Source organism: Taudactylus pleione, unplaced genomic scaffold, assembly GCF_031769625.1.
Source record: "Taudactylus pleione unplaced genomic scaffold, aTauple2 ptg000089l, whole genome shotgun sequence".
Taxonomy (NCBI): Eukaryota; Metazoa; Chordata; class Amphibia; order Anura; family Myobatrachidae; genus Taudactylus; species Taudactylus pleione.
The window spans coordinates 5,820,016-5,892,104 of record NW_028284491.1 but is presented as its reverse complement, the minus strand read 5'-3'; positions in this window follow the sequence as shown (position 1 = coordinate 5,892,104).

The following is a 72,089-nucleotide window of genomic DNA, read 5'->3' as shown; positions in this document are numbered from 1 at the left end:
TGGGAGGGGTGCGCCTGTTCAACCGCACTGGTCGAACAAGCCTCGAGCCGGCCCTGAGTAGGTAATCTAGAATTCAGTACACATAAGACTCTGTATTGGAAGTGAGATTTGATCAGCACTCTGTCAGTCAGCAGGTAAATACTGGAGATGGAATGAGTGAGGTGAAAATATGTATTATGCAGGGGAAATTTGAAAGCTACAGCTAAGTGGCAATCTCTGCTAATAGCCCCTTTACATTATCAACATGCCATTCTCCAATATTCATACCTCCCAACAGGGGCGTAGCCACTGGAATACAAGCTTCAGGTGCCAACAGTGATGTGGTGGACCTCCCGGGTCCTTGGGACCAACATCAGTACTTGGGGCCAACATGAGCAGTGCTGCTTAGGACTATGGGCCTGATTCAGCTTGGATCGCTATTGCGATTGCAGCTGCGATTAAGCACGCAGTTCAACTGCGATAGGTTGCTAAGTTATTGCGACCGCTATGCCACCGCAGCAATACATAATGACGCCTACTTTACCTTACACACATCAGTAATGTTTAGCAAGACTGCGTAAACATCGGTACAATAGAGTACCATCGCAGCCTCACGCACACTTGCACAAGCTCTGACCTTACTCAGAATTGCTCATTTCATTGCACGCTATCAGGCCTCAGGCTGTGTATGGCATCGCAGTGGATAATTTTGAACACCCATGCAACAGCGTTCAAAAGCCCTGGCACTCCTACGTTTCGCCGACCACCACCCCATTACCACCCACAAACAGCACTTTTTGTCAATCGCTCTGCGATGGGTCTGCATAGTCACTGCGATCGCAGTCCCGATCACAGTGGCTGGTTCACACCATGCGCACTGCGATGCAAATGCATGTGCAGTACCTGACAATCGGCTGATTGTGTGCGTGTTAGCAACTGCGATCCAAGCTGAATCAGGCCCTATACACAAAGTCAGCATGGGAGCAGGGGCATAAGTATTGTGGGTGCAGGGGGTGCAGTTGCAGAGGGACCCATACTGCCAGCATTCAGCTCTTTAGCCTCTCAGGCCCCCTTCATTTTTTTTATGTGGCAAAGGCCATCTGGGCACCATGGCTCACTGAGTCCTATTAAAAGCTGGTCCCCAACAGTGATGGCTTATTGACCAGTCTCCTGCTAACATCAGCTACAGATACATCCATCTCCTTCCTGTTACTACACGTGTTTATCCACTCCTCTCCAACCTCAGTTCCCCTTTCCTGATCTCTCTCCCCCACAGCTCCAACCTCCGCCCCATCGGCAGCACCCCCAGCCAGAGCCGTAACTAGACATTTTGGTGCCCTGTGCCTGAAAGTGCATTGGCACACTCCCCACATTTTATATAGGGACAGCACACCCAGAAAAGGGCATGTTCTCGCAGGGAAGGGGTATGGCCACACAATAGTACCCCAAATTCATATTCTGCCACACAGAAGTGCCCCTAACATATTATGCCACACAGTAGTGTCCCTTACAAATTATGCCACACAGTAGTGCCCATTACACATTATGACACACACTAAAGCTTCTTGGTAATGCCTTAGAGCAGGGGTGGTGAACCTTTTTTCTGCCGAGGGCCATTTTGATATATATACATATAACATAATTCGCGGGCCTGGTGCAGGCCACACCCCTTCCATGTGACATCACATGCGGTTGGGGCCACAATCGCCGGTGATTTCAGCAATGCCCAGAGCATCTTGAGGATGCTCCAGGGAGCTGTAAGGGCAGCACCCCAAGGACGCTCCAGGTGACACTGCTGCATAAATTCTGGCTGCAGGGTGCCATTCTAGGCACCCTGCTAGCCAGATGAGACTAGCAAAAAAAACTCAGAAGGCCAGACCAAATGATATTGAGGGCCTTAAACGGCTCCCAGGCCTGAGGGCCCCCATCCCTGCCTTAGAGACTCTAGGTACCATTGACAATTATCATGATTCCCGTATTAGGAAAAAATATGAATTTTACTATAAAATACTAGTCCTGCTGTTAGATCAACCTTAGGCAATCTGTTGCTGCCGAGCGCCTAAGCCTGATCTAGCAGCAGGACTAGTGCTTATTATTGTTCTTTAATTTGATAATTGATTTCTAATGTCACCCTCTCCCCTCTCCTCCCCTCTCCCCTCCGTGGCAAGTTCTGCATGCTCTATACTTGTCTGCCTTTAACGTTCATAAGGTGAGTCATCACAGTGACAGCACTCGCCACCCAGCAGCCAATCTGTGAGCTCAGCCTCCCTGTCTCCTTCACTCACTGAAAAAGTGACAGAGCGCCCTGCTGCTCCCACCGTCTAAAGGGCCATGGCTCCTCGTTTAGCTATTCAGCAGTGCACTGAGGGAGAGACGTCAGAGAGTGTGTGCATCGGGATGAGGAGCTCCGGAGCTAAGATTTCAAAGATGCTGGGCGCACTGCTGGTAAGGACATAGCAGCAGACGCCTGGCAGATGGAGATTCGTGTGGCGTCCGGTTCTGCCCCAGAGCATCCTGCGCTCTGTGCGGCAGCATCGGCCACACCGCCCTAGTTACGGCCCTGCCCCCACCCATCCCCTCTCCTCTCTCACACCGGTTTAACTTCAGCAGAAAATGAATACATGATGGAAGTAATGCAACCAAGAGGCGTGATGCCCCTGCTACATTACCATAATTGCAAGGACGGAATTGCAAAGCTGCTTGCGTTGCATTCTGGAGATCGGCTCCCGCAGCAAACACCATCTCAAGATGGCATTAGCCGCTGTAGCCTATGTGCTACACATCGCATAATTACACAGGAACCCTCCCCGGCAATGGTGGCCGCGCATGTGCAGTCAGCAGTACTGCACATGCACAGTAGCCCCGGCAGCACTCTGGGCATATCGCAGGGATGGAGCCCCTGTCCCTGTGTGTGCCGGTTGATACATTCTACCGGTATGATTGCATCTTGCAGTGCGCTCATGAGTGGTAATGTCATGCCCAGATCGCATTGCAAATGATCTAGTATACTGCCAGGAGCAAATGCAGAATTTTGTGTGGGGGGTGAGAGAGAGAGAAGAGACGAGGAGGGAGGGGGATAGAAAGGGAGAGAGCGAGAGAGGAGGGAACGAGAGAGGGAGGGACATGGAAGGGAGAGGGAGAGAGGGGGAGGGAGAAAGTGAGAGAGTGACAGACAGGGAGAGGACAAGGAAGGGAGAGAGAGAGAGAAGAAGAGGGAGCGAGAAAGAGAGAGGAAGTGAGAATGGGAGGGAGGGGGAGAGAAAGAGAAAGGCCATGGCTAATTGAATACCCCCCAGAGACAGAGAAGTCATGAGTGTCAGAGAGAGGGAGAGATGAGAGAAAGGGAGATAGAGAGACACAGAGGGAGGGAGAGAGAGTGAGGAAAGGACAGTGGGGTAGATTCAGACCCGGACGCTAAGCCGCAATCGCTCGCATCCAAAAGGGGCCGGATATGCAAATTCCACGATCGCACTGTCTGGTGTAAGGACGCCCTCTATGTTTTAGAGAGCGATGGCAGAGTGAACGCACGCTGGTATAAAGACGCCCACATTTCTTTCTTAGCACACGTCATCTCCAGGAAGTGTATGATTGATCAGAACCATCGAGAGCCATCGGAGCTGCACACAGCTCCAATGGTAGACTCTACCCCACCGCAAGCACTGCGATCACTGCAGGCTGAAATACAACCAAGTGACATGTACAGTGATACTTCCATGCTAATTATGCTCACCCATAAAACTCAGTTTTGACCCCCAGACATGCCTGCGTTCGCAGCACCACTCCCCCATTCACAAGCACCTTCCTCTGTTACCACCCACAAACGGCACTATCTGTCACTCAAAGTAGCGCTCAGTCTTTGTGCTAAGAGTGCACAATTCCCGATTGCAGTGACTGGTTCGTGCACGCGCACTGCGATGCATGCACAGAAGGGTGACTATCGGCCATAGTGTGCGTCCGCGGCTTAGCGTCTGGGTCTGAATCGGGCCCAGAGAGCACACACACATGGTACCTGCTTCATGATCAGACAGGCAGGCAGCACTTCTGAATTATGTGGGTTGCTCGTTATGGCTCAGCCCCCTACCCATTCACCCGCGAATCGCGGCAACAAGGGGGTGGGGCTTCCAACATCAGCCACAGTCCAACAGTGACAGAGTCAGTGTGCTCAGCTGTCTGCTGCCGGGTGGAGCTGGCCAGAGAGTGTCCAGACTTCAGAGTGGCCCAGAATGCTTGTGGTAGTGTGGGGGCCCCTGGACGACCGCGCAGTCCGCCCACCTATAATCCGGCCCTGTGCCCTTCCACTTACTGGTGAGAGTAACCGTCATCATTATCATCAGCACGCCTTTGCTCCAGCCCTATCCTTGTTGCAAAAGATCCATCTATAGGCAGAGGAACCTCTGCATATGCTCACCTCTGAATTATCCATAATCCATCAACACCTGCGGAAAACTTATCCTACGTGTGAATGTGAACGCCCAGTTGCACCCTCTCAGCTGCAAGTGGAGATACAGCTGAGATCTGTACCATTCAGAAATGCCCATAAGGCTCTATGTTGCACACGCAGGTCAGATGCATGCACAGTAGGCTAATAATCGTGAGATCCATCCACAGATGCGCCAATGAAGTGCCAGCTTTACCTAACAGAAAACAACCAAATATCTGACTATGGCACATGTTTAAATCCCCTATAGGATGAGCTTAATACAGATAATTATGTACACTTGTATGTTGTTCTAATATTAATTATATTTGTAAGAGCCTAGACAAAGAAGTAAGAGGAGTCAGGAACAGTAAAGGGTGGAGTCTATGCCAGGAACCAGATGCTGATGTGAAGTGGGTCTGTGCATTCTTTAAATGCCAGGGCCTATTTTTAGTCCCATTCCGGCCGTGGCTAGAATGGAGGACATAATGTATTGGGCAACTAAACCGATGCTTTGCCATTTTAGTGCTCTGTGCACTAACAGGAGTAGGTGGTCTGGATACTACTTATCTCATTGCATGTGGCTCACATTGGCCAGAGGCACAGATGCATGGAAGATAGCACTTTCTCTTTCTGTGCAGGATGCACTATCCTCAGTTATTCAGTCAAACCCGCAAAAATGCAATTTTTTGGGGGTTTGACCGCATTTCTCATATGCACCAAGCTTCAGAAAGCAAAACTTCCTGCAGCTTGGACCTGGTGGGCAAAGCCACCTATAGATGGTGCTGCCCAATAGAAGCCTATGGGTTTCTTTTCACATAGTGATGTGAGAGGGAACCAATCGGATCCCTCTCAGCAGTCCCTCTATCTCAAAGGAAAGCTCTTATTGGGAGAGCTGACCTTTGTGATACTTGCAAATCTTCATGCATACCAGCGTTATTAAGTGTGGCGAGATGGATCGCTTGCATGCGATGCTTGATGTATCCCATCCTCTGATGAAGGACGATGTAAATGTGTTTTTGTTTATAAGATGGAAAAATAATTCCAGTAATTTATTGCACCTTGTATGGGAGGTAACTCTGCCGTGGAAGAAAGTCCATTCATTGATTTATTTCTTCCAAAAATAAAATTAAAATGAAGAAAGAAAAAGCAAAGTAAAATAAAAAAAAGAGGATTCCTGATTACAAGGTTCCCAGGAAATCCTTCTGAGATCGGTTTCAGCATCCAGGTGTCACTGTTGTTTTTGATGTCTATAAAAATTGTTTACATGTAATTACCATGAGGCAGTAGCTGACTGCAGATATATTTAAATTGTCTCCATCCAACATTATGTCCAGTTACTCCAGGCAGCTACTGTATGTCGGCAAAAAACTATATGTGAGGCAAATGCTACTAGCGCTCAGATGGATACACAGGAGAAAAGTATTTATAAAATTAAAACATTTATTCTTCATATACAAGATAACATAAATTTTTTTTTTACATATATCCAAACTAAGCTTCTTTTGTACTTAGCGTGATAGTTAAAACTTAAATGTAATAGTATTATCAATCAAGATCTATGTCAGAACGGTAAAATCACAATCACCCTTATATAAGGGGAAGGAACATAAATAAATATGAACATACCCAGGTGGTGTGCAATGGGCCCCCTAGGTCAACGGTTCCCATAAAATTCTGGATATTTCTAGAGGGCTGCACACAGAGGGTTCCAAAGCATACAAAGGTCCAGGGGTGTTCATTAGTGGTTCACACACCTGCCGCCAACATGTTTCGACCAACCGTTCTTTGTCAAGGCATGGCTGGTGTGTGGGATGCGTGGTCTTAAATAGGGGAAGTGGTAAGTACTTCCTGTGTGGACCCGGAAGTGGGGAATCACCCAAACTAAAGTGTAAATGATTCATGATAGTCTCCGGAGATTAGTTCTATAAATTAGAACTCTGGCATGGATGTCAGAATGGTAAGCCGGGCTATCCCTCGATGTAATAATCCTACTGCTATCTCCTAGTAAAATAACGATAATGTAAAATTTCACCGTGACTGGAAGTCGTCACAGACTTCATTTCCGGTTTGCCGTGAATGTTACATCTCAATAGTTTCCCCGGCTGTCCTGTGGGTTGTAATTCCCGGAAGTGGTATTGCGGCCATTTTAAGTACTGGCAATGGTTTTCCAGTACATCCAGATGGTGGATAGTAATATGTCAGGAGTGGTGTCATCCTTAGGGGAGATTTGATAAGAAGTGAGGATTCTCCAATGCGTGATATGGGGAGAAGGAGAGAAGGTGCATTAATGCTCGTAATATATATAAAAGAATTTTGAAGGGTAATATTAAAATATACATATTTATAAAGGGACACTTCATACTTAAAAGCAAAGCTTTAAATCATGGAAATTAAGACAAATGAGAAGAACATTCCATAAAGATAAAAATATAAAAGAATAAAAATTAAATGGGTTAAAGGAACCATTTAAATTTGAAGTCACTGTTCAATCCTAAAGGAGAGAGAGTTTGTAATCTATCTCATGTCCGTCTTTGCAAGTTGCATTTCCATTTTTTCATCTCCAGTTGCTTTTCACGCTCTCTATTCCGATAAATTGTTTTATTGCACCGGTGGAACATTGGTGTTTAGACTTAAAGTGCCCTGGGATAGAGTGAGATATCGTACCTTACCTGATATTGCGGATATGTTCACTCATTCTCACTTTAAGTACCCTTGAGGTCTTTCCAATGTATTTAAAACCGCAAGCACATTCAATCAAATAAATTACATTCATTGTATGACAAGTAATAAAATGGTTGATACAATATTTTTCCCTTTATCTTCAAATTCTGTTATTTTACTGGATGTGCTCTTTATAGTTTGCAAGCTATACATAGACCACACCTGTGGAATCCTTTGCTTCTAATATTTTGTCTCTCTTTACCTTCAAGTGCACTTCTAACTAGATGGTTTTTGAGGCTTGGTGCCTTCCTGTAAATAAAAGGTAGGTGTATTGGGCACAATATTATTCAAAATGGGGTCACCTTTCAGAATGCCTCAATGTCTTTTGAAAAATTTTTCTACTTCTTTATGTTGGTGACTGTACTGGGATATAAAAGCCCATTCCATGTTCCTTGATTGACGATCCTGTTTGGAATTTGGGATTAGTAAAGTGTCTCGTGCTGTATCTGTAGCTTTCTTTTCTGCCTCATCTACTAATTCCGGTTTGTATCGACTTTGGAGGAATCTGTATTTCATTTCTTTTGACTGCTTTTTGAATACTGAGTCTTCTGTGCAGTTCCTGCAGAGCCTAAGAAATTGGCTACGTGGAATCCCATTCAACCAGTTCTTATGATGTTCACTTTTTGTGTTGAGGTAGGTTATGGAATCCGTAGGTTTACTAAAACCTTTTGTTTTAAGGCTCCCTTTTTTGTTGTAAATTTCCAAATCCAAAAATTGGACACTTTTTTGGCTCTGTTGAAAGGTAAGATGGATTTTCTTATTGTTTTTATTCAAATGTTCACAGAAGATGGTTAAAACTTCTGCTGTTCCTCTCCACAAAAACAGAATGTCATCTATATAGCGGTACCATGATACCAAGTTTGTCCCCATGGAAAGTTCTTGATGAATGGTTTCTTCTTCCCAATGGGCAATAAATAAGTTTGCATAACTGGGGTACCAAGTTGCTGATTTCATGCTGAGTGCTGGGGGATTACTATAGAATAACCCCTCCCTTACATGCACCTGAGCGATATTACTGAAGTGATTGAGCAGCTACCAACATGAGAGGCATAGATGGGACCAGCATTTGGAGGTCATACTGGTTCTTGTAGTGCCATTAGGAGGACTTAGGGGTGACTCCAAGGTAAGCTGGCTCTCAATTCAGGTATATTTGTATGTGCCATTATCATGTGGCCTTATCTTGGGCAATTATATGACACATATTGGATATAGTTATCAGTTTTGGGGATGGGTTTGGGGTGCGGTGCCCCCTGGGGTTGGTGTGGCTGGGCTGCTCTGGGGTGACACACTTTAACACTTTATTTAGCACTTTAACACCTTCAAATTATATTTTTTCTTTTAGTATATATATATATATATATATATATATATGTATATATTTATATTTATTTATATATATGTATATATTTTTATCTTTATTATTCTTTTCTTAGCATTTTAATTACACCTTTCACCTATCTATCACTTATTAACATATAGTTTTTGCTTTATTCTTATTAACACATATTAACACTTTAGTCTTTCACTGGTGTGCTTCCCTAGGGTGGCTGGCCTTCACCGGCTTTTTGGGGGTTCTGCACCCCAGACCCAGTGATAGGAACCTCCAGTATCAGAGATGCTGTGATGCGGCCTGGAGGCTTAGCCATATTTTTGCAAATATATGCAACTGAGATCTCTGAATTACCTACCACCGTGTAGTTTTTCAAATCTTATTGCTGATTTCATTCTGAGTTCTGGGGGATTACGTTTTGTTGTTTCTAGTATAGAATAACCCCTCCCTTACATGCACCTGAGTGATATTACTGAAGTGATTGAGCAGCTACCAACATGTATTGCTGTACTGAGAGGCATAGATGGGACCAGCGTTTGGAGGGCATGCTGGTTCTTGTAGTGCCATTAGGAGGACTTAGAGGTGACCCCAAGGTAAGCTGGCTCTCAATTCAGGTATATTTGTATGTGCCATTATCTTGTGGGCTTATATTGGGCAATTATATGACCCAAATTGGATATGGTTATCAGTTTTGGGGATGGGATCGGGGTGCGGTGCCCCCTGGGGTTGGTATGGCTGGGCTGCTCTGGGGTGGCACGCTTTAACACTTTATTTAGCACTTTAACACCTTCAAATTATATTTTGTTCTCTTAGTATATATATATATATATATACATATTTATATTTGTTTCTATATATATATATATATATATATATATATATTTTTTTTTTCCCCTTTATTATTCTTTTCTTAGCATTTTAATTACACCTTTCACCTATGTATCACTTATTAACACATAGTTTTTCTTTATTCTTATTAACACTTTAGTCTTTCACTGGTGTGCTTCCCTGGGGTGGCTGGCTTTCGCCTTTTTTTGGGGGTTCTGCACCCCAGACCCGGACCAAGTGATAGGACCTCCAGTATCAGAGACGCCATGACGTGGCTTGGAGGCTTAGCCATATTTTTGCAAATATATGCAACTGAGATCTCTGAATTATCTACCACCATGTAGTTTTTCAAATCTTATTGCTGATTTCATTGTGAGTTCTGGGAGATTACGTTTTGTTATTTCTAGTATAGAATAACCCCTCCCTTACATGCACCTGAGTGATATTACTGTAGTGATTGAGCAGCTACCAACATGTATTGCTCTGTTTAACATTTATCTAGCACCTTCTAGAAGATAATAGCTAGGGGTAAATTTACTAAGATTCGAGTCTGATTGCGTTTTTTTATTTTCAACTCGATTTGCATCGACGAAACTCGGGTGATTTGATGCTTTTGAAACTCACAAATTTACAAAGAAGTGAGTTTAGCTGAGAGTGAGTTTGCCGATGGTGAAGCAGATTGAGATTTCTCCCCCGAGTTGCAAGTTTTGAAGGAGATTTCTCACCCGAGTTTGCAGTGTCTTCTCTCTGCCTAACTCTCCCAAACAAGCAGCCTGCACATATCAGTGAGATGTGTGAAGGCTGTTTGTGTGTTATACCTGTAAAAATATAGTTATTATTTTTTTTTAAATGACGTAGGGTTTCCCCCCAAAAGCATAACAAGCCCCAGTCTGCTCAGCCAGTACTGGTTCCTAAAAATACGGGGCAAAAAATGAATAGGGTCCCCTCGTATTTAAGGAACCAGCACATGGCTGCTGAACCAGTCCTAGTTTAAAACATAGGGGGAAAAAAATTGTGTAGGGATCCCCCTATATTTAAAACCAGCACCAGACTCAATCTTTCCTGGGTGTAATGCCACAGCCAGGGGACCCTATCACTGGGTCACCCCAGCCAAAGCATTCACAGGCCAAGCCGATCAGCCCAAGCCGGGGATCTCAGGAAAGGTGGGGACCCTCCCAATAAAGAAGTACACCCTCTCCTGAGCACTGCAGGCTTAGGGCCTGATTCAGACCCACTCGCAAGCGGCTGTCCGCTCGCAAGTGGGTCGATGGTGTGCACTGAGCATGCGCACGACGGCGGGAGCTCCGTTGTGCGCATGCGCCAGACGCGACGAGCGAAGGACTTTCCTTCGCTCGTTGTGTCTGATCAAAGGGGGCGTGCTGTCGATGTTGATTGACAGCACGCCCCCTTTGGTGGGCGTGCCGGGGGCGTGCCTCCCTGATGGGGGCGTTCCCAAGGGAACGCCTACCGTCAGAAGCCGGCCCACTGACATCACTAGTGATGTCAGTGGGAGTGATTTTGGCTCTGATAGAGCCAAAATCATTCCGGGCCTTGCGGTTGAGAAACTCAACTGCAGGCTCCGGCTCGCAGTGGCGATGGTCTTGACCATCGCGGCCATCAACCTGCACGCTCGTATAGGCTGTGGGTGGTGACCCACAGCTATACGAGCGTCCAGGAGGACGCTCCATAATTATGAAGGACGGCCCTCATTCAGAGCGTGCGCTCTGCTCAGAGCATACGGCTCTGAATGAGGGCCTTAGTCTGAAGCCTGGGGCTCTTCCCTGCACCCCTGGGCTTTGGCTACGGGGGTAATAGTAGTGTAAAAAAAATAGAAACTATTGTTTTTTACTGTGGAACTACAGGTGCCAGCAGGCCTGCCCTTTGGCACTTGTGGAACTTAACCTATACTCCCACTGTAAAAAAAAATAGTTAAAAAAACACAGTATACTCAACCTTAAAAATGTACGTTATTATATACACCTACCTCTCTCACACATACTGTACCTACCTTATGCCAGCTGTTCTGTCCCCTTCTCCAAGTAGAATCCAATGGGGGTACCTGAAAAAAAGATGCTATACTCACCTCTGTCCTTGCTCTGATCTCTGTAGAATCCCCAAACTTGGCAAAAAAAAACCCAATCCATGCAGGACAAGTATTAGTATATGTGTTGTCACATATACCAATTCTTCATGAATGACAGGAGATGGGCCTTTTCAGGAAATCCCATGGCCTCGCAGCCATTCAGAGGCTGCTTTACATATAGCGACCGCTCATTGGCTTGTTACACGTGGGTCACAGCCAATTGATTTCATGAATCTGGACAGGAGTTTTGCCCGTTCTCATGAGAGTTTTGAAACGTTCATCTTGGTAAATTCCTGAATCCTCTCTTTAGTAGTGAAAAGTTACTCGAGTCTGGCCATGGTGAATTGAAGAGTTTGTTAACTCTCCAGACTTTTCCTGTGGCAAAAGAGATTAATCTCCCGAGTTTGACATTAGTAAATTTGTGAGTGGAAAAAAATGCCTAAACTCTCCAGAGAATGCTAACTCGACCAAACTCGAATCTTAGTAAATTTAACCCTTAGCAGTAAATTTACTAAGATTCGAGTCTGGGCAAGTTTTTTTTTTTTTCAAACTCGATTAGCAACGCCGAAGCTCAGGTGATTTAAGGGTCCTGGATCTCATAAATTTACTAAGAAGTGAGTTTAGCTGAGAGTCAATTGGCCGATGGTGAAGCAGATCGAGATTTCTCCCCTGAGTAGCAAGTTTTGAAGGAGAATATTCACCCGTGATTGCAGTGTCTTCTCTCTGCCTAACTCTCCCGAACAAGCAGCCTGCACATATTAGTGAGATATGTACAGGCTGCTTGTGTTATACCTGTAAACAAAAGGTCTTAATATTTAAAAAAATGATGTAGGGTTTTCCCCCCCCCCACCCCCCCCAAAAGCATAATCAGTCCCGGACTGCACAGCCAGTCCTGGTTTCTAAAATTTCTGGGAACAAACCATGTAGGGTTTCCCCGTAATTTAGGAACAAGCACCTAGCTGCAGGGCCTGCCCTGGTTTTAAATATAGGGGAGAAAAATACATAGGGGTCCCCCTATTTTTAAAACCAGCACTGGACCCAAACCGAGCGGAGTGTAATGCCACAGCCAGGAGACCCCAAGCCAGGGATCTCGGGAGGTGCGGACCCCCCAAAAAAGGGGTCCCCCCTCTCCCAAAACCCGAGGCTTAGTCTGAAGCATGGGGCTCTTCCCCGCACACATGGGCTGTGGGTATGGTGGTAATAATGTAGAAAATAGTACAAAACTATTGTATTATACAGTGGAACTACAAGTGCCAGCAGGCAGCCGGCACCCGTACCCCCACTGTAAAATAAATAGTTAAATTAACACAGTACACACACACCGTATACAGTAGAACTTTAATACATACACCTATCCCACTCACACATACTTACCTGCTGCCAGATGTTCACGTCCGCTTCTCCCATAGATTACAATGGGAGTATCTGGAATAAAGATCCCATACTCACATATATCCTGGCGCCGCTCTCCGTAGCATCTCCGTACTTGGCAAAAAGAAAAAACGAAACCTGAACCAGATACTTACTTTAACTGTGTATGTGTGTGACTGGGGGGGAAGAACCCGGTGCTTCAGCCTAAGCCTGGGGTGCTCGGCAGAGGGAGGACCGCTTCTTGGGAGGGTCCTCACCTCCCCTTAGATCCACGGCTTGGGGTGTTAATGCTTTGGCCCTGGAGAACCGTGAGGACCCAGTTGGTTTAAGTCCGGTTCTGGTTTTAAATATAGTAGGACCCCTACGCATTTTCCCCCCTATATTTAAAACCAGGATGGCCCGCCAGGTGCTGGTTCTTAAATTATGGGGGAACCCTTCTCGTTTTGTTCCCTGTAATTTTAGGAACCAGGACTGGCTGAGCAGTCCGGAGCTGGTTATGTTTTTATTTTGAAGGGGTGCCCTACATCATTGTTTTTTTAAGATTTAACCCTTGTTTAACAGGTAGACCACACAAGCAGCCTTCACATATCTCAAAGATATGTGCAGGCTGCTTGCTTGGGAGAGTTTTGCAGAGAGAAAACACTGCAATCTCGGGAGAGTAATCTCATCTAAACTTGTACTCGGGGGAGTAATCTCAATCTGCTTCACCATCAGCCAACTCAGTTTTAGCTAAATTCACTTCTTAGTAAATTTGCGAGTTTAAAAACGGGAAAATCACCAGCGATGCTAATCAAGTTTAAAAAGCAACAAATTCGATCAGACTCGATTCTTAGTAAATTTACCCCTTAGAATCTGATTGGTTGCTAAGGGCAACATCTCCACTTCTAAAAACCAGCACTTTAGTAAATTTACCACTGAGTGTGCCACCTCATTTTGTGGTGAATAGAGAGGGCACAAAACTCTAGGAAGGCACCTGCTGCAAGATAAGAGCTTTTGTATTCTGAGTAGGGATGAGCGGGTTCGGATTTCTGAAATCCGAACCCCCCCGATCCAAGCTGGGAACCGTCAGGCTCGGATTTTCCCGCCAGGCTCGGAACTGAAATCGAGGCAAAATGTCATCATCCCGCTGTTGGATTGTCACAGGTTTTGGATTCTATAAAAGGTCCTGCGATCGCCGCCATTTTTCATTCCGGCTGTGGAGTGTGTCGTGCAGAGGGAGGGAGCTGTTGGCTAGTGCTGTGTGATACATTACATACTGGGCTGGCTGGCTACTGTGAAGAGGCTGGCTGGCTACTGTTGTCCATACATAGGGGCTGGCTGGCTACTGTTGTCCATATAGGGGCTGGCTGTTGTCCTGTCCATAGGGGCAGGCAGAGGGAGGGAGCTGGGAGCTGTTCACTATTGTATTGTTGTGATAATAAATAAATATAATAAACTTAGTAGTACACTACTACTTAATTTATATAGTTATATACATTACAATACTGGGCTGGTTGGCTACTGTGAAGAGGGAGGGAGCTGGGAGCTGTTGCTGACGCTGGCTACTGTTGTCCATATACATACTGCTGATGCTGACCATAGGGGCTGGCTGGCTACTGTTGTCCAGTGCTGTGCTGCTGTCGGTCAAGGGCTGCTGCCCCGAAAAAAAAACAAAAAACCACACCTGTCACTGTCATCGGTGCAGCTACGCAGGGGTCCTGTGCTGCTGTCTGTCAAGGAGTCAAATATATATAAAGAACACCTGTCACTGTCATCGGCGTAGCTGTCACTGTCATCGGCGTAGCTGCGAAGAAAAAGAAAAAACACCTGTCACTGTCATCGGCGTAGCTGCAAAGGGGTGCTGTGCTGCTGTCTGTCAAGGGGCTGCAGCCTCTTTCAGGGGTTCACCCCCAGTGTGAATAAAACAAACAATTTTTTTCTGTGTGCGTGTTAGCCACACCATCAGTGAAAAAATAAAAACACATTTTTTGTATTATTTTTTTTCATTTTGATAAATATTTTTATTGCATTTTGCAAACAAAACCAGTAATAAAAAAAATCTTTTTTTAAAAAAAAACAAACATGAATATTGCAATGAAAACTTTTTTTTTTATTTATTGAGTTACAAAAGTTTTTTTTTTTTTAACCTTGAACATAGCAGAAATGTTATCCTAACAGCTTATAAAGTTATATGCTCTAAAAAACTAAAGCCTATATTTTTTATATAGAGTGGACATCCTAAATTCTAAAACTGTTCTATTCAAAAACGTAAACAAATGCAAAGATTATAACTCTAGTGTGTTATAGTGTGTTATTATAATGTTAGAATGTAGAATGCCAAAAATTTGGTGGACCACACATGGTTGATTGATCAACCATGGCGACTGGATTAGTGTCATAAGGAAGAGGAGGCTGCAAACTGCATGTCATGTTATGAGTTGGCCATATGGGGTATATTGCTGTTAAGGGATCAGGCTGGTTATCAGTGGACACATATAGTTGTTGTTATTTTGGGTTGCCATCTCCTGAAGAGTGTTTACCAACAGACAGAGACTACCTATCAGCTCAGGCATAAACACTTCCTGAGGAACAGAGCTCTGCTCTCTGGAGGGAAGCCAAATAGGTGGGATCCCCTGTTCCAACATCTGAAGCTCTACTCTCCACATAATCTATTATAAAAAAATGTCATCGGGGACATCTAGCTCCTCTTTCTGTAGCCTGCTCACCCTTTTTGGACAGGAAGTCCAGGATGGATGGTTTGGAAGAAGAAGGCCTAGCAACAGATGGGGATGGTCATTATCAAGACCTGGCCCCCCCAGTGGGTGTAGTCTGGGAGGTATTGGTTGGCATGATGGCAGCAGAATAACAAAGGCCTCCATGTTGTCTGTGCTCACTATTCCATATTTCAGTTTGCGATTCAGGTAGTAATAAAGTTGGCTACAGAACACAGAATCACTGGATGTCTTAGTGCATTCAGGCCAAATATGATCCATGAATTCCCAGACAGATTCTGGACAGATGAATCATTTGCTTGTGATAAACTTTGGTAATTCCTGGCTAAGGTGTTATAGCCAGACACTTTGAAGGCTGTAACTTTGAACTGCTTTATAGAAAACATGTGAATGAAACCTTTCCACACTGCAGAACATGATGGAGAAATCCCTTGAAGTTCAACACTGTAGTCTTCCATTGTGACTTTTAATGGTGATTTCAATGTTGTCCACTGGCTGAGATCCATCTCATCTGAGGGTTGGGTTTTCCTCATGCAAATGAGACAATTCACATCCAGAAGGTGACTCTTATGTTTAGCCGTGGTGTCAGTCTCTCTTTTGGCAGAATTTGCACAATCTTGGGGGCACCATGATGAATCAGACAGATCCTTCAGGGTAAACATCTGATCTGGTGTCGTATCTATCTCTATTAAACTTTTGTGTGTGAGTTTAGTCATCTGCCGCTTGTGGTGGAGCTCTTTCTCTGCTTTCACAATGATCTCCAGACACAACATAAAACTTAAACCTTAAACTGAAAAGTTGCATTTAATACTCTGTTCCCCTTGTTCACATATCTAAGTAATATGGTTAAGTGGACAGTGGGAACGGCAATTTGAAGGTCACTAACTCTGTTTTTTTTAATGTCCCTGTACAGGTTGGGAAATTCCTTTACAGAACAGAAGGTTTGCAAAGGATTATTTAAGGCAATTGTTTATTTATTTTTGGAAAGCACGCTTCCTGTTCCTGGTCCCCTTCTGGGATGAAAAAAATCCACTCCCAGCAAGCAGGCATGGTGCTCGAGAAAGAATTCCCAAGAAAGACACAATGTAAGACTTAAACCTTAAATCTGAAATGTTGCATTTAATGCTCTGTTCCGCTTGTTCACATATCTGATATGGTTAAGTGTACAGTGGGAACAACAGCAGTTTGAAGGCCACCAACTTACTCTATTTTTTTTAATGTCCCTGTACAGGTTGGGAAATGCCTTTACAGAAGGCTTGCAAAGGTTTATTTAAGTCAATTGTTACTGGAAGCACTCTTCCTGGTCTCCTTCTGGGATGAAAATCCACTCCTAGCCGCCAAAGCAGGCACAGGATTTCAAGAAAGACACAAAGTAAGGTCTTAAATCAGGTGTAGCCAGCCTCAGTCCTCGAGAGCATACGTTTTCCAGACAACCTAGCTGGTGCACAGGTGTATTCCTTACTGAGCACCACAGGTGGAGTTAATTATTTATTACAGTTGTGATTCTGTGAGGAAACCTGGAAAACATGCACTGTTGGTCGCTCTTGAGGACCAGGGTTGGCTACCCCTGCCTTAAATCATAGATCTTACGCTTGTCCACATATCTGTGCTGGTTAAGTGGCACTTTGAGGCCACTAACTAACTATGGGTTTGTTTATGTCCCTGTACAGGTTGGGAAATGCCTTTAGAAGGTTTGCAAAAGATTATTTAAGTCAATTGTTTATTTGTAAGGAAAGCACTATGGGATGAGAAAATCAACTCTCAGCAGCAGCAGCATTGCTCAAGGATTCTTCTGTGGCAAGGCTGCTGCCCAAAAGATAAGTTTGTGCAGGGACAGATTAATTGCCAGCTTGTTTTGTGTGGTCCCAAATGAACAAATAATTTCAGCCAGTCGTGTGGCAGACGCTGTCGCTGAAATGATTGGTTTTTAAAGTATGCATGTCCTGTTTATACAACATAAGGGTGGGTGACCAAGGACAATTCCATCTTGCACCTCTTTTTGTTCTTTGCAGTATGTACTCTTTGGGGCCTAGTTTTACAAACTGCCATCCTGTCTGGAACTGCAGTGCCATTCCTAGATGGGCCACATGTTTGTGCCGCCCACTTGTGTCGCTTAGCATAGTCATCCAGCTACCTCGATGCAACCTTTTCCCCTAAAAACACTATTGTGAGGCGTGAGGTGTTCAGAATAGACTGGAAATGAGTGGAAATTAATGTTATTGAGGTTAATAATAGCACAGGAACAAAAATAAAACAAATTCTGTGATTTTAGCTGTTTTTGTGCTTTTTTCCAAAAAAATACAGATCCAAAACACAAAACTCAAAACACGGAAGGGTGGTTTTGGCAAAACCAATCCATATCCAAAACACGAAGAAAGATCCAGATCCAAAACACAAAACAAAACATGAAAAGTGACCGGTGCACACACCTAATTCTGAGTAACTGATTTTTTGCATTTTAACACACACACACCCATATACTGTGCACACACCTCCACATACACACACCCACTCATATATACACACCCATATATACACACACATATATATTAGAGATGAGCGGTTCGGATTCTGTGGAATCCGAACCGCTCCGAACATTGGGGATCCGAGTCCATCCGAACCCTGTTCGGGTGTGTTCACCGCCTGACTCGGATCCCCGTTCAGGGCCGAACGGCGGCCGCCTGATGTCGGATTCTCACTAGAGAATCCAACATCTGGGCTTCTATTGTGTAGGGCAGAGCGCTGTGATAGTCACACAGACTCTCATTGGCTGCTGCATGGAGGGAGCCAGCTGGAGCTCACACATGAGCTCCGTCTTCCGGCTCCCTCCTCAGGGTGTGACAGCAGAGCGGACGGCGCGGGAGCGGGGATTCAGGTAAGTTTTTTATTTTTTACTTGTGCAAGGGCCGGGGGTGCTACTGGGGGGGGCCTGCTACTGGGGGGGTCTGCTACTGGGGGTGCGGGGGGGGCCATACTACTGGGTGGGCCTGCTACTAGGGGGGGACTATACTACTGGGGGGGTCTGCTACTGGGGGGCTATACTACTTGGGGGGTCTGCTACTGGGGGGGCCATACTACTGAGAGGCCTGCTACTGGGGGGGGCTATACTACTGGGGGGTCTGCTACTGGGGGGTCTGCTACTGGGGGGCCATACTACTGAGGAGCATGCTACTGGGGGGCCATACTACTGGGTGGGCATACTACTGGGGGGGCTTACTACTACTGGGGGGGCCTGCTACTGGGGCAGCCTACTACTGGGGGGGCCATACTACAGGGGGGCCATACTACATGGGGGGCTACTACTGGGGCAGCCTACTACTGGGGGGGGCCTGCTACTGGGGCAGCCTACTACTGGGGGGGCATACTACTGGGGGGGCCATACTACTGGGGGGCCATACTACTGGGGGGGCTGCTAATGGGGGGCATACTACTGGGGGGGCCTGCTAATGGGGGTATACTACTGGGTGGCATGCTAATGGGGGGCATACTACTGGGGGGGCCTGCTAATGGGGGCATACTACTGGGGGGCATTCTACTGGGGGCACTGCATAGGGGACCCTACTACTAAGGGGACTGCATAGGGGGCACCACTGCTGGGGGCATTGTGTAAGGGACACCGCTACTGTGGGCATTGTGTAAAAGGGGCACTACTGTGGGCATTGTGTAAAAGGGTCACTACTGTGGGCATTGTGTAAAAGGGGCACTACTGTGTGTCGTAACATAAATAAGAGACACTACTTTGTGGTGTAATGTGAATCAGGCCCTATGTGCGGTGTAATGTGAATAAGATTGTGCACTGTGACTCCTTGGGCCGTAGCCCACTATGTAAACAAGTACTGTGATTCTGCTGGCCGTACCCCACTGGGTGGGTGCACTACTTTTCATTTCTTCCACTGCTGTGTGGCAATGTGTCATAGATGTGCTTTATACTGTGGTGTCTGTGTCGTTGTGCCGCTGCTTTGTCGCTTAGTAACCAGTCAGCTCACTGCAACCTTTGGCCAATAATGTTGAAAAGAATATTATAAGCTGTAATATGGTCTAAAAAAAAAGACCAATTTATGTAATTTTAGATTTTTTTTGTCAATTTTTGTAAAAAAATCCAAATCCAAATCCAAAGCCAGTCACCGCAGTTTGGCAAACCCAAATCGAAATCCATTCGGACGACGAATTAGAACCAAATCCAAATCCGGCAAAAATGGTCCGGCGCACATTCCTAATATATATACACACACACACATTTAGTTTGGCAGTGGCATTTACTGAGATATTGGGAAAAAAATAATAAAGAAATGTAAACTTCTGTCAGTGCAGTTATTCTTTAGTGTTGTAGTCTTATCCTTAGAGAGCTATTGTTCTAGCTTTCATTTTAACATAATTGCCTTCTGACTTACTGTCGGGTTAAACCTGTAGCACTACGCTTAAGGCACAGTGTATATTCTGCACATACCTATAGCACTATAGCAACATAAATGATATTTTTTCCTTTGCACTCCACCTGCCTGACGATTTGTTATCTCCTGTGAAATACCCTAACGGATTGCATTTCTGACATTAAATTAAATAACTTTTATGAGTAGATAACAGATAATGTTCTGCTTTAATATAAAGAACAACAGCACAATGGTCCTTTGAGAGGAGAGTGTTCATATACTATTATGGTATAAAAGAAAACTGGTGTCTATAAAATAAAACAGCAGCCTGCATTAGAGTTCTTGTGCGTTTAATAAATACAAACCAAAAAATGTGTAGAAGGAGGATTCTCAGCCACAAATTTGTTGCAGTGTAAAGCATACTTACCTACTTTTCAAATGTCCCCTCCGAGAGATCTGGGTGGAGCATCCAGGTTGGTGGTTGGTGAGGCGTGGCGTTGTGAATTGTGTTTCTATAAAATACCACAGTTCACGGCATTGTGCAGCAGGGCAGGGTGACCTGATTAAATTCCAAACATGTCATGAAGCCCCCGGGTCGCCCTCTTCACTGCGGAAGTCAGGGAGAGCTCCATGAAATTAGCGAGTCTCCTAAGTTGCCATGTATGATTTAGAGGGAATGTAAACAGTGGCCTAAATGAAATACTTACTGAAACTGAATGGGAGAATCAGCAGTAAATGGGCACACGTTCCAACCACGTGACCACTTAAATATACTTTTTTTTAAAATATAAATTAACATATAAAGTTATTTGCAAATGTGGGGGGGAATTGCCATTTTGATACCTATGCAGAGTTGGGCGCACATATGAGATGTGACCAATCTGCACAGGTAGCTAATGTGTCTCCCATCGACTACATTCAACAGGAGCATATGCTCCAGGACTACAACAGGAGGTCTGGCTTCTCTGTGGGCACGTAAGACGGTCAAATAAAAAATTCATAGTTCACAGTTCTTGGCCAAAAAGTGTAGCTAAGAAGTTCCCAAATGTATGAAGCCTGTAAAATGCAAATCAAACAAAACGCAAATGTTAACTAATTTTATGTCCCTTCAAACAGTCCCATTTGTACCTTTTAGCCTAGGTGGCCATCTTGGATGCATTTTGTGTTGCTACAAACCTACTGTGATTTGACTACATTTACATGTCACTTTCAACCCACATCCCAGCCCATGTGGTGCAGTAATTACAAAATATGGCCGAGTCACCAGGGCAAAAGACGCACATAACAAAAAGACATGCATACGTAATTAGTAAAAAAGCAAAGTTACTGGGGAAAAAAGCTGCAACTTATATTTATGTTCAACTCTGAATAATGTCCACACAATAGCTTACTATAAAGAACTTCAAGCATGCATCACACAAAGGGGTCAATTCAATTACTGTAGGTGCGAGTTGAGTCCTGCAATTCAATTCCAAACTCGCATTGATTTCTCAGAGGAAGTTTGCATTATAAGGTAAAAATGTTGGAATACAGTGCAAAACCTATAGTACACCCCTCCCAATGAATAATCACACACTTGGAGGGGTTAAACTCTATTGTCAGATAATGGATGTAACCATAAATTCTTTAAACCATATTTGCTCTTGAATAAAGACACAGACCAAGTTAATGCCGTTCAAAATAATAGGTCAGCTTTATTTATTTACAATCATGAGTATGGTGGCAGAGGAAAGAGCGGCAAACCACCGGCGCCCACTTGACTTAGGCAAAAGATGTCCTAAAACTTACCAGGGCCGACTATCCCAATTAATGGTAAGTGACATATAAAACACTTGTAAAGTCCAACTCTCCCTTTCTAAGCAAGTGAGGCGGTATTAAATACCCAATACCAATATCAAAGACTTGCAAAGGCCAATTCTCAACCTTTCTAGCAAGTAAGGCGGTATCCAACACCCATGCCAATATCAAAGACTTGCAAGGGCAAACTCTCAAACTTTCTAAGCAAGTGATGCGGTATCCAACACCCATGCCAATGCACTATTTTGGCCCTCCCGGATGAGAGGCGCTGCTGACCCCAGTAGGGTGAAATCAGCCTAACCCGTGCATTGAACGGGTTTGCACCGCCCTTACTGCAGCAATATGGACGCTTTTCAGATTGCCGGTCTTCCCCGCCACACATGGTTCCCATTAAAGAACCAGGCACGCCACCATACTACTTAGCTAACTAAACCGCTAACACTGAAAAATGCCCCTCATGTTAATCGCACCTGCACGGAACCTGCAGCTCAAGAAAGCCTGGCACTTATCACTAACACCCAATTGCACCCAAAGGAATCTGCTGCCATCTGTAGACCAGGCAGCAACACACCCCACAATATACCCCTACCATGAGAAATAGAGGAATCGGAGGAAAAACGGGATTGTGCAGCCCATTATAAAAGTGACCAACCAGTTAGATTGGCCTAGACCCAGGAAATCACCTGCAGTACATACAAACGAATATATATGAGGGACATGTAACTATAGAAGACATCGCCAATAGAGGAGGGGGGGAGGGAAAAAGGGGGGAGGAGGACTTGACCCGAGGTAAAAACCTACAAAAAACGACTGGATCTTTTATTTTGTTTGTAAAGACATTTTCTTATTCTTTGCTGTTTATTAGTATCCATACATTATTACTATTTCCAAACGTTGTCCTAAGCAAGGCAAAAAATAGGGCAAAATCCCTCGAGTCCCCCACCGGAACGGTGGCAAGTTGGCCGAAGCACTCAAGTCCACAAACAAAGTTACACATCATGAGTCCCCATAAATATAACCGGAAGGCGTTGGACACATATCTACACAGCGCTTGTATCTCCTGCCGAGCTTTGACTCTGCAAAAAAGTCTCTCAATGCTGCCACAAAGCCTGATAGGCACTCAAAGTCTAAGGAGGCCAAGGACCGACATCCAAACTCTCCAAGACAGCTCGATAATCGGAAGGTGCACCGGCTGTGCTGACCCCTGGGATGGTGGTAGAAGCGACCACAGGTGTTCAACCACACTGATGTCTGAAACAAAAGAACACAGAGGCATAAATTTGCGAACTCCCAGGGTCCCCTGAAGGCAGGCTATGAATCGGTTGTGCTGGCGCAGCAGTGGAAGGAGCAAAAGAGACAGAGGGAGCAACCGCCACAGAAGAGAGAGACAGACCACCAATCCCACCTAACTGCTGAATGAGAGTACCCAAGTGGAGGGTGCTGAGGGCACAGACGAGGATACCCCCTGCTGTAACAGAGCCCCCAGACTGCCGGGACAGCAGGAGCATTGGAGCACTTGCACTGATCCAAGTAATGCCACTACTGCCCCAGTATCTAGGAACATAGTATTCCCCGATAAACGCAATACTGCATTGATGCTGCCACAAAAAGCTGCCTAAGCTCTTCCGAGCCTGGAGGGGCCCGCAGCATCCGGCATTAGATAAAAGGCCCAAGCCAGGGTATGCCCTGGTATTACTTGGGATGTATATAAGATACGGTGTGTTTTGAAGAGCGGTACATATGGGGAGAGGAAGCTGGGTCAAACCTGGTTCTGCATGCAAGATATATATATCATCTTTCCTATATTAGGGACGGGGATGAGACTTCAATTTAACTTCTGTAGATCACCTAAAATTCTAACGCACACATATTGTAACTGTGACTGAGGAGGCCCAGTTCCATTGAGATGTTGAATAATAAACCAAACAGATGTATCAGTCCTATGTGTAACACGGATATCCCGTAATGTTTTAGAGTTAGACAAATCTCTCATCATAGTCAGTGTTATAGAAAAGCACCCTCCCATGAGTAAGAAAAACAATCCAGGGACCCAGGCTACTAAGGGTACTACTAAAGATGGACCTTTTTTTTTTTTATAGAGTGGTATTCAGATAGTATAATAAACTGAAACCTTTTTGCTCTGAGTGCTTAGAAAAGCAGAAATTGATAACATCAGAACTTCAAAATTTCACTTGTTTACCACGGGAACACGAACCAATAGCCCCACAAGCGATCATGTTAAAAATAGAATCACATCAATAACAGCATGCACAAATTAAAGCTGTATTACAGCTAAATGGTTTCCTGGACTGCCACTGAAAATTTGTTATACATGCCATTAACTGTGGTTGTGGCATATGGCATATAATATGACAATTTGTGGGTAGCACTATTCCTACAACAAATAGACAGGTAATAGGACATAAATTATACATGCCATTAACTGTGGTTGTGGCATATGGCATACAATATTACAATTTGTGGGTAGCACTATTCCTTCCTACACCAAATAGACAGGTAATAGGACATAAATTATACATGCCATTAACTGTGGTTGTTGAATACAATATGACAATATGCGGGTCACACTGATCCTACACTAAATATACAGTTAGTAGGAGATAAATTATACATGCCAGTAACTGTGGTTGTGGCATACAATATGACAATATGCGGGTAGCACTATTCCTACACTAAATATACAGTTAGTAGGAGATAAATTATACATGCCAGTAACTGTGGCTGTGGCATACAATATGCGGGTAGCACTATTCCTACACTAAATATACAGTTAGTAGGAGATAAATTATACATGCCAGTAACTGTGGCTGTGGCATACAATATGACAATATGCGGGTAGCACTATTCCTACACTAAATATACAGTTAGTAGGAGATAAATTATACATGCCAGTAACTGTGGCTGTGGCATACAATATGACAATATGCGGGTCACACTGATCCTACACTAAATATACAGTTAGTAGGAGATAAATTATACATGCCAGTAACTGTGGCTGTGGCATACAATATGACAATATGCGGGTAGCACTATTCCTACACTAAATATACAGTTAGTAGGAGATAAATTATACATGCCAGTAACTGTGGCTGTGGCATACAATATGACAATATGCGGGTCACACTGATCCTACACTAAATATACAGTTAGTAGGAGATAAATTATACATGCCAGTAACTGTGGCTGTGGCATACAATATGACAATATGCGGGTAGCACTATTCCTACACTAAATATACAGTTAGTAGGAGATAAATTATACATGCCAGTAACTGTGGCTGTGGCATACAATATGACAATATGCGGGTCACACTGATCCTACACTAAATATACAGTTAGTAGGAGATAAATTATACATGCCAGTAACTGTGGTTGTGGCATACAATATGACAATATGCGGGTAGCACTATTCCTACACTAAATATACAGTTAGTAGGAGATAAATTATACATGCCAGTAACTGTGGCATACAATATGACAATATGCGGGTAGCACTATTCCTACACTAAATATACAGTTAGTAGGAGATAAATTATACATGCCAGTAACTGTGGCATACAATATGACAATATGCAGGTAGCACTATTCCTACACTAAATATACAGTTAGTAGGACATAAATTATACATGCCAGTAACTGTGGCTGCGGAATACAATATGACAATATGCGGGTCACACTAATCCTACACTAAATATACAGTTAGTAGGAAATAAATTATACATGCCAGTAACTGTGGTTGTGGCATACAATATGACAATATGCGGGTCACACTGATCCTACACTAAATATACAGTTAGTAGGAGATAAATTATACATGCCAGTAACTGTGGCTGTGGCATACAATATGACAATATGCGGGTCACACTGATCCTACACTAAATATACAGTTAGTAGGAGATAAATTATACATGCCAGTAACTGTGGCATACAATATGACAATATGCGGGTAGCACTATTCCTACACTAAATATACAGTTAGTAGGACATAAATTATACATGCCAGTAACTGTGGCATACAATATGACAATATGCGGGTAGCACTATTCCTACACTAAATATACAGTTAGTAGGACATAAATTATACATGCCAGTAACTGTGGCTGTGGAATACAATATGACAATATGCGGGTCACACTGATCCTACACTAAATATACAGTTAGTAGGAGATAAATTATACATGCCAGTAACTGTGGCTGTGGAATACAATATGACAATATGCGGGTCACACTAATCCTACACTAAATATACAGTTAGTAGGAGATAAATTATACATGCCAGTAACTGTGGTTGTGGCATACAATATGACAATATGCGGGTCACACTGATCCTACACTAAATATACAGTTAGTAGGAGATAAATTATACATGCCAGTAACTGTGGTTGTGGCATACAATATGACAATATGCGGGTCACACTGATCCTACACTAAATATACAGTTAGTAGGAGATAAATTATACATGCCAGTAACTGTGGCATACAATATGACAATATGTGGGTAGCACTATTCCTACACTAAATATACAGTTAGTAAGACATAAATGAGGTGTAAACCAAGGACTACGGGCGCATAGTGTTCCTAGGCATTCACTTTTATATAGAAAAAGTGGTCTAAAAAGCAAATCTAACTGTGAAAGCAAGTGAACAAAATAAGGTTACTAGAAGCGGAGGTTAGTTTACCACACTTTGCAAAAAAAGAAGCCTTTGGATATTAGATTAAATACCCCAGGTCCCCAGTGACGGTATAGAGCTAAATAATATTTTAAATCATTGTTGGTATATGTCCTTGTGCTATACTACCTGCTGAATACTCCACGTACTCCCTTTTATCTCTGTGCAGGACTATACACATGAATGTATCATTGCAATAAATGAGTTTGCAGGCGATATGGTCTTTAAAAGATTGAAATCATTAATTGATTATTTCAATATTAGAATCCAAATATCTGTATTGTATGTACTGACATAATTTTTTAATATATATGCTAAAATTTATATACGGGATAATCTAATAAGAGAATGCTCCGGAAGAACCGAAGAACAAAGGCGCAATGGTTCCTGAAATGCTGGTTTATGACAACATGTGCTACCATGCATTCTAACACGTAGACATAGACTATGCATTCTTTTTTTTAAATAAGTGCTCTACAAAAGTATTGATTAATAAATGCGGATTGTGGCAATGATGGGGCCGACAGCGAATAGTCCAATAAAGGACGTTTTTTCGCAGAGCAGCGAGGGAGCATCTCAGCGCTGCACAGTACATTTTCCCATAACCCACCCCGGGAGCTGCGGCTGACATAAGCGCTTGAGAACTACTTTTAGATTGCAACCTGATTTGATACAACTGCATCCTTCTACAATTATTTTTAATATATTATACTGCTGGCTTACCAATACTTAACTTACAACAGACATTACAATATATACCTAATTAATAACAGAAAGGACCAAATTAATTAGCACTTTTTACACTAAGCATATCATCCTCAACCTTGTATTATTGAAAGTGCATGTACTAATAAATACACAGTAATTACCAAATGCCACGAGACGTATAGACAGCGCTCACCTATGCTAACTAGCAGGACACAACCGGGGGAAAGGGAGAGGGCACCGCCCGAGTCTGTGGCTGACACCCGTGTCGATAGCAGCGTCGTGCACACTGCGGCCGCCAAGGGGACATAGGAGAAACCGCACACGCCCCACCGGATCACTGGGGGGACAGGCGCGGCCGCCCATAAGGGAAAGAAAGGACCATAAGTAAGGGGGGTTGGAGGGAGAAGGGCAAGGCAGACACCACCCCACATCTGGCTGCATTAGACAGACAGGCGGAGATGACATTGGGAAATATTCTCAGAATCCCATACAGTGATTCAAACCCCAGTCACTCTATATAATAAAGCAGTGTAATGTATACTGCACCACCAGAATATTGCAGTGAGATATAGGAAGAGAGGAAGATGTCTAATGGACCCAACAATCCAGGAGCCCCTGAAACCACAGAGGGAGGAGACAGCAATTCTGCTGGCTGCTAATATATAATGACCACTATTTTTATCATCTCTAGAGGGGTATGCAATATGAAACGTTAACTTCACTGTCGAAGTTAACGTTTCATTTCGGAGTTTTTACCTGCGTTAAAGTATCGGGTGCGCGCCCGCTTATCCCCGTATTCAATATAAAATTAACGAAAACGGGAAACTCCGAAGTTGGATTTCCGTAAAGTTACGAATTTTTCCTTTAAAAACTTGTAAGACCCCCCTAAAGTTGTAAAAACATGGGGGAACACTATGGGTACCCCCGTTTTAAATGAAAGTTGGAGATTTAAATAGCAGCAGCAGGTGTTTTTTTCCCAACATTGAAGAAGTGATGCAGAAGAGCACTTAGGTTATTTTTTTCGTTTTTTTAAGTGGTCCCATTAAATTTGGGGTACATGAAAATGGGTACTAGCATATTTTTAAGTCCCTAAAGTAAATTTTTTTAAATTCTGCATTTGTGCACCTGCCGCTATAATTCTATTTTAGAAAACATTTGCCGCATACTTGCAGAATAGCCCTGAACCTATTTCCCTATTGTTATACAATTTTTTCCCAATTTTTTTTTCACCCCAATTTTTTAATTAATTTTTTGGGGTGTCCCTATTTCTTTTTTAAACTTTTTTTGACACAGTTCTTTTTTAAATGTCATTCCCAGGGGTGCAGGCTATTTTTTTTAAGCCTGCACCCCTAAACCCCAATTCTGCACTTTTTTTCGACACCTATTCAATGGTGAAAAGTTATCCCCGTTTTTTATCAAAACTGCGATAAGTCTTTGAAATTGAATACGGTGTAAAAGTAAAACATGCGATAATGACGTCATACCTCCGATATTAACGCAAAAACGATGTTTTCGCTCCCATATTGAATACCCCTGTTAGCCTTTTAACACAGTTATGGGAAGGGGAGCTAATTAGCAAAGAGCATGCTCATGTAGCACAGAGAGAAATAAGTGAAGTTAGCATAAGACTCGGCTCTATTTATTAACATTATTTTTACTAAAATAAAGTGAAAAAGGGTGTTTTCACACCCTTTTCACATTATTTTAGTATCACCTATAGTTATTACAGGGTAATTGGAGTAGAATTAGTAAAATTCTTCTCCAACCCCTAAGTATCACTTATTTTTAGTAAAGCAGATCGCATTTCCCATAATTGTAACGGGAATTGTGATCTGACCAGAGTTACTAAAAATAAATTGTAAAAAAATACCGGGGGAAGCCCTGTGATAATAACGCCACCTGGAGGTGGCGTTATCCAGGGTCTCCCCCGGTTACCGGGCTCCCACTCTGCTCTAACGGGGAGAGCAGAGCCGGGAGCCGGTACCAGTAATCAGCTGTGTGGTCTAAGCAGACCGCAAGCTGATTGCTGTAAAAAAAAGAAAAAAAAAATTAAACATTTTTTTTTTTACTTACCTGAATCCAGGGATCGGTGATCGGGCCTCCGGTGATGGCTCCTCACCGGTCAGCTGGTCTCCCATAGTGCACTGCAGCCCGGTCATCAGGTGATTGGGCCCCAGTGCAGTATGGGAGATCACCTGATCGGGAAGCCCGGAGAAGATCACCGGAGGCCAGGAGGATGCAGGTAAGTGTAATGAAGGGAGGGGGGGTCGCGGGGGGGGAAGGGGGGGTCGCGGGGTCCGTGATTGCGGGGGGCGGGGCTTAGTGCCGGGGGCGGGGCTTAGCGTCGGTGGGGGGTAGTAGCAGTGGTCGGTCGGCGCATGCGCGGGCTCTTAGTCGCGGTATTTTTTCCAAAAATACCACGACTAGAGTGCGGATGAGATCCGCAGGGACAGAGCTTTATCGCAAGCTCTGTCCCTGCAAGGGATTTATAGTAAATCCCTGTGATATTGCCTGAATTCGCAATGCGAATTCACTCGGTAATATCACACTACAATCCGCATTCAATATGCGGATTGTAGTAAATAGAGCCTTCAGAGAGAAAGATGAGAGACAGGAGGAGCCATGAGGGAGGAAGGGAAAGTCCTGACCTGTACATGAACCTGTGCCCTAGTACATGTTAGGCAAAGACCTGCCACATGGAGCTATTTATTCCTGATCACACAGAGAGAAATAAGTGAAGTTAGAATACAGAAGAGAGAGAGGTTAGGAACAGAGGGCCTGATTCAGAGTAGGGATGTGCAGGCTCGGTTCTACTCGGTTCCGTTCGGTTCTTTTTACCGAATCTTATTGGCTATCCAAAACTCGTGACAGCTGAAACCCAATAAGATCCGGTAAAAAGAACCGAACGGAACCGAGTAGAACCGAGCCTGCACATCCCTAATTCAGAGCCGCTCGTAAGCGGCCGCTCGTTCGCTCCGAGCGATGTTCGCACATCTGCGCATGCGTATGGGTCGTAATGCGCATGCGCCAACCAGTCAGTGCGGTCGGAAAACGTGTGTTTTCAAAATTGCGAGTGCCTGCTAATTTGAGTGACAGGATGAGGCGTTTGTGGGTGGTAACAGGGGAAGGTGCTTGAAAACAGCGAGTGGAGATCCGAACACAGGCGTGCCAAACGGTCAAAACGGGCGTTTTAAGGGTGTGCATAATTAACAAAGCAGCGTCATCGACCACGTCACTTGGTTGTTTCTTAGCCTGAACTGTTCGCATGATTGCGGTAGGAAAATCCAACCACAAGCACTGTGAGCAGTTCAGACGCCTTTCGATGTACTCGATTCATCTAATAAATAGTGGAGATGACGTATGATGCGAGCAGCCAGGGGGCGTCTTTACAAAATAGCGAGCGCATGTTTCGTTCGCTCGCTCAGACATAGACGCGTCAACAGACCGCAAAGAGCGAGCGCTCAATTTAAATAGCCGGCCCCTTTTTCTGAACGAGCGAGCGCAAATAGCGTCCGGCTCTGAATCAGGCCCAGAGTTAGAAAGAAAAGAGTATATAGAAATGTAGAACTACAACCTGAGTATGACCATGCAGCCTGCAGATCAGAATCAAAGAAAATAGAAAGATAAGAAATTAGAGAATACAAAGAAAGACAATATGCAATATCTAACAGCTTTGAATATGACTTCCCTGCTTGCAGATCAGAATCAAAGAGGTAGGATATCTTACAAACACTGGGGGTCATTCAGATCCGCTCGCGAGCAGCAGTACGCTCGCAAGCGGGTCGATGTTCCCCACTGCGCATGCGCACGACGGAGGGAGCTCCGTCGTGCGCATGCACGAGACCCGGGGAGCGACGAGCTCTCCATCGCTCCGGGTCTTGCACCAAAGGGGGCGTGCTGTCGATGTTGATTGACAGCACGCCCCCTTTGATGGGCATGCCGGGGCGTGCCTGCCAGACGGAGGCGTTCCCATCGGAACGCCTACCGTCTGAAGCCGGCCCCACTGACATCACTAGTGATGTCAGTGGGAGTGATTTTGGCTCTGATAGAGCCAAAATCACTCCAGGGCTTGTGGCAGGGAGACCCTACCGCAGGGTCTCCGTCGCAAGTCCGATGGTCACGATGGTCAAGACCATCGCGACCATCTTTTTGGCCGCTCGCATATGCTGTGGGTGGTAACCCACAGCTATACGAGCGGCCTGGAGGCCGCTCCATTTTCATGGAGGAGGGCCCTGATTCAGAGCGAGCGCTCTGGTCAGAGCGTTCAGCTCTGAATCAGGCCCACTACCCATAAGCCCAGTAACCACTCCTCCCTTAACAACAAACACCTATTCCTGTAACTCTAACATCTGTCAATCCTAGATAACCCCTCCTTTCACTTTATTAACCCCATCCTACCCTGACAAGAGGTTTATAAGCCCTCTATGCAAACCTCAGTTATCTTATCATCAATATAATAATTTGACCAATAAAGACATGTCAATGTTGAGGTGAATTTCTCTATAAAGCACAATAATGGGATAAATGATGTGGGACAAGTATGTGAAGGTGTAAATAATGTGGGACAGGTATGTGGAGGTGTACATGAAGTGGGACAGGAATGTGGAGGTGTAAATACTGTGGGACAGGTATGTGGAGGTGTAAGTGATGTGGGGACAGGTAGGTGGAGGTGTAAATGATGTGGGACAGGTATGTGGAGGTGTAAATGATGTGGGGAGAGGTAGGTGGAGGTGTAAATGATGTGGGATAGGTATGTGGAGGTGTAAATGATGTGGGACAGGTATGTGGAGGTGTAAATGATGTGGGACAGGTATGTGAAGGTGTAAATGTAGTACAGGTATGTGGAGGTGTAAATGACGTGGGACAGGTATGTGAAGGTGTAAATGTAGTATAAGTATGTGAAGGTGTAAATAATGTGGGACAGGTATGTGGAGGTGTACATGAAGTGGGACAGGAATGTGGAGGTGTAAATACTGTGGGACAGGTATGTGGAGGTGTAAGTGATGTGGGGACAGGTAGGTGGAGGTGTAAATGATGTGGGACAGGTATGTGGAGGTGTAAATGATGTGGGGAGAGGTAGGTGGAGGTGTAAATGATGTGGGATAGGTATGTGGAGGTGTAAATGATGTGGGACAGGTATGTGGAGGTGTAAATGATGTGGGACAGGTATGTGAAGGTGTAAATGTAGTACAGGTATGTGGAGGTGTAAATGACGTGGGACAGGTATGTGAAGGTGTAAATGTAGTATAGGTATGTGGAGGTGTAAATTATGTGGGACAGGTATGTGAAGGTGTAAATGTAGTACAGGTATGTGGAGGTGTAAATGATGCGGGACAGGTATATAGAGGTGTAAATGACGTGGGACAGGTATGTGGAGGCGTACATGATGTGGGACAGGTATGTAGAGGTGTAAATGATGTGGGACAGGTATGTGGAGGTGTAAATGATGCGGGACAGGTATGTAGAGGTGTAAATGATGTGGGACAGGTAGGTGGAGGTGTAAATGATGTGGGACAGGTATGTAGAGGTGTAAATGATGTGGGACAGGTAGGTGGAGGTGTAAATGATGTGGGACAGGTATGTAGAGGTGTAAATGATGTGGGACAGGTATGAGAAGGTGTAAATGTAGTACAGGTATGTAGAGGTGTGAATGATGTGGGACAGGTATGTGGAGATGTAAATGATGTGGGACAGGTATGTAGAGGTGTAAATGATGTGGAACATGTTTTTAGAGGTGTATTATTTGGATAGTATTTTTGAACTTGCAGATGAGAGGTAAAAGTGTTTATTCCAACTTTTTACATACAGTGCTTGCATAAAAACACTGAAAAATTACTGCACAGACATTTACTGTATATTAAAATGATGGAAGACTTTAATATGCTGAAAAATACTTGCTCGCTATAATTTTTCAACTATTAACCTTTGTCACCTTTTAAGCACCTCTATTGCTTTCCCTATGGCCCTAACAGCCTTCTATATGGTCCTGCTATCTCAGTTACCGCTTTTGTTGGGTCCAGGATGGTTTCCTCACTATTTCATGCACTTCTCCCAGGTCACATAACCTCGCTGCAAGTACTGCGATATGATATGATATTTTAAATTAAATCTCAGGTGTGCATATTCACGTGATGTATGTGAGTTTCATGATACAAACTCTTTCTCAAACTCACTCCTAATTGAGTTGAACCCTAAAACAGAAACAAGGAGAGGGGACATGCTCTAATATTAAACATACTGTTGGTTCCACCTGTACAATATTGTGAGCCAAAGGAGGAGTAAATAGATGAGTAATTTACCCTGATGTGGTTCTATGGTTTCGATTCAGACCCGCTCGCTAGATGCGTACGCTCGTCCCAGTGTATGCAAATTCAGAACACACCCAGCAAGGCAGGCGATCGCACGGCAAGGCATAAGCACGCCCACTATGTCTTGGCGTGCGTTCACTTTGTGTATGTAGACGCCCACCAGCCTCTCTTAAGACGCCCACTTGCGCACGTCATCTCCAGGAAGTGTCTGCAACCATCAGTACATCAGGTACCATTGAAAGCAAACGCAGTGCTTGAGGTAGACTATACCCTACCGCAAGCACTGCGAGCACTTCAATGTAAAAAACAGCCAGGTAACGTATATAATGATGCTGCCTGTTAATTATGCACGCCTCTAAAATGGCATTAAGATGCTCCGGCTCCTGTCACTCACTCTGCTGGGCTGTCTATGCTCGGCGAGCGAACGCTTCCCGATCTTTCGCAGTGGTTCATGCACGTGCACTGCGATACATACACATGTGCACAATGCGAGCCAGAGACCGGTGATCAGGGCTCCGGGTGATGTCCTCCGTCCGGTCAGCTGGTCTCCCAGCCTGCACTGGGACCCGGTCGTCACCTGACCGGGTCCCAGTGCAGTATGGGATGTCAGCTGACCAGAGCCACAGAGGACATCACCAGAGCACCGATGACTGCAGGTAAGTGTAATTAAGGGAGGGGGGTTCATGGGGGGTGGTTTGCAGGGGGCGGACTTAGAGGCGGGGGCAGGGCTTAGCAACGGTCCTTGTCACAGTATTTATGCGAAAGTGTGCGGAGGGGATTCGCAGGGTCAGAGCTTTATCGCAAGCTCTGTCCCTGCAAGGGATTTGTAGTAAATCCCTGTGATATTGCCTGAATTCGGAATGCGAGTCAGTCGGCAATATCACACTACAATCTGCATTACAAATGCGGATTGTAGTAAATAGAGACCATAGTAATTTAAATACATGATCCCTGGCTTTCACTAATAGCTACATGTGTGCCCAAAAACATGCATATCATACACGTTCACTGCTATGTAATCTCACACTATGGGGTGTGTTTGGTTGAGATGTGTTTGGTTGAGATGCCATTCACAGGCAAATATACCCTGTTTTTTTCAAACACAGAGATTTACTAAAGACAAACATGGGAGACAATACACAAATCTCTATTAAAAACACGCGGGGGAATGAAAACACAAACAGAAGTAAATACATGTCCAAACTCACAAGTACTTTTCATAGACAGGAATACAACATCAGCATATGCCAAGTATCGTTTCTGCTATCACGATCATAAGTGGAGCAAACTCGAGACAAAATAGAAGTTAAAAATAGACCCCTTCCTGAGCAGCGTGTTTAGCAGAAGCATGCACAGATCAGTGTGATCTGTGCATGCTTCTGTGTGTAAAACAGGCATTATATAGTTAAAATTAAAAAACCCCAAAAGCATAACTAGCAGAAGTCTCTTTGAGCTGGCCCTGGTCCTAAAAATATGGGGAAAAATTTGCATAGGAGTCCTACTGGTGCATATACACGGTCAGATATGTAAGATGAACGACTGAACGATTTGCAAGTGATTGAACGATTTTTGACTGCATTAAAATGAATGGAAATCGCCCAAAACTGACTGCAAACACATCAGATGTCAGATATCGTTATCTGACAAACGGGAACGCGCATCGTTCATCGTTGCCCACATGTCAGATTTTTCTTTCAGATATGAATGATTTGAACGATTTTTGAAATAGTTATCGTTCAGATCTGAAGAAAATCTGACCATGTGTATGCCCTATTACTGGACCGAGGGCCTGATTCAAACCCGCTTGCGAGCGCTGAGCGCTCGCAAGTGGGTCGATGTTGGGCCAGTGTGCATGCGCACGACGGACCCGGCTCCATCGTGCACATACGCGAGACCCGGATAGCGATGGGCAAGCCGTCGCTATGGGTCTCGCTACAAAGGGGGCATGCTGTCGCCCACCAAGCGGGTCGATGTTGGGTCAGTGCGCATGCGCACGACGGACCCGGCTCCATCGTGCACATACGCGAGACCCGGATAGCGACGGGCAAGCCATCGCTATGGGTCTCTCTACAAAGGGGGCGTGCTGTCGATGGTGAGTGACAGCACGCCCCCTTTGGTGGGCGTGCCGGGGGCGTGGCTGGGCAGACGGAGGCATTCCCATGGGAACGCCTACCGTCTGGGGCCGGCTCCACTGGGAGTGCTTCTGGCTCTGATAGAGCCAAAAACATTCCAGGGCTTGCGGCAACGAGACCCTACCACAAGGGTCTCTTCGCAAGCCCGATGGTCATGATGGTCTTGCATTCCTTGCTGAATCAGGTGCTGAATTCAGACATTGCCAGCTTGTCATGTGATTAATATACAGCTTAAGGGTGGGTGGGGGGACCCAAGGACAATTCCATCATGGACCACTTTTCATTTCATCAAAGCTTTACCGACCTTCCACTACAAATGCCACCTCCCTTGCCCTGTAATGTCATCGGGCCAATGAGCTAGTTCCCCTCTTATTCAGACTCTCTAGTGCACCTCATAAATGTACTACAGTGGTTGTTACCCAGTTAGGAAGGAAGGAGAGTGGGTAGTATGGCCAGCTTCTCTTCCAATCCTTGACAGGAATTCTTGGCTATATTAATAGCAACATTGTATTCTTGTCTCTTCTTAGTTGCTGAAAAACAGATCTGACAAGGCCATGTCTCAAATTCAATTTTCTTATTCAAGCAATCAACCAACCAACTAATGCTTTACCTGCCTTCCACTACATACATACTCCACCTCCATTTACCTGTACTGCCCTCAGGCCTCTGATCTAGTTTTTGATAAATGAAAACATTCTTGGTTTCTATGGGGCTGTATAGTTTATTAAACTGTCATCCTGTCTGCTACTGCTGTGTGGCAATGTTTCATAGATGTGCTATAGTCTATTAAACTGCTGTGAGTTTGTGCCTCTACTCTTTTGCTTAGTTAGACAGCCAGCCTTTGGCCAATATTAGTGAACAATGTTGTGAGATGTAAGGTGGTCAAAATTGATTGGGAATTACTGTATACTGTAGGAACAAAAACAGGCCCAAATTACATGATCTTAGCTGTTTTTATCAATTTTAACAAAAAAATACAGATCCAAAACCAAAACACCTGAGGGTGGTTTGGGGAAAACCAAAACACGATGATGAATTAGAATCAAAACCAAAACATGGGAGTCCACACACATCTCTATTTAAAATGTTGACACCTGCAAAATGTCGATTCAGTCAAAATGTGGATACATAAAATCCCAAAATGCTTAAAACTTTTGTTTTCTATCTTGTGTACATCATCATTATACATAAGACTTATTTTCAATTCGATTTAAATATATTCAGGCCAGTTTGTTTTCCAGGGGATGAATGGATTGCCTTTTCTTTTGTGCTGTACAATGAACAGACATTTTCAGATCCAGGATCACTTATCTTCCTTTCACTGTTTGTATAGATTACAACGGGGTACATATACTGGAGTCATTACAGCACAATGGGCGTAAATACACCTCAGACAAAAGCATGCATTGCAGAGAGAAGAAAAATGGCTTGGAATTATTGGAATTAGTCACTGAGATTATAGCAAGTTGCCTCTTTGTCACTGGAGATGGAGGTGTAGGACAAAATTTCCATTGAGATTTCTCTCATCATGTTTGATTTCCTTTGGCTCAATAAGACTATTAAAACAACAATACTGGCTCATGACCGAGTGCCTCTAACAGTTGTAATCTTTATGACATTTTTTAGCCACCAATAGGTGGTGAGCCATTGCAACTTGTTATGCTTAATCAGAGGGCTACTGTCAGAGGCATATATAGAGTGTAGCTGTCTCTGATTGACAGTTGATTGACAAGGGGTTATCACTGCTCCTCTCTATTTAGCAAGAAGCAACCCACAGAAATTTCACAGTCCTGCAATTTCCATTTTGTTCTGCATTCCCCATAGCTTTCTATAGTGACTTTAAATTTAACAAACAGCAAAAAGCAAATCTTTTCGCAGTTTGAACTAATAACATAACTAGGGCTTCTGAGAGGGGGGTATATTACCGGGGCGCATGCTTGCAGACGCCCGACTGGGATCTGGGTCCGCTGCCCCTCTTAACTTTCCAGCGTGCAACACCAAATACTATTTTTTTTCTAAGGGGGGTGTGGCCATGCCCGACCGTGAACTTTACAACAACCCAATGGTGTTATGGGCACTTGCCTGGCCTTAGATGTTTGCGATATAGAATCAATGTGGATACCCGACCGGTCATCTGGCCCATGGGCAGTACAGATTCCAGGTAAAGTGTTACTAGGCATGCGAAGCCTCAAAGACTGATGCGTACCCAGAATAGAGAGACAGGCAAATGTTTTCTGGGCATGCGCGGACATGGGCATATCTTTAATAGATGCAGGGTGTGCGTTGCACATAGCACACTATAGACTAGATTTACCCCTCACCTGGCAGGCTCAGAAATCACCAGGAAAATGGCATCCGGAGAGCTGCGCTTGTGTAGTGGTAACGCTTTTTTGTGACCCACTCTGTATCCATAGGGGGGGCAGCTTTTCTTGTACACAAGCTGCATCCTCTGACCTGCTGCTCCCCCTGACCTTTGCTCCCCGCCCTGCTTCCCTCACTGTCATTGCTGTCTGTAGTACTTCTATAGTGTGCATGTTTCTTTCACTCCACTGTGTGTCTGTCTCTTATTATTTGTCTTCCTTTGAGTGTATGTCTTTCTCCCTGTACCCTTCTTATGATATTTATCCGACCTACTTCTTCCATTTACACCCACTACCTACTTTCCTGTTGCCCTGTACCTTCTTCTGCCGCCTCTTTCTGCCCCTTCTGCTTACTCCCCACTTACTTGAAATCATTGTGTCATTCCGCTCTACTATAGGGGTGTGCAACACTTCCTTGGCTTGATCCTTGTGGACAGGTGATCGCTGCCATCACTAGAGATGGGTTTTTTAAACCTGACTTCCCTATTTAATCACTGCTCTCATAGCAGATGGTTGGCGGAGTAATGAATTCACTACCAGCATATAGAGACTTTCTATAGCATGTGTATTATAGTGTGTATGAACTAGGGGTGTGCACCGGCCACTTTTCGTGTTTTGTGTTTTTGTTTTGGATCTGGATCTTTCTTCGTGTTTTGGATCTGGATTGGTTTTGCCAAAACCACCCTTCGGTGTTTTGGGTTCTGGGTTTTGTGTTTTGGATCTGTATTTTTTTTAAAAAAGCATAAAAACAGCTTAAATCACAGAATGTGTGGATTTTTCTGCTCCTATGCTATTATTAACCTCAAAAACCTTAATTTCAACTCATTTCCAGTCTATTCTGAACACCTCACACCTCACAATAGTGTTTTTATGTCCAAAAGGTTGCACCGAGGTAGATGGATGACTATGCTAAGCGACACGAGTGGGCGGCACAAACAAGTGGCCCATCTAGGAGTGACACTGCAGTGGCAGACAGGATGGCAGTTTGAAAAACTAGGCCCCAAACAGTACATAATGCAAAGAAAAAAAAGAGGTGCAAGATGGAATTGTCCTTGGGCCCTCCCACCCACCCTTATGTTGTATAAACAGGACATGCACACTTTAACAAACCAATCATTTCAGCGCCAGGGTCTGCCACACGACTGTGGCTGAAATGATTGGTTCGTTTGGGCCCCCACAAAACAAGCTGGCAATTAATCTGGCCCTGCACAAACTGGCTCTACGGAGGCAAGATGTCATCCTCATCCTCCTCATTCACCGATTCCTCAACCTCTTCAGTGTTGTGTACATCCTCATCCTCACAGAGTATTAATTCATCCCCACTGGAATCCACCACCACAGGTCCCTCTGTACGTTCTGGAGGCTGGTCTCCCTGGAAGAGTTGATAATTCATTTTTATGAACATCATCTTCTCCACATTTTGTGGAAGCAACCTCCTACGCCTTTTGCTGACAAGGTTCCCGGCTGCACTAAACGCTCTTTTGGAGTGCACACTGGAGGGGGGGCAACTCAGGTAAAATAGAGCCAGTTTGTACAGGGGCCACAAATTGCCTCTTTTTCCTGCCAGTACATGTACGGACTGTCTGACATGCCTACTTGGATGCTGTCACCGATGTAATCCTTTAACAGACAGACGCACGCTTGTCACTGCTGCTTTGAGGATGCAGGTGCGGCTACAGCCCACACAATTCACAAAGACAGAAAAAAAAATAATAATTTTTTTATTGTTTGTGGAGCGCACCTTGAGGGTTACACCACCCTTTAACAGACAGATGCACGCTTGTTGCTGCTGCTTTGAGGATGCAGGTGCGGCTACAGCCCACACAATTCACAAAGACAGAAAAAATAATAATTTTTTTATTGTTTGTGGAGCGCACTTTGAGGGTTACACCACCCTTTAACAGACAGATGCACGCTTGTCGCTGCTGCTTTAAGGATGCAGGTGTGGCTGCAGCCCACACATTTCACAAAGACAGAAAAAAAAATAAGAATTTCTTTATTGTTTGTGGAGCGCACTTTGAGGGTTACACCACCCTTTGGGATGCAGGTGGAATGTAGACAGGATTTGGAACCGGGGACACACTACCTTCATCAATTGTCTAAATCCCACTACACTAATGGCGGATACCGGATGCACCAACATAGCAGTCAAGGCCTCAGTTATACGTTTTGCTTCAGGATGACTGCTGTCGTACTTCATCCTCCTCGCTAGGGACTGTTGGAGGGTCAATTGTTTAGTAAAAGTAGTGGTGTTCCTACTTCCTCTCTAGGATGATGAACAACTCCCAGCAGCAGCAACAGCACTAGGAGGAAATGGTTCTTGATCTTTCCCTATTTTATTTTTATCGGAGAAAGTTTGGTCCTCCATTTATGTTATATTGGTATATACGTGCGGCTAAGGCGCACACAAACACAGAAAATATTTTTTTCTTTTTGCTGGAGAGTAGTGCACTTTGTGGGTTACACCACCCTTTAAGAAATGAGCCAGCTGGCTCTTTACTTATGGGACACAGGCGTACACTTGGCGCTGCTCCTTTGTTGATGCACGTGCAGCCACAGTGGACACAATTCACAAACACAGAAAATATTTTTTTATTTAGTTTGGAGTGTACTTTGGGGGTTACAGCACCCTTTAACAGGCAAGCCAGCCGGCCCTTTACTAATGGGACACAGGCGTACGCTTGGCGCTGCTCCTTTGTTGATGCACGTGCAGCCACAGTGCACACAATTCACAAACACAGAAAATATTTTTTATTTTGTTTGGAGTGCACTTTAGGGGTTACAGCACCCTTTAACGGTCAAGCCAGACGGCCCTTTACTTATGACACAGGCGCATGCTTGGCACTACTTTGTTTATGCACGTGCGGCTACTGTGCACACAATTCACAAACACAGAAACATTTTTTTTTTTGCACTTGGGGGGAGCACCCCTGAGGGACAGAGCACCCCCTGGACAACACTACAGCACCCCTTTAGGACTGGGACACTGCACAGGACTTTGGAGTGGACACAGCCCCTATGGACAACTGACTGCACAACATAGTCCAGCCAGCCCCTATGGACTTTGGAGGAGTGGAAACAGCCCCTATGGACAACAGCAGCACAGCGCAGCACAGCACAACACTACACTACACTACACTACACAGCCCAGCCAGCCCTAACACCCACCCTCCCTCTTCACTGTCCACAGCCGAGTGAGAAAATGGCGCCGACGCGGGTACCTTATATAGGATCCAAAACCCGCGAGACCCGGAAGGCGGGATGATGACTTTTGCCTCAATTTCAGATCCGAGTCAGGCGGGAAAAGACGAGCCTGACTCGGATCAGCCTCGGATCGGGGGGGCTCGGGGGGGTTTGGATTTCAGAAATCCGATCCCGCTCACCCCTAGTATGAACATGCTTGTTGGTGATGTCTATCTTCCTAAACCCTGTGACCTATGGGTGATTTCCTGGTGTCCTGGCTCTCCTTTCTTATCCCTGGTGGGTTATACAAGAGCCTAAGATATACTTAACGACTTTCAAAAAAACTCCTCCGGGAGTGTTTCGGAGGGGGGGACATCCCTATCCGATTGGCGGGAGGTGGTTCTACATTCTTGTCATTGTGGTCCTGTCCCCCACTTTTTAAAGCTGCTTTCTGCAGCATTTTACTGTGAGGGCGGGGCTACATGTCAATGTGACCCCAACCCCAACTATTCAAAACTGTGATTCATGGTTTTGTACTGTGAATTGTGTCATTCAACCGCGTCCACCTACTTCACTCAGGAGGTGGGTGGGCACCAGGAGACTAGCCAACTTTGACCGGTGGCCGGTACAGCCCTCCACAAATTCAGTACTTTTGTTAAAGTTGCCAAGCATGCCCTAAGTGTATGGGAACCCTGCTTGCTTTTGTCTCTTAGTGATTGCTATCACATATCTATCATGCCAGATGTTCTAGACTTAAATAAATAATAAAGAAAGTAGTTAATAACCTCAGGCCCACCAAGAGCCGCGGCAGGCCCGGGTAACAGGGGACGTGGCCTAATCGCGGGAGGCTTGGCCATGCCCCCTTCCCGAAAAAAGGAAATAAAATCTGCAGCACTTCGCGCTGGGGACGGGGCGCGCTCTGAGCCCCCTCAGTCCGGCTCAAAGCCAGGGGGGGCATGATCAGGATGATTGCTCCCCCCACAGGCATAGGAGACTACTGTGGCTGTTCAGCAGCCACGAGCAGTCTCCCACTGCAGCTCAGCACACTCTGTGTGCTGGGCTGCTGTGAGGGAGGGGGGGGGGGCTGGACCCGGGCCCCCGCCGGGACCCTCAGGAAGCCCGGGCCTGGGTGATCTGAAACCGCCCCCCCCCCCTCTCGGCGCCCCTGAATATCCTCACCGGGCTCAATCATATTTCCCTCCAGCTCATCTTCCATTGTCTTGTTTATTTTCTTTGGAGAAATACATATTCTGTAACAAGAAGGGACTTTCTTAAGTTGTGATATTGCAAATACAAACTTTGTTTAGCAATTGCTTACTTTCCCTGGAAAATCCTGAGATATGTTGATTTGAACACTTAGGAAGTCATTTAGGATGTGTAAAATTTCAACAGCACAGTGCAAATTCCTCTTTAGTGATGATCAGTTGCTGCGCGTTGTGCTGACTGTTCCACCAATGTGCACAATGTAGGCAATTGCATTAGATGATGTTAGGAATTGGGCACTTCTATTCTAAAACAATATTTTCTATATTTGCAACCTGTGCCAAAATATATATAGTTTTTAATTTGTGGAGTAAAATTATTATTTTGATTTAAAGAGGTTGAGACTGAGCATTTATAGTAGAGGTGAGTTGTTAGGAGTCAGAAGGATCTAACGAAACAGAGTTTTGGGGAACAAGGGTGGAACAGAGACAGGACTCCACTCCTCCTGCTAAACCTGCATCTGAAAATGAGGCAAAGCATAGTTTTCACGGAAATGGCATGTACAGTATTGGATCACCTATAAACTGCTCCCCCCTAGGTCTCATCTGCCATTTTACTCTAGCATATGGGGAGGTTATTTCTGTAATTTTGCACTCCCATAGTAAGTTACATGAGTGAGAGAGCGTTGGAGAAGCTGAAGTGAATCAATGTGTACTGGACTAGTGGCCTGATTTAGAGATGAATGCAGTTCACATCACTACTGTATGTATGGATGCAGCAGCAATGTGAAAATATGCTAATGCAACAGGAGTCGTCTGAGGAGAAAAGATGCCTCCTTCTAGCATTGCAGATCTGAGCGCTATGTCCTAAGATGCAGCATCAGATCATCTGCAAGACTATTGGCCATTTCAGTAACCCTGATGTTACTCAGATAACCCGGCACAGCTCCGTTGCTGTGACCAGGAAGCCTACATCAGAAGATGCAGACTCTGGCTCTGCACTTCTAGAAAATAGGGGTGACTCACCCTTGTTATCTGGAATATCCCAACTCTGAACCATAGAAACCTAAGAGGTATGCTTCTGCTGTCAGAAATGGTTAAACAGGGTTAAAAGGTCGACATTCAAATGGTCGACACAAAGAAAGGTAGACACATTATTTTTATTTTATTTTATCCTAAACCTAACCCAAAAAATAATAAAAAACATGCATTTAATTTTTTGTGTCGACCATTTGAATGTTGACATTCTAACCCTGTCTACCTAACTCACTGTTAGACCAAATACCTGTCGACCTAATGGCCCTGTTGACCGAATGTCCCTGTCGACCTATTGACTGTCAACCTTCAGGTGTAGACCTATTGACTGTCTACCTTTTAACTGTGAACCTACCATCTGGATACTGATAGCAAGTGGTTAAAATACTGGGAGCTGTGTGACTCAGGAGCCTATGAAAGAATATTTGCAGAACTCTCTTCCTAAAAGTTTTTTTAATAGACCTCTTGATGGGACCTTTTTTTACGTGGCGGCTTCTTTGGCTAACATTGTGGTTAATCCTAAACTAGGATGAGACCCGGAACTCTGTACCAACTATAGACCTTTATTAAATGTATACATAAAATGTACAGAAAAATTTTAGCAAATACTTTGAGCCCTCTCTTGCCTTCTCTGGTTCACCCGGAACAGGTGAGGTTTATATCTGGTTGCCAGGCATCTGATGGGCCATTGATCTGATCAACTCCATACATGGTCAAAAGCTTCCAGCTATGGTTCTAGGATTAGATGCGGAAAAAGCATTTGACCGCATCTCCTGGCCGTTTATGTTTGGAGTCCTCAGATCGATGGGCTTTGGAGGGAGAGTATTGCTGCACTTTATACCATTCCTAAAGCTTCGGTGTCGGCCAATGGAGTCGCCTCGTCTGTTTTTAACATTTCCAATGGTTGCCCCTTGTCTCCTTTGATTTTTGCACTAGTAATTAAGCCTCTGGCAGCTAAAATCCAGTCTAATTCCAATATCAAGGGTATTGGAGTAAATGATGTTGAACATAAAATTGCGTTATATGCAGATGATGTTCTCTTGACTAGTTTCTGATCCGATTTCTTCACTCCTTCATCTATTTAAAGAGATTGAAGAATATGGTGGACACTCAGGTTACAAAGTCAATACACAAAATATGGAGGTTCTGTACTTTTATATTCCAGGAGACCTTAAACATACAGTGCATCCGGAAAGTATTCAGAGTGCTTCACTTTTTCCACATTTTGTTATGGTACAGCCTTATTCCAAAATGGAATAAATTAATATTTGTCCTCAAAATTCTACACACAATACCTCAAAATGACAACATAAAAAGTTTTTCTTTGAGATTTTTGCATATTTAGTAAAAAAAAAAACCTAAGAAATCACATGTACATAAGTATTCACAGTCTTTGCCATGAAGCTCAAAATTGAGCTGAGGTGCATCCTGTTTCCACTGATCATCCTTGAGATGTTCCTACACCTGAGTCTACCTGTGGTAAATTCAGTTGTTTGGACATGATTTTGAAAGGCATACACTTGTCTATATAAGGTCCCACACTTGACAGTGCATGTTAGAGCACAAACCAAGCATGATGTCCAAGGAATTGTCTGTAGACCTCCAAGACAGGATTGTTTCGAGGCACAAATCTGGGGAAGGGTACAGAAAAATATCTGCTGCTTTGAAGGTCCCAATGAGCACAGTGGCCTCCATCATCTGTAAATGGAAGAAGTTCGGAACCACCAGGAGTCTTCCTAGAGTTGGCTTGCTGTCTAAACTAAGCGATCATGGGAGAAGGGCCCTAGTAAGGGAGGTGACCAAGAACCCAGTGGTCAGAGCTACAGCATTCCTCTGTGGAGAGAGAAGAACCTTCCAGAAGGACAACCATCTCAGCAGCAATCCACTAATCAGGCCTGTATGGTAGAGTGGCCAGACGGAAGCCACTCCTTAGTAAAATGCACATGGCAGCCCACCTGGAGTTTGCCAAAATGCACTTGAAGGGCTCTTAGACCATGAGAAACAAAATTATCTGGTCTGATGAGACAAAAATTTAACTCTTTGGCGTCAATGCCAGGTATTATGTTTGGAGGAAACCAGGCACCGCTCATCACCAGGCCAATACCATCCCTACAGTGAAGCATGGGTGACAGCATCATGTTGTGGGGACGTTTTTCAGCAGCAGGAACTGGGAAACTAGTCAGGATAGAGGGATAGATGAATGCAGCAATGTACAGAGACATCCAGGATGAAAACCTGCTCCAGAGCGCTCTTGACCTCAGACTGGGGCGATGGTTCATCTTTCAGCAGGACAACAACCCTAAACACACAGCCAAGATATCAAAGGAGTGGCTTCAGGACAACTTGTGAATGTCCTTGAGTGACCCAGCCAGAGTCTAGACTTGAATCCGATAGAACATCTCTGGAGAGATCTGAAAAAGATTTTACACCGACGCTTCCTATCCAACCTGATGGAGCTTGAGAGGTGCTGCAAAGAGGAATGGGCGAAACTGCCCAAAGATAGGTGTGCCAAGCTTGTGACATCATGTTCAAAAAGACTTGAGGCTGTAATTGCTGCCAAAAGTGCATCAACAAAGTATTGAGTAAAGGCTGTGAATAATTATGTACATGTGATTTCTTTGTTTTTATTTTTAATTAAATTTGCAAAAATCTCAAAAAAACTTTTTACACGTTGTCATTATGGGGTATTGTGTGTAGAATTTTGAGGACAAAAATTTATTTATTCCATTTTGGAATAAGGCTGTAATATAACAAATTGTGGAAAAAGTGAAACGCTGTGAATCCTTTCCGGATGCACTGTGTATTGGAGTGTACTTATCCATTCCAATGGCATCAATGACATATTAGATAGTTAGGTGTTAATCTCACTAGAAATTATCACCAATTATTCCAAGCCAAATACCCCTAGCTTTTAGTGCAATTTAAGGCAGATATTGGCAACTGTAGTAGCTGCTATATTTCTTGGATTGGTCGGATCAGGTGAACAGGAACATCTCCCATTGATATAAGAAACCTGTATTAATGTCTTCCCTAAAAAAGGCAGACCAAAAAGAATGCAAATCTTATTGATCAATATCCTTCATAAGCACTGATGCCAGAATACTTCCCAAAACCTTAGCTATAACACTGTACAAGGTTATTACTACAAGAATACACATTGATCAAGTGGGCTATATACCAGGCAAATATACCTCCATACAAATTTACCACCTTTAAACACATTTAGAGTTGTGGTTTTCAAATCCATTTGACTGTTGAATTAGCCTTATTATGGAGTATCATGATAAAATGTGGCTTCTGTGCTGTCTTCATTGGTTAGATCCAGGTTCTATGTCAACAGCCACTAACCACAGCACCGACATAGGGGTAATATTGACACCTTTGAATAATATTCTTGTTTATGGGCAATTAAAAAATAAGTTTTGGGAAATATCATAGCAAAAACGTTAGGTCAAAGTAAATATTATTCTCAGATCAAACTAATGCAGATCCTACACCTATTGCTGAATTGTGCTAACCGCTCCTATTCTTACCTTTTCCGTTGCCTTATTGAACAAGCCTGAATCAGTGGCATATGATTTCCTAATGTTAGTTTACATATTTTATTAAAGAACTTTCAGACAATAATGTAATATCTCTCCAATATAATTAGTATGTGAACAGGCTTATGCAAAAATGCTGCTGTCATTTTCCTTTGGTGGAAACTTGCAAGACTTAATTGGTAGATGATAACTGTTCTTTTAAGAGGCTTATTGAGTTTAAATCAAGACAAAACAAATGGTTTTCTGCAAATATAATGTGCTTTACTTTCACAAGAAAATTAGCTACTGTAAGTATTTATTCCCAGCTTTCTCTCCTCACCAAAAGGCTGCAGATACAGTGTAAAAGTGGGAAATGGTAGTGCTAAAGGCTATAATAATAAAATATACCAAAAAGATGCCAGTTAAATAAGTAGTTCATATTAAAAATATAGGGGTCTATTTACTAAGCAGTGTTAGGAGACAGAGTGAAAAGTGATAAGAAAGTGATAAGGTGCCAGCCAATCAGCTACCAACTGTCATTTTTGAAACACAGCCTGTAAGATGGCAGTTGGGAGCTGATTGGCCGACGCCTTATCACTTTCTTATCACTTTTCACTCTGTCTCCTAACACTGCTTAGTAAATAGACCCCTTAATCAGTTAAAAAACAATATTAGTAGTGAATACAATAATGTGGCAAAAATATTTCACATGGACACAATATTATGCATCATTAATTCAAATGGTTGTGTTTACTAACAATAAAAGCTAAATCTTACGCACTAGAAAACAGTCCCTCCGGCTTCATTAACTCACTGAAAGCGCAACGTATAGAATTTCTGGTACAAGGTTTCATCAATATACTTGTGGCTCAGGGTTGTATTTTAGCACATCCGTCATTAAAATATTAACCAATGATGATAAGCTGTGAGGATGCATGGTAGTGTAGCAGCTATGTCTAGTAGACCAATTCATAAAGGGCCTGATTCTTTGTCACACGCAAAGCGCGTCCGTACTAGGGGTGTGCACCGGCCACTTTTCGTGTTTTGTGTTTTGGTTTTGGATCTGGATCTTTCTTCGTGTTTTGGATCTGGATTGGTTTTGCCAAAACCACCCTTCGGTGTTTTGGGTTCTGGGTTTTGTGTTTTGGATCTGTATTTTTTTGAAAAAAAGCATAAAAACAGCTAAAATCACAGAATTTGTAGGTTTTTCTGCTCCTATGCTATTATTAACCTCAATAACCTTAATTTCCACTCATTTCCAGTCTATTCTGAACACCTCACACCTCACAATAGTGTTTTTATGTCCAAAAGGTTGCACCGAGGTAGCTGGATGACTATGCTAAGCGACACGAGTGGGCGGCACAAACACGTGACCCATCTAGGAGTGACACTGCAGTGGCAGACAGGATGGCAGTTAGAAAAACTAGGCCCCAAACTGTACATAATGCAAAGAAAAAAAAGAGGTGCAAGATGGAATTGTCCTTGGGCCCTCCCACCCACCCTTATGTTGTATAAACAGGACATGCACACTTTAACAAATCAATCATTTCAGCGCCAGGGTCTGCCACACAACTGTGGCTGAAATGATTGGTTCGTTTGGGCCCCCACAAAACAAGCTGGCAATTAATGTATCCCTGCACAAACTGGCTCTACGGAGGCAAGATGTCATCCTCATCCTCCTCATCCACCGATTCCTCACCCTCTTCAGTGTGTACATCCTCATCCTCACAAAGTATTAACTCGTCCCCACTTGAATCCACCACCACAGGTCCCTCTGTACCTTCTGGAGGCTGGTCTCCCTGGAAGAGCTGATAATTAATTTTGATGAACATCATCTTCTCCACATTCTGTGGAAGCAACCTCCTACGCCTTTCGCTGACAAGGTTCCCGGCTGCACTAAACACTCTTTCGGAGTACACACTGGAGGGGGGGCAACTCAGGTAAAATAGAGCCAGTTTGTACAGGGGCCTCCAAATTGCCTCTTTTTCCTGCCAGTACAGGTATGGACTGTCTGACATGCCTACTTGGATGCTGTCACCGATGTAATCCTCCACCATTCTGTCAATGGTGACAGTATCATATGCAGTGACAGTAGACATGTCAGAAATTGTTGCCAGGTCCTTCAGTCCGGACCAGATGTCCAAACTTGGTCCTGCCTGCCCTGCATCACCACCAGCGGGTTGCTTAGGATACATAAGTTTTTTCCTGGCAGCCCCAGTTGCGGGAGAAAATGAAGAAGGAGCCGTTGACGTGTCACGTTCCGCTTCAGCTGACAGTGTGTTCACCAGCAGGTCTTTGCACCTCTGCAGGTTTGTGTCGGCCGGAAAGAGAGACACCACATAGGCTTTAAACCTAGGATCGAACACGGTGGCCAAAATGTAGTGGTCTGATTTCAACAGATTGACCACCCTGGAATCCTGGCAAAGCGAATGAAGGGCTTCATCCACAAGTCCCACATGCCGAGCGGAATCGCTCCGTCTTAGCTCCTCCTTCACTTTCTCCAGCTGCTTCAGCAAAAGCCTGATGAGGGGAATGACCTGACTCAAGCTGGCAGTGTCTGAACTGACTTCACGTGTGGCAAGTTCGAAGGGCTGGAGAACCTTGCACAACACGGAAATCATTCTCCACTGCGCTTGAGTCAGGTGCATACCCCCTCCTTTGCCTATGTCATAGGTGGATGTATAGGCTTGTATGGCCTTTTGCTGCTCCTCCATCCTCTGAAGCATATAGAGGGTTGAGTTCCACCGCGTCACAACCTCTTGCTTCAGGTGATGGCGGGGCAGGTTCAAGAGTGTTTGCTGGCGCTCCAGTCTTCGGCACGCAGTTGCTGAATGGCGAAAGTGGCCAGAAATTTTTCGGGCCACCCAAAGCGTCTCCTGCACGCCCCTGTCGCTTTTCAGAAAATTCTGCACCACCAAGTTTATTGTGTGAGCAAAACATGGGACGTGCTGGAAATTGCCCAGATGTAATGCCCGCACAATATTGGTGGCGTTGTCAGATATCACAAATCCCCAGGAGAGTCTAAGTGGGGTAAGCCACTGGGCGATGATTTCCCTCAGTTTCTCTAAGAGGTTGTCGGCGGTGTGCCTCTTACTGAAACCGGTGATACACAGCGTAGCCTGCCTTGTAACGAGCTGGCGTTTCTGAGATGCTGCTACTGGTGACGCTGCTGCTGTTGCTGCGTAAGGTGATACATCTACCCAGTGGGCTGTCACAGTCATATAGTCCTTAGTCTGCCCTGTTCCACTTGTCCACATGTCCGTGGTTAAGTGGACATTGTGTACAACGGCATTTTTCAGGACACTGAGGACACTTTTTCTGACGTTTCTGTACAGTCTCGGTATCGCCTGCCTAGTGAAGTGGAATCTAGACGGGATTTGGAACCGGGGACACACTACCTCCATCAATTGTCTAAATCCCACTGCACTAATGGTGGATACCGGACGCACGTCTAACACCAACATAGCAGTCAAGGCCTCAGTTATACGTTTTGCTTCAGGACGACTGCTGTCGTACTTCATCCTCCTCGCTAAGGACTGTTGGAGGGTCAATTGTTTAGTAAAAGTAGTGGTGTTCCTACTTCCTCTCTGGGATGATGAACGACTCCCAGCAGCAGCAACAGCAGCAGCGGCAGCAGTAGGCGTAGCAATGCAGGATCCTCCGGAGGAATGCCGGATAGGAGAGTCAGTCATGCCAGTGACATGGCCTGCAGGACTACTTCCGATCCTGACTAAGGAGGAAATTGACGAGGAGGGAGTTGACGGTGTGGTTTGCAGGCGCTTGGATACAACAGGACAACGGGATTTAGGTGTCCCTGGACTGCTTATGGTCTTAGCCAAAGTTTCTGAACTTGACAGTAACTTTTTATGAACGCGCTGCAGGTGCCGTATAAGGGAGGATGTTCCTAGGTGGTTGACGTCCCTACCCCTACTTATTTCACCTTTACATATGGTACATATGGCAAGACAGTTGTTGTCCGGATTTGGATAGAAATATTGCCAGACCAAAGAGGTGGAATGTTTGGTCTTCTGCCCAGGCATGACCGTGATGGGCTTTTTCATCCCACGGACAACAACTGTCTCCCCCGGAGCCTGATTTAAACAAACCACATCACCATCAGAGTCCTCCTCGCCAACTTCCTCCTCAGCGCCAGCTACACCAGTATCCTCATCCTGTTGTACTTCAACAGTGACATCTTCAATTTGCATATCAGCAAGTGGACTGTGGGTGCTCCTTTCAGCACTTGCAGGGGGCGTGCAAATGGTGGAAAGAGCCACCTCTTCCCGTCCAGTGCTGGGAAGGTCAGGCATCGCAACCACCACCACACTTGGACTCTCCTTGGGGATTTGTGATATCTTCTTAGAAAGCACAGTTCTTCGCTGTGCTTTTGCCAGCTTAACTTTTTTGATTTTTTTAGTGGGAGGAGGGCTTCCATCGTCATGTGAAGCTGAACCACTAGTCATGAACATACTAGGGATTGACCTTAGCCGTTCCTTGCCACTCCGTGTCGTAAATGGCATATTGGCAAGTTTACGTTTCTCTTCAGCTGATTTAAATGTCTTTTTCAAGGTCATTTTCCTGAACTTTGCCATTTGGGATTGTATGTGCCCTCTACTATGACATTGGGCATCGGCCTTGGCAGACGACGTTGATGGCATGTTATTGTCTATGTCATGACTAGTGGCAGCAGCTTCAGCACTAGGAGGAAGTGGTTCTTGATCTTTCTCTATTTTATTTTTATCGGAGAAAGTTTGGTCCTCCATTTATGTTATATCAATTTGATATATACGTGCGGCTAAACACAGAAAATAATTTTTTTTTTGGTTTGGACTGGAGTGTACTTTCGGGGGTTACAGCACCCTTAATGGTCAAGCCAGCCGGCCCTTTACTTATGACACAGGCGCACGCTTGGCACTACTTTGTTGATGCACGTGCGGCTACTGCGCACACAATTCACAAACACAGAAAATAATTTTTTTTTTGGTTTGGACTGGAGTGTACTTTCGGGGGTTACAGCACCCTTTAACGGTCAAGCCAGCCGGCCCTTTACTTATGACACAGGCGCACGCTTGGCACTACTTTGTTGATGCACGTGCGGCTACTGCGCACACAATTCACAAACACAGAAAATAATTTTTTTTTTGGTTTGGACTGGAGTGTACTTTGGGGGTTACAGCACCCTTTAACGGTCAAGCCAGCCGGCCCTTTACTTATGACACAGGCGCACTCTTGGCACTACTTTGTTGATGCACGTGCGGCTACTGCGCACACAATTCACAAACACAGAAAATTATTTTTTTTTTGGTTTGGACTGGAGTGTACTTTCGGGGGTTACAGCACCCTTAACGGTCAAGCCAGCCGGCCCTTTACTTATGACACAGGCGCACGCTTGGCACTACTTTGTTGATGCACGTGCGGCTACTGCGCACACAATTCACAAACACAGAAAATAATTTTTTTTTTGGTTTGGACTGGAGTGTACTTTCGGGGGTTACAGCACCCTTTAACGGTCAAGCCAGCCGGCCCTTTACTTATGACACAGGCGCACGCTTGGCACTACTTTGTTGATGCACGTGCGGCTACTGCGCACACAATTCACAAACACAGAAAATAATTTTTTTTTTGGTTTGGACTGGAGTGTACTTTGGGGGTTACAGCACCCTTTAACGGTCAAGCCAGCCGGCCCTTTACTTATGACACAGGCGCACTCTTGGCACTACTTTGTTGATGCACGTGCGGCTACTGCGCACACAATTCACAAACACAGAAAATTATTTTTTTTTTGGTTTGGACTGGAGTGTACTTTCGGGGGTTACAGCACCCTTAACGGTCAAGCCAGCCGGCCCTTTACTTATGACACAGGCGCACGCTTGGCACTACTTTGTTGATGCACGTGCGGCTACTGCGCACACAATTCACAAACACAGAAAATAATTTTTTTTTTGGTTTGGACTGGAGTGTACTTTCGGGGGTTACAGCACCCTTTAACGGTCAAGCCAGCCGGCCCTTTACTTATGACACAGGCGCACGCTTGGCACTACTTTGTTGATGCACGTGCGGCTACTGCGCACACAATTCACAAACACAGAAAATAATTTTTTTTTGGTTTGGACTGGAGTGTACTTTGGGGGTTACAGCACCCTTTAACGGTCAAGCCAGCCGGCCCTTTACTTATGACACAGGCGCACGCTTGGCACTACTTTGTTGATGCACGTGCGGCTACTGCGCACACAATTCACAAACACAGAAAATAATTTTTTTTTTGGTTTGGACTGGAGTGTACTTTGGGGGTTACAGCACCCTTTAACGGTCAAGCCAGCCGGCCCTTTACTTATGACACAGGCGCATGCTTGGCACTACTTTGTTGATGCACGTGCGGCTACTGCGCACACAATTCACAAACGCAGAAAATAATTTTTTTTTTGGTTTGGACTGGAGTGTACTTTCGGGGGTTACAGCACCCTTTAACGGTCAAGCCAGCCGGCCCTTTACTTATGACACAGGCGCACGCTTGGCACTACTTTGTTGATGCACGTGCGGCTACTGCGCACACAATTCACAAACACAGAAAATAATTTTTTTTTTGGTTTGGACTGGAGTGTACTTTCGGGGGTTACAGCACCCTTAACGGTCAAGCCAGCCGGCCCTTTACTTATGACACAGGCGCACGCTTGGCACTACTTTGTTGATGCACGTGCGGCTACTGCGCACACAATTCACAAACACAGAAAATATTTTTTTTTTTGGTTTGGACTGGAGTGTACTTTGGGGGTTACAGCACCCTTTAACGGTCAAGCCAGCCGGCCCTTTACTTATGACACAGGCGCACGCTTGGCACTACTTTGTTGATGCACGTGCGTCTACTGCGCACACAATTCACAAACACAGAAAATTATTTTTTTTTAGTTTGGACTGGAGTGTACTTTGGGGGTTACAGCACCCTTTAACAGTCAAGCCAGCCGGCCCTTTACTTATGACACGGGCGCACGCTTGGCACTACTTTGTTGATGCACGTGAGGCTACTGCGCACACAATTCACAAACACAGAAAATAATTTTTTTTTTGGTTTGGACAGGAGTGTACTTTCGGGGGTTACAGCACCCTTTAACGGTCAAGCCAGCCGGCCCTTTACTTATGACACAGGCGCACGCTTGGCACTACTTGGTTGATGCACGTGCGGCTACTGCGCACACAATTCACAAACACAGAAAATAATTATTTTTTTGGTTTGGACTGGAGTGTACTTTGGGGGTTACAGCACCCTTTAACGGTCAAGCCAGCCGGCCCTTTACTTATGACACAGGCGCACGCTTGTCACTACTTGGTTGATGCACGTGCGGCTACTGCGCACACAATTCACAAACACAGAAAATTATTATTTTTTAGTTTGGACTGGAGTGTACTTTGGGGGTTACAGCACCCTTTAACAGTCAAGCCAGCCGGCCCTTTACTTATGACACGGGCGCACGCTTGGCACTACTTTGTTGATGCACGTGAGGCTACTGCGCACACAATTCACAAACACAGAAAATAATTATTTTTTTGGTTTGGACTGGAGTGTACTTTGGGGGTTACAGCACCCTTTAACGGTCAAGACAGCCGGCCCTTTACTTATGACACAGGCGCACGCTTGTCACTACTTGGTTGATGCACGTGCGGCTACTGCGCACACAATTCACAAACACAGAAAATTATTATTTTTTAGTTTGGACTGGAGTGTACTTTGGGGGTTACAGCACCCTTTAACAGTCAAGCCAGCCGGCCCTTTACTTATGACACGGGCGCACGCTTGGCACTACTTTGTTGATGCACGTGAGGCTACTGCGCACACAATTCACAAACACAGAAAATAATTTTCTTTTTGGTTTGGACTGGAGTGTACTTTCGGGGGTTACAGCACCCTTAACGGTCAAGCCAGCCGGCCCTTTACTTATGACACAGGCGCACGCTTGGCACTACTTTGTTGATGCACGTGCGTCTACTGCGCACACAATTCACAAACACAGAAAATAATTTTTTTTTTGGTTTGGACAGGAGTGTACTTTCGGGGGTTACAGCACCCTTTAACGGTCAAGCCAGCCGGCCCTTTACTTATGACACAGGCGTACGCTTGGCACTACTTGGTTGATGCACGTGCGGCTACTGCGCACACAATTCACAAACACAGAAAATAATTATTTTTTTGGTTTGGACTGGAGTGTACTTTGGGGGTTACAGCACCCTTTAACGGTCAAGCCAGCCGGCCCTTTACTTATGACACAGGCGCACGCTTGTCACTACTTTGTTGATGCACGTGTGGCTACTGCGCACACAATTCACAAACACAGAAAATATATAATTTTTTTAGCACTTGGGGGGAGCACCCCTGATGGACAGTGCACCCCCTGGACAACACTACAGAACCCCTTTAGGACTGGGACACTGCACAGGACTTTGGAGTGGACACAGCCCCTATGGAGAACTGACTGCACAACACAGTCCAGCCAGCCCCTATGGACTTTGAAGTAGTGGACACAGCCCCTATTAACAACAGCAGCACAGCACAACACAGCCAGCCCCTATGGACTTTGAAGTAGTGGACAACAGCAGCACTACACTACACTACACTACACAGCCCTAACTCCCACCCTCCCTCTTCACTGTCCACAGCCGAGTGAGAAAATGGCGCCGATGCGGGTACCTTATATAGGATCCAAAACCTGCGAGACTCGGAAGGCGGGATGATGACGTTTTGCCTCGATTTCAGATCCGAGTCAGGCGGGAAAAGTCGAGCCTGACTCAGATCGGACTCGGATCGGGGGGGCTCGGGGGGGTTCGGATTTCAGAAATCTGAACCCGCTCACCCCTAGTCCGTACGCTGCGGCTGCTATACTCACAGTCGGGGCTCGGGGAGGTTCTCGGCTGCTGCTGCTTCCTCTGTTCCTGGTGTGTCTTCGGGGAGGCTCCGGTCATGTCTGCTACTCCCGGCTGGGTTTGCTGGAGCTGCGAGGTCCAGGACCCATGGAAACTGGTGCGGAGGCTGGCACGGTGTCTGCCGGTCCTTTGGTGGGGACCTTCCTCACGTCATCCTGGCCTGATGACGCTGTCGGCGCAGGGGTCACCACACAGGTTTCCTCAGTAGGCGGTTGGCTCCGGGGAGGTTTTGGATGGAGCTGCGCCTGTTACTGTTACTGTCACTGGCGACACTGGTGTGAATGCTGCTGATGCCACTGATGCCGGAGAGACAGGCAGTGGCCGTTCGTGCAGCCGGGAGGGGCAGAGCTGGAGACACTGGAACAGGAGCAGGGGTCGAGGTGGTCGGTGGTGGAGACAGTATTGGCAGTGGAACCAGGGACTGTACCAGAGGCATCCTCGCAGACAGTGGAAGCAAAAGTGGGGTAAGAGAGCTGGCATCCAGACTCAGGTCTCATCCTTTTAATCCCTCTCTCCCTAGTTTATTTTTGATCTCTTCCTAATAAAATGGATGATATTAGACTTAGACTGGGTTGCACTCAGTCTCTTAAAAATTGTTCTCTATTAATATTGACTGAGTCTTGGTTAAGTGACAATGATCCGGATTACCCCTTCCAGTTACCAGAAAGAACTCTGTTCCGGGCTGATAGGACTCTAGAGTCCGGAAAGAAAAGATTTGGTGGACTTTGTGTTTATGTTCATGATAAATAGAGAACAGATGCTATTATGATTGAGTCACAGTGTACAGCTGATGTTGAGTTTATGCTACTAAAATGCAGGCCTATTTTTTGTTTGTCCCGGGAATTTTCTGTGGTTATGTTAGCAGCAGTTTATATCCCTCCTCAGGCTAATGTAACTATAGCATTGGATATTTTGTTTAATTCTTATTCGAAACAATTGTCTATATATCCGGATTGTGCTTTTATTGTTGCCGGAGATTTTAATCAGGCTAATTTGAAGCTGGTCCTTCCAAAATTCATTCAGAATGTGGATCTACCAATGCGTGGTTCTAATATGTTGGACCACGTTTATACCAATATTGAGAACGTTTATAGAACCCTTTTGTGTCCTCATATAGGGCAGTCTGATAATGTATCCCTCTTTTTGGTGCCTAAATATTATTCTCTGATTAGGCGATCTGGTCCGGTTATTAAGAATATTACTGTGTGGCCTGAGGGGGCCTTATTGAAACTGCAGGGCTGCTTAGATTTTACCGAGTGGGATTTGTTTTTAGAGGAGGCCAGGGTGGGTTCTGATATTAATGTTGATCTGTTAGCCTCCATGGTTTTACTGTACTTAAATTGCTGTATAGAAAGTGTGACATAAAGAAAGGATATATGTTTTTTCCCCAATGACAAACCTTGGATGAATGGTGATGTCCATTCCCTATTGAGAGCTAGAGACATTGCCTTCAGATCAAAGGTTTGCTTAGCTTATACAATTGCCCGGTCTGATTTGAGGAAGGGTATTCGACTGGCCAAGAAGGCTTATTCTAATAGGATAGAGTGTCATTTTAGTGAATCTGGTGATTCTAGGTCCTTGTGGAAGGGGATTAAGCATCTAACCGATTACAAAGCTTCAAATTTGGGTGGTCCCAAGGCAGGTGGCCCTTCGTTTGATGAATTTAATCAGTTTTATGCTAGGTTTGAGGTTGCGGATAACACTCTTGCTATGCCGATCAGTGGTCCTGTATCAGTTGGTTCTTGGAACCTGGCTGAGGCTGATGTCAGGTCTTGCCTGCAGAGAGCTAGTGCTAGGAAGGCTGCTGGTCCTGACTGTATTCCAGGCAAGGTTTTGCATGAATGCGCTGATCAATTATCAGGTATCTTCACGATTATTTTTAATTTAATACTTATCCAAGGTATTGTTCCAGGTTGTTTTAAAACTACTACAATTATCCCAGTCCCTGGCCTAAACGACTTTCATCCTATTGCTCTTACTTCATTAATCATGAAGTGTTTTCAGCGATTGGTTTTGGCTCGCCTTAAGGGTTGCATCCCAGATGCTTTTCATAATTATCAATTCACGTATAGAACGAATAGATCTACTGAAGATGCTGCCCTTATGGTTCTTCACAAGGTATTGTGTCATCTTGAGAACATGGATTCTTATGCTAGGTTGTTGTTTGTAGACTATAGTTCTGCTTTCAACACTGTAGTACTGTCTTTACTCATTGCTAAACTCCAAGCAATTGGTTTTGATGTGCTTATTTGTAATTGCCTGTTGGATTTCCTGTCTGACCATTCGCAGTTGGTTAGGTTGGGAGATATGTTTTCATCTCCAATTGTTGTGAACATAGGAGTTCCTCAAGGTTGTGTCTTAAGTCCTTTCCTTTACTCTTTGTATACATCAGATTGTGTCTCCAATTCAGAATCAAATCTCATAGTGAAATTTGCTGACGACACCACGATTGTGGGTTTGATCACTAATGGGGATGAGGATAGTTATAGAGCGGAGGTAGATCAACTTGTTAGGTGGGGTGAAGATAACAAGTTGACATTAAACAGTAAGAAAACCAAAGAGGTGGTGGCAGATTTTAGGAGGTCCAGGAAAAGTGCTCCCCGTCCCTTATTTTTGAATGGTGTTGAAGTGGAGAGGGTTGGTGGTTTTAAGTTTCTTGGTATAAATTTTTCCTAGGACTTGTCATGGTCATCGCATATCTCTTCAGTGGTGGGAAAGGCTCAGCAACGCCTGTATTTTCTTAGAAAATTGAAAGCAAGTGGGTTATCTAAGCCATTGTTGGTTAATTTTTATTGTGGTCTAATTGAAAGCCTTTTGACTTATTCCATCACTGTTTGGTATGGGAATTCCAAGTGTTTGGATCGTAGATCATTGGCTAGGGTGATTAAAGCATATGAAAGAATTATTGGTCAGTCTCTACCTAGGTTAGAAGACATTTATACTAAAAGATGTGCTTCGAAAGCAAATAAGATTACCGCCGATTATAGTCACCCTTGTAATTCTTTGTTCGCTCTTTTGCCTTCTGGCAAGCGTTTTAGATGTCTTAGGTGTCGCACTAGCAGGATGAGGAATAGTTTCTTCCCTGCCGCAATTATTAGTTTACATTTTTGAAATAGTTTTATGTAATTCATTGACTGTGAGTATCTTGCATTACTTTTTCGCTGACGCATTTTATGTGGATGTGACAATAAATTGATTTGATTTGAAAAGTGCCTATTGGTGGTCGCCCATCTTTGAATTTATGCAAATGACCTACAGGCTCCATCCTGTGTAGATTCATGCGGCCAAATGTGCAAGAACTGAGATGCTCACTTTTAGCACCTGTGCATGTTGTAATATCGGGTTCCGGTCAATATCCCAACAGTCGGGATTTCCTGGCACTTAGAATGCCGGTGCCGGAATCCCGACAGTAAGTACTGGGTTAAGGGGGGTTAGGGTTGGGTACTAGGGGAAGGGTTAGGGCTAGGCACTAAGAGGGAGGGTTAGGTTTAGGGTGCGGGGAGGGGGAGGGTTAGGATACTAACTGACAAGTGTCCTAAAACTGTCGGGATGCCGTCATCCCATACCCAACTTGCAATACCAATTGGTGGCTCCAGATATGTCACCATCGGTCGCACCATCTTGACTTGCAAGAGCCCTAATGTAGCTGCTTGCATTGACACGCCCGGAAACTCCCTCCCATAATATTCCCACTGAACGGACCATTTCTACGTACACTACTAGCTGCCTCCCAGTCACCACCCAGGAACGCCCATCACTTTTCCACAACATTTATGATTCCAGACACTCTATGCAATGAATGTGCCATAGGAGTTTTTAGAAATTTTTGCACATGCGTAGTTGCAAAAAATTGCTCAACTATGTGAACATCGGCATTACGGGCTGTTCTGAATCAGGCCCAGTGTGTCCACAAATTTAGTAGAATACAATATTTGTAATTAAGCCACAGAGTATGTATAATAGTAAATAAAAGCTCTGTATGCGTTCATCTGACCATTATGTCAGTTTACTCCGACGCCAAAAGGATGTTACTTAAAAGGAAAGTGGTTGGACTTTGATCCAATATTTACAATATGCAATACCCAGACTAAATGCAGTTGGTATGAGGTGCAGAGGTACAGAATAGAACTGCTTGGCCTAGATAAAATGCATTCTACAACACCCTTCCCCAGTACTGAAGTGATGGAGCCCATGATACAAGGGTGGAAAATCTATGGCAAAATCTATTGCATGCTTTCTCTACCTTAGGAACCTGCAGCACTAACATCACAACTGTTTAAATACCTGCCTAGTTATTATGTCAGCCCAGACATATCGAGCGGCCGATTGGTAAGTGTGTATAGCTTACCAAATCGGCTTCTCGGTCGGCCGGACGTTGGCCGGCCGCTGGGTCACTTCAGTGTGTGCCCAGCTTTAGAGTCAATGTTATGGTAAGGGTTAGCATTAGGGGTAAAGATAAGGATTGATGACAGTAAAAAGTTATACACACTGTAGATATTACAACAATGTCAACATAACATTATTGTAGACATGGTTAATTTTGACATTACAACCTGTCATGTTAACCTAATAAATGTCAACATGTTGACCATTGACATAGTATATCACACCCCTCTATCTTACCCAGTAGGAATGAAGGCAAACAAACCTAAAAAGGGAGAACGAAAGAGCATTCAAACATCACTGTAATAAGCAGGACCAGCTCCAGCAGGAGCCGCGCCCTGTGCAGCGAGGGACCCGGACGCCCCAAACCTTGTACGCGACTGAAAAGGGGACATGGACTAATTACCATAGGCCATGTCCCCTAAATTACACTATTTGGGGGGTGCCCCCAGCTCTCTCCCTGCACTGAATGGGCGCGCGGCATCCATTCTTCTTTTCCGTGGCCGGCACAACTGTGGCGGTGGAGGTGCCCAACCTCCCGACCGCCCGCGGGACACTTCGTCCTGTGAGTGGAACAGCGGGGTAATGCCTGATAAACTTGACTGTCCCGCTGAAATCGGGAATGGCTCGAAGGGGTGGCGACCCTGTTCACCGCACTGATCAAACATGTCTCGAGCCGGCCCTGGTTATAAGATGTTTTTAAATGAATATATACTCTGAAAAATATACAGGGGTATCCTATTACCCGCAATAAAAGCCCGAGGGTTATTATCAGGCTATACAATTATAGCCCTTTTTTGTGTGGAAAATTACCGTTTCTCATCCGAAAACACATTGGATCATAGGTCCATAGATAGGACCTATGTACTTTCGCAGCAGTGATTGCTGAAAAAAACCTTACTTATCGTCTCTTTGGTTTCGCCTGCCTGGGGCAGCTGAAACAAAACCCCTGTTAAGTGCCAGCATTGGGGCTAATTGATAGTCCTGTCCCGTCATCGGTATTTAGCAGCAGCAACTAGGATACCGCCCCTTAATGTATTATACCATTATTTGTTAATATTTATAAATGATAAATACTATTTGTACCACATGTTTCAATAAATTTCACTTTATCCCACTTTACTCGCAGTTTGTGCTTCTTCTTTGCCTGCTGTATATGTTCCACACCTGGAACAGTTCTTGTGACAGTGCAGCAATAGTCTGCTAGCATCATTCAGTTCCATTTCCTAAAATGTCTTTTCCCCATCACTGAGATGACCTGCTGCACACTCTCTCCATGCTCACCACAGGTGCCTGGGAAAATCGAGTGAAGAAAGTTTATTTAATTTTAAAAGGACAAATTGTAGCCTACTTTCTTAAGATAGTAGTGTGTTTATTACAAGTTTACTATGGCTACTCTGTTATTCCCCAAAAAGTTGGTTGCGACAAGTTTGAATGCTTCGGTGATTTGGTGAAATGGGTCAATTCTTTTAGAGCAAGTTGGGTTCTGCAAGCAGGGCCACCATCAAGGGGGGACTGCCGGGCCTCCAGTCCTGGGCACAGAGATAGAGGGGGCCCAGGTGGCAGCAGCAAGCCAGCAAGGAAAATCATCAACGCTGCGGCATGTAAACTATGGAGCTGGCCATGAGCCAATCATAGCTTGCAGAATGGCAACAAATCAGAGCAGCCTCTCCTTTTGGGTGCTCTGATTGCTTGCAGTTCTCCGAGCTATGATAGGCTCATGGCCAGCTCCATAGTTCACATGCCACAGTGCTGATGCTCTCTCTCCCTGCCTGCCGCCCTGTGCATGACTTGCCCCTCACTCTCAGGACAGGAAGTACTATGAAAAGAGCAGGTATGTTGATCCTGCCTTGTGCCCCCGCGAGTCCAGCCAGCCTTACCTGCACTGCTCCCTTAGTCCAGCCAGCCTGCCCCCCCAAGTCCAGCCAGCCATCTTGCCTTCCTGCACTGTCCCCACCAGTCTAGCCAGCCTTCCCTGCACTCCCCCCCAGTCCAGCCAGCCTTCCCTGCACCTCAGTTCAGTTCAGTTCAGCCAGCCACCCTTTCCCTGCACTGTCCCCCCCAGTCTAGCCAACCTTTCCTGCACCCCCCATTCCAGCCAGCCAGCCTTCCCTGTCCGCTACCCCATCCCCATTCCAGCCAGTTGGCCTACTTTCTCTGCCCCTTCCCCAGTCTAGCCAGTCGCCCCTAAGCCCCCACCCCAGTCCAGCCAGCCTTCCTTCCCTGCCCACCGCACTCCAGTCCAGCCAGCCCTCTAGTTTAGCCAGCCTACCATCCCTGCCCCTCCTTCAATCCAGCCAGCCTTCCCTGCACCCCTACCCCCTCCTAGTCCAGCCAGCTAGCCTGTCTTCCCTGCTCCAGTCCAGCCACTTCCCTGAGCCCCCCCATCTCCAGCCTGCCTGCCTTCTCTGCCTTACCTCTCTACTAGTCCAGCTGGCCTTTCCTGCCCTTTGCCCCTCCTAGACCAACCAGCCTTCCCTGCTCTATGCCACCAGAGTTCACTCTTGCCAGCCGAGTGCCCCCACTTGTCCAGCCTTCCCTGCCATGTGTCCCCCGAGTAATGTCTATTCTTCCCTGCCCTTTACCCCACCCCCCACCATGTCTAGCATCCCTGGTTTATGCACCAATTGATGCACCACCGCCGAAGTAGCTCCACCCTCATCCACAGCTGCACCCAAGTCTGCCCTATACCCCGGGAGGGGCCTGCCTATTTTGTCAGTACCGGGCCCCACAATTTCTGTTGGCAGCCCTGCCTGCAAGCCTTTTTTAATGACAAAGTTGCACCGTGTTTAAATTTGCTATTTAATTGCAAACTCGCAATCCATTTAAATTAATTATGCCCAGATGCGGAGCATGTATGTGGATCTATAATATTGATTGGAAATTGCTTTTTGAACTTGATGGAAGTTACAAGTGTTTTTTCTCCAACAGTTTACAAACTTGTATGGAAACACTGAAAAATCAGTGCATTCTCCGAGAACCGGACCCACCCGAACATTGCAGTTCCGAGTCGTATTCGAGTCCGGCTCGGGTTTTCCCGCCTAACTCGGAATTCAAAACGAGGCAAAAAGTCTCGCAGGTTTTGGATTCTATAAAGGTCCCGGTGCCATTTTCACTCTGGCTGTGAAGAGTGTACAGAACAGACGTGCTCTGTTGTTCAAGGGTGCAGTGTTGTCTGCCTGTGGCTGCAGTACATAAAGTGGGGGGTGCTGATGTGTCACTGTTGTCCTGTCAATCAAGGGGCTCTGTTCTTCTCTGTTCTTCAAGGGTGCAGTGTTGCAGTTGTTCAAGGGTGCAGTGTTGTTGGGCTGGGGCTGCAGTACATAAAGTGGGGAGTGCTGCTGTGTCACTGTTGTCCTGTCAATCAAGGGTCTTGGGCTGCAGTTCATAAAGGGGTACTGTGTCGTCCGGGGGTGCTCTGTCATCCAGGGGTGCTCTTCCCCAGTGTAAAAAAAATAAAAGTTAAAATTAATAATTATCATTCCACAAAAAATAATAAAAAAACAGATTTTTTTTCTCTTTTTTTTGTGTGTGTGCTAGCTACGCTATTATTGTTTGGTGACACTGCTGGCCAGACCGAGGTTTATGGTCTATGTATTTGTGACTCGGCAGCAGGTCCGTCCGCACTCCGCAGGGGTGCTTTGTTGTCCACAAAGGGGTGCTGTGTTGTTCATCAAGGGGTGCTCTTCCCCAGTGTAAAAAAAATTATTGTTCGGTGACACTGTCGGCCAGACCGCAGATTATCATCCACGTATTTGTAACTACAGGTGGTCCGTCTGCACTCCACAGAGGTGCTTTGTTGTCCATAAAGAGGTGTTGTGTTGCTCACCAAGGGGCTACTGTCTCGTCCATGGGTGCTCTTCTCCAGTATAAATTGACATGTGTGCTGTACCCCACTTTATTCATGTTTGTTGATATGGAGAATGATAAGTTGAGAGGAGAGCAGGAACCACATACTAGTCCTGGAGCTGCTACCAGTGCCACCAGTCATGATGATATTAGTCTTTATGCGTCATTTACTAAAGAAGATGCCCAAGGGCATACAGGGCTTAAGTCAGGGCATCTAAAATCAAAGAACCAATCTTTTACATTGGTAAAGCAAAAAACATCAAAGGGAAAGTTACCTGCAGAAAGACATAAAATTGGCAATATACCTTTCAGCACATGAAGTGGCAAGGAAAGGCTAATATTTATGACTGGTGGTTCTGCCTCTTATGATGATGTAAGCCCTTCTCCCAGTAGATGTTTCGAACAAATTAAACTGTGTGCTCACAAATGTCACAAATCCCTGAGGAGAATCTAAGGGGAAAATTTACAAAGAATCGTGTCTAGTCAAGATTTTTTTTTTCAACTCGATTAGCATCGCCGAAACTAGGGAGATTTGAGGCTCCTGAAACTCACAAATTTACAAAGAATTGAGTTTAGCTGAAAGAGGGCCTATGGTGAAGCAGATCGAGATATCTCCCCTGAGTAGCAAGTTTTGAAGGAGATTACTCACCCAAGAATGCAGTATTTTCTCTCTGCAGAACTCTCCCGAGCAAGCAGACTGCACATATCAGTGAGATATGTGAAGGCTGCTTGTGTGTTGTATCTGTAAAAAAAGGGTTAAATGTAAAAGAAAAATTATGTAGGGTCCCCCCCCAAAAGCATAACCAGCGCCGGACTTGGCAGCCAGTCCTGGTTCCAAAAATGATGAGGAACAAATTGTGTAGGGTTCCCCCATAATTTAGGAACCAGCACCTGGCTGCAGGGCCTGTCCTGGTTTTAAATATAGGGGGAAAAAATGCGTAGGGGTACCCCTACATTTAAAAGCAGCACTGGACCCAAACCGACCGGGGTGTAATGCCACAGTCAGGAGACCCTATTACCAGATTGTCAAACCATCTGTACCAGTTGTCATGCCAGAGTAAGTAGAGATAGGGACTCTAGCCATCTAGGAACCTCCTCCCTGTTACATCATCCATCAAAAGTGTTTGAAAAATTCAGAATCTTTGGCTAAAAAAGTAACAACAAGCAGTCCAGTGTCAGCTAGCTCCCTTCTCTCTGCTAGATCCAAGTACCTGGCATCTTCACCACCAACAATATCTCCATCCCATCTAGGTTCCACTTCACTAGAAAAGCCATTCCTAGCCTGTAGAGGGATGTTAAAAAAACTTAATTAGTGTCTTCCAAAATGCCATTGTACCCACTGTCCACTTAACTCTGTGTACAACTGTGATCACTAAGAAACATACTGCTGACAGTAGAAAAACTCAGGGAAGTCATTGCAAAATGGCTTAGCCCGCTTGCACTCTCCTCAGGATTTGTGATTTATGACAACGCCACCAATATTGTGAGAGCATTACAGCTGGGTGAATTCCAACACATCCCATGTTTTTCTCACACTATTAACTTGGCGGTACAAATTTTTTTTAAAAAAAGACAGGGCCGTGCAGGAGATGATCTCTGTGGACCGCAAAATTTCTAGGCATTTTTGCCATTCAGCAGGTGCATGTAGAAGATTGCAGCACCTGCAAGAAAAGTTGAATTTGCCATGTCACCAGCTGAAGCAAGAGGTAGTTATGAGGTGGAACTCCACCCTTTATATGTTTGAGCAGATGGAGGAACAGCAAAAAGCCATCCAAAGCTACACAAAGTATGACATAGGAAGAGGAGAAGGACTGTACCTTTATCAAGCTCAGTGGAAAATACTTTCCGTGTTGTGCAGAGTGCTGAAACCCTTCGAAGTAGTCACCTGTGAAGTGAGTTCAGACACTGCCAGCTTGAGTCAGGTAATTCCCCTCATAAGACTGTTGGAAAAGCAACTTAAGAAACTGATTCCGCTAAGCATGTTGGACTTGTAGATCAAGTCCTTTATTCACTTTGCCAGGATCCAAGGGTTGTCAGGATCTTCCAATCAGAGCAATACATCTGGTGACCGTGCTAGATCCTAGGTATAAGTCATACATCGTTTCTTTCTTCCCAATGGACACAGATCTGAAGAGATGCAAAGAGCTGTTGGGAAACAAATTGTCATCACAAGCGGCACGTGATGCAGCGATGTCTCCTCCTTCAGTTTCTCCAGCAAGTGCGGCTGCCAAAAAACCCACTAAACTTTCCAGAAAGATCCACTGGTGATGCAGATGAATCAAGTTTTGACATCTGGTCGGGTCTAAAAGAATTGTCTATCATTAATGAGACCTTTACCGTGACTCCATCTGATATGGTCACCATTCAAAAGAATGGTTGAGGACTATTTTAATGATAGTGTCCAAATAGGCATGTCAGACAGTCCGTTTGACTACTGGCAGGAAAAAAAGGCAATTTAGAGGCCCTTACACAAATTGGCTTTGCTTTACTTGAGCTGCCCACCCTCAAGAGTTTTCAGCACAGCCGGAAACCTTGTCAGCGATCGGTGTAGGTGGCTACATCCTCAAAATGTGGAAAAGATGATGTTCATCAAAGCTAACTACAAATTTCACGATAAAGACCTTTACCGCCAATTACGTCCAAAAATTACAGAAGCACCTGAGGCTGTAATGGTGGATTCTAGTGGGGACAAATTAATATTGTGTGAAGATGATGTACACACTGATGAGGGTGAGGAATCGGATGATGATGGCGACAACATCTTGCGTCTGTAAAGCTAGTTTGTGCACAGAGAGATCATTGCCCGCAATGTCAGCCGCCCATTGGTAGCTTGTTTTGTGGGGCCCCAAACAAACCAATCGCTACAGCCATAATTGGCAGTCTCTGTCGCTGAAGTGATTGGTTTGTTAAACTTTGCATGTCCTATAAACAACATAAGGCTGGGTGGAAGGGCCCAAGGACAATTCCATCTTGCACCTCTTATCTTTGCATTATGGGCCTGATTCAGACCCACTCGCGAGCGGCTGTCCGCTCGCAAGTCGGTCGATGTTATGGACTGAGCATGCGCACGACGGAGGGAGCTCCGTCGTGCGCATGCGCCAGACGCGACGAGCGAAGGAAAGTCCTTCGCTCGTTGTGTCCGATCAAAGGGGGCGTGCTGTCAATGTTGATTGACAGCACGCCCCCTTTGGTGGGCGTGCCGGGGGCGTGCCTCCCTGACGGGGGCGTTCCCACGGGAACGCCTCCCGTCAGAAGCCGGCCCACTGACATCACTAGTGATGTCAGTGGGAGTGATTTTGGCTCTGATAGAGCCAAAATCACTCCGGAGCTTGCGGTTGAAAACCTCAGCCGCAGGCTCCGGCTCGCAAATTCGATGGTCGCGATGGTCTCGACCATCGCGACCATCACAATGCACGCTCGTATAGCCTGTGGGTGGTGACCCACAGCTATACGAGCGTCCAGGAGGATGCTCCATGAAAATGGAGGCCGGCCCTCATTCAGAGCGTGCGCTCTGCTCAGAGCGTACGGCTCTGAATGAGGGCCTATGTGCTGTTTGGGGCATTGCTGCCTGACATTTTTAATTATATTATAGTTTATTAAACTTCCATCCTGTCTGCCACTGCTGTGTTGCAAACGTTTAATAGATGTCTTATATTTATTTAAACTGTCGTGCTTTTGTGCTGCTGCTCTGACGCTTACCTTTTTTTATAGTTTCATAATGTATTTATTTCAACTAAAATCACAAATAGGTATACTTGCAAAATACTCTTATGCCATTTTCACCCTTGATTTGTAGATACCAACCTGCTGGGCTTGGCTTTCCATGATCATAAAAGCCATGTTTGGTCAGCTGCAACTCAAACACCAAATGGAAAGGCTATTATGTGATGGTATCTGGAGATGTTCTCTCTCCTCCCCTCCCAGCCTTACCATCCATAATCCCAGAAGCACAATGATAATAGATGTTTAGTACCAGAGTTTAAAAATCCCTCTGCCCCTACCTGTTCAAAGCTTCCATTTTGTGTGCTGCCACAGACAGCATCTCCTGCATGCCCCACGTGTTTGTGCCGCCCACTGCTGCCACTTAGCTTAGTCAATTAGGTAGCTCTGTGTAAATGATGGGCCAAAACTGGATGAAAACAATATTGTGAGGTGGTCAAAATTGACTGGAAACTATTGGAAATTAATGTTATTGAGGTTAGTAATAATGTAGGAACAAAAACAGGCCCAAATTATGTGATTTTAGTTGTTTTTATGATTTTTTAGAAAAAATACAGATCCAAAACCAAAACACTCAAGGATGGTTTTGCCAAAACCAAATCCAGACCGTCCAACATGACCCGTTCCATTAGGTACAAAATGCTCTGCTTCTGGACTTCCTTCTCAATTGATGATTGCAGCCACCTGAGGTGAAACACCAGTCTCATCAATCACCTAGTTCAACACAGGTGGCTGCAATCAATAATTAGGTGGTAAGTCCAGGAGCAGAGCATTCTGTACCTAATGGAACGGGTCATGTTGGAGGGTAGGCAAATCCAGATCCACAACACGAAGGAGATATAGATCTAAAACCAAAATCAAAACACGGAGGTCAGCGCACATTCCTACTAATAATCTATTTGAACTTATTTTGCTTAGTAAAATGAGTCTTTCATTGCCAAAACATATTAGCTGTAGACCAGTATTACATGCACTGCGTTATCTACCTATATTGTGCCAAAGAGGTCATGTGATGTGGAGGTCAGCTGCTCCAATCATATGACCTAACTGTTGCCCGTTGCTTCACCAGGATGAAATCACTTCTGCCAACTTTTTTTTTTATTTGAGGTGTTCTAGTTGTATTGCTTTGCATAGAGGCCCTGTCGTGGGAGTGGCCCACATGACCAGCAGCGCTATACAACAGCCCCTTTACCCACCACTAACACCAATGTCACTGTGCACAGACTACTATGTAACCTATCCTATTGAACGCGGGTCCAAAGCACCTCTCCCCCAGGGCCGGCTCTACCATTAGGCTGCTTTAGGCAGCTGCCTAGAGCGCTGGGATCTGGGGGGTCACCACAAAATTAAGGATGTCTCTGAGAGATGTATCCTTTTTGTACTTAACGTAGGTGGCGGCTGTGAAACTTTAAAGATGCCACCTTCACACTTTCACCTGAGGGGCTGGAAAGTGGGTATTAATGTGTGTGTGTGTGTGTGTTCTGGGGGTCAGTAGGCTTCAGTTTTGCCTAGGGTGCCGAGAAACCTAGCACCAGCCCTGCTCTCCCCCCACACCCAACTGGCCACGTGCATGATAAAACAGCTATATCTTGCATTGATGATGTCAATAAATTTAATCTTAGCTATTGCTCAGCTTTAACTTGATGGATCAAGATGAAACAAAGTGCAAATTATTTCTAGGAGTCTCCACTGCAAAATAATGCAATGTTTTCATAAAAGTCAGTCCAGTAGTTTTTGTGCCAACTTGGAACAAACAGACAGACACAATGGACCTCATTCAGAGCTGGTCGCACAGAGCGTGCGGTCGGTCTGAATGAGGGGAGGACGTCTTGAATTTTCAAGACGTCCTCCTTTGCGGTGGTAAGGCTGTGGGTTAACACCCACAGCCTTACGACCGCCTAAGGTGATGGTCGCGATGGTCAAGACCATCGCGACCATCGGGGCTTACGAGACCCTAGGGTAGGGTCTCCCTTGTCATAAGCCCTGGAGAGCTTCTGGCTCTGTCTGAGCCGGAAGCTCTCCACTGACATCACTAGTGATGTCAGTGGGGCCGCCCCCAAACAGTAGGCATTCCCATGGGAACGCCCCCGTTTGGGCTGCCACCCCCCCGGCCCGCCTTCCAAATGGGGCGAGCTGTCAATCAACATCGACAGCTCGCCCGCTTTGGATCGAGACCCTCTATGACCGGTGCTGTCGGTCGAAGCGGGTCTCACGCATGCGCACGACGGCGCCGGCGCCGTCGTGCGCATGCTCTGTGGGGGGCCGTTGACCCGGTCCAAGCGCATCGGCACTAACGACCGGGTCTGAATGACCCCCAATGTTCTTATAATATTAGTATAGATGCAGGGAATAAATTGGAGCATGTGCATAGAGGTGGGGGCTGCAGGTAAAGGTTCACCATGGCACTGGCAGCCCGGGGACCACCTATTGCCCATCAGTGATGTACATCATGTTTAGAAAATCACAACCTGTCAATGTTTCTTTATTAATGTCCTTTTATTATATGGATGCTGCTTGAGCAACATATAGAAATATTACCTTGAATAGACATCAACCCTTTCTACATTTAAGCAGGCAACCCCCAGTTGAGATCAATTGAATGTCCTACAAGAATAATAATTTTATATATATATATATATATATATATATATATATATTATAAGGGCATGCCCTTATATTAAGGCTACATCTAAAAAAATGGATTTCTCCACAGAGAATTCCGAAGGGGGGGCAGGGTGTTTAAGGGGCTACACCTCAAAAGCTATAGAAGGTACTGAGTTGAAATTTGGTAGGAGCGGGTAGAACTGTAGCACGGTGCTGCTTGCCAAATTTCAAGACAAAAACATAAAAAATGAGGATTTGGGAGTAATCTAAATTGACAACTGTCACTTTTTTCTCACTTTATCAATTAGGAACCCTTTTCTGCTATAGTCTATGGGGGATTTTTGGGAAGGCATAACTCAGGGTAGGGGTGGAATTTGGACTTGGGTTTTGTTTTATTAGGTAGCTATTGTGTCAGGGTACGTGCTTTTGTTGTTCAGGTAATTAGAAAGTTACAGTTTTTAAACTATTACCTCAAGAATGCGCCATTGTAGAGATAGGACTTTTCAACTTGTTGCGCAGCCGCAGTAGGAGCCTCCAGCAGGTGTAATAACTGTGGCTTCACTTGGGTGCACCAAGATGGCTGTCGTTTGCGAACTTTAGCGGTGGTGGGCTTGGGGAAAAGAAGCTGGCGTTAGCTGTAGCGGGAGCCGGCGGAAAGATGCGAAGGGTAGTGGGCGTCAGCTGCGGCCAGAACCCAGGGACAGTAGTGGGCTTTAGCGGTGGTGGTGCGGCAGCGGTGCGGCGGCAGTGCAGGAGGCGGTAGTGCAGGCGTTAGGACCCAGGGGAGGTAGCAGCACACAGAATGCAGGCTCGGATCTGGTAGATCCATACCTGCTTCTGTGTTTAATTTTTTTTACAAAATGGCGTGGCCCCGCCCCCCAGAAAACAACCAGCTTCGGGCTTTGGAGCCCTAGTACTAGTTGTGCTAAATACAGGGGACAAAAGATGTAGGGGTCCCCTGTATTAAGCACAACCAGCACCAGGCTTTTCAGAACCTGTCCTGGCTGCCAAAATACAGGGGACAAATGTCGTAGGGGTCCCCTGTATTTAGCGCAACCAGCACAGGGCTCTGAGCCGATCCTGGTTCTGGAAATACAAGGGGAAAAAATGCATAGGGTCCCCCTGTATTTACCAGAACCAGCACCAGACTCCTTCTAGTGGGGGGGTGATGCCACAGCCAGGGGAGCCCTTTCACCGGGCCCTCCAGCTGCAGCATCACCCCTGACCACTAGTCAGCCCAAGCTGGGGATCCCTGGGGAGTTGGGGACCCCCCAATAAAGGGGTCCCACTTTCCAGGGCACCCCAGGCCCAGGCTGATAGCCCGGGGCTATCCCCAGCACCCCTGGGCGGTGGGTGCTAAGTTGATTTGTGTTGTGCGGTGCACATGAATATATAAATATTGAATTTTACAGTAGTACTACAGGCCCCAGCAGGCATCCCTGCATACTGGCACTTGGAGAACCACAAGTACCAGCAGACCTGGCACTAAGGGCCTGCTGGTACCTATAGTACCCCTACAAAATAAATATAAAAATAAAACAGACAGACACCGTTTTTTTAAATATTTTATTTAGCGGGACCTTCACCTGGGGGGCGGCAGCCTTAAGATCTTTTACATTGGTGCTGCTCCCCCAGGACTTCTATGGCATCTTCACCTGGAGGGCGACGGCCATTAAGCTCTTTTTCATACGCATTCTTCCCCCCTGTATTTCCAGAACTAGGACTGGCTCAGAGCCCTGTGCTGGTTACACTAAATACGAGGGACCACCTACGTCATTTGTACCCCATATTTTGGCAACCAGGACTGCTTCTGAAAAGCCTGGTGCTGGTTGTGTTTGATACATGGGACCCCCACGTCATTTCTCCCCTG